Source organism: Sturnus vulgaris, chromosome 32, assembly GCF_052056855.1.
Source record: "Sturnus vulgaris isolate bStuVul1 chromosome 32, bStuVul1.hap1, whole genome shotgun sequence".
NCBI classification, from domain to species: domain Eukaryota; kingdom Metazoa; phylum Chordata; class Aves; order Passeriformes; family Sturnidae; genus Sturnus; species Sturnus vulgaris.
Genome location: NC_142274.1, coordinates 467,090 through 536,159, shown reverse-complemented (window position 1 = coordinate 536,159; position 69,070 = coordinate 467,090). Strand labels below are relative to the sequence as shown.

The 69,070-nt window shown below is 48.8% G+C and overlaps 4 protein-coding genes across 5 annotated transcripts; 2 read left to right on the top strand and 2 right to left on the bottom strand.

Annotated features, from left to right (window-relative positions):
* Positions 1–968: 968 nt before the first annotated feature.
* On the top strand, positions 969–9,574 carry CHMP2A (charged multivesicular body protein 2A). Its single transcript, XM_088154827.1, has 6 exons — positions 969–1,110; positions 1,879–2,063; positions 3,152–3,331; positions 4,481–4,611; positions 6,210–6,271; positions 7,927–9,574. Exons 2-6 carry the CDS (start codon positions 1,896–1,898, stop codon positions 8,052–8,054), a joined length of 669 nt encoding a protein of 222 aa, XP_088010953.1. The 5' UTR covers positions 969–1,110; positions 1,879–1,895; the 3' UTR covers positions 8,055–9,574.
* An 84-nt stretch (positions 9,575–9,658) lies between these two features.
* LOC106864098 (natterin-3-like) lies at positions 9,659–14,255 on the top strand. 2 transcript variants are annotated; one of them, XM_088154817.1, is made up of 4 exons: positions 9,659–10,534; positions 11,374–11,399; positions 11,814–11,916; positions 13,128–14,255. In XM_088154817.1, exons 2-4 carry the CDS (start codon positions 11,385–11,387, stop codon positions 14,138–14,140), a joined length of 1,131 nt encoding a protein of 376 aa, XP_088010943.1. In that variant the 5' UTR covers positions 9,659–10,534; positions 11,374–11,384; the 3' UTR covers positions 14,141–14,255. The 2 variants fall into 2 exon arrangements, with proteins under 2 accessions (XP_088010943.1, XP_088010942.1); XM_088154816.1 differs by having other exon boundaries at positions 9,659–11,399.
* A 1,434-nt stretch (positions 14,256–15,689) lies between these two features.
* LOC148220682 (uncharacterized) lies at positions 15,690–20,010 on the bottom strand. Its single transcript, XM_088154844.1, has 4 exons — positions 19,980–20,010; positions 18,945–19,402; positions 17,994–18,147; positions 15,690–16,493 (listed from the first exon to the last, which is right to left on the bottom strand). Exons 1-4 carry the CDS (start codon positions 20,008–20,010, stop codon positions 15,847–15,849), a joined length of 1,290 nt encoding a protein of 429 aa, XP_088010970.1. The 3' UTR covers positions 15,690–15,846.
* Positions 20,011–22,146: 2,136 nt separating this feature from the next.
* LOC106864099 (butyrophilin subfamily 3 member A2-like) lies at positions 22,147–36,316 on the bottom strand. The gene is made up of 3 exons (XM_088154843.1): positions 35,905–36,316; positions 32,624–32,917; positions 22,147–22,646 (listed from the first exon to the last, which is right to left on the bottom strand). Exons 1-3 carry the CDS (start codon positions 36,314–36,316, stop codon positions 22,147–22,149), a joined length of 1,206 nt encoding a protein of 401 aa, XP_088010969.1.
* Positions 36,317–69,070: the final 32,754 nt, after the last annotated feature.

The following is a 69,070-nucleotide window of genomic DNA, read 5'->3' as shown; positions in this document are numbered from 1 at the left end:
ACCCCCCCAAACCCCCCCAAATAAAACCCCAAATAAAACCCCAAATAAAACCCCAAAATCCCCTCAGCCCCCCCCAGGACCCCCCCAAAACAACTGAGGGGGGGGGGGAGGGGCACTGACCTCGAGTGACGCCCCCCCCCCCAAAAAAAACCCCCAAATCTCCCCCCAAAAAACCCCAAATCCCCCCAAAATCCCCCTGGGGGGGCTGGGGGTCACTTCCTTCAGCGCTGCCTCGAGGGACCCCCAAAAAAAACCCCAAAACCCCCCAAAATCCACCCCCCCCCCCCCTATTTATTCCCCCCCTGGGGGCGGGGAGGCCCCTCCCCCCCTGCCCCTCCCCCCACCCCCAGCGCTGCTCGGGCCCAGATTAAAGAGCCAAGGGACTGGTTTGAACTGGTTTGGACTGGTTTGAACTGGTTTGGACTGGTTTGAATTGGTGTGGGATGGTTTGGACTGGTGTGGGATGGTTTGGACTGGTTTGAACTGGTTTGGGATGGTTTGGACTGGTTTGAACTGTTTTGAACCGGTTTGGGATGGTTTGGACTGGTTTGGACTGGTTTGGGCTGGTTTGAACTGGTTTGGACTGGGAGGGGGGCGGGACTCGTTATACTGGTTTACACTGGGCGTGGTACTGGGTTATACTGGAAGGGGGGGCGTGAGTGTTACTGGTTAAACTGGGATGGGCCCAGTTCCATTCCTCAAAGTTCCCAATCCCAGTATCCCCAGTTCTCAATCCCATCGCTCCCAGTATCCCCAGTTCCCCCAGTCTGTCCGACACCTCCGCGCCGCCAGGTGTCGCTGCCGCGGGCGGAGCCGCTCCGGCAGCTGCTCTCGGTGTTCGCCACCGGAAGTGGCCGCTCCGGCCGCTGTTCTCGGTATCTGTCACCGGAAGTGGCCGCTCCGGCCGCTGTTCTCGGTGTCCGTCACCGGAAGTGGCCGCTCCGGCTGCCGCTACCGCTGTTCCTCACCGGAAGTGGCCGCTCCGGCCGCTCTCTATGGTTCGCTCCTCCCCTCCGGGAGTTGCTGTCACATGATCGAAACCAGCCCGGTGTCACGTGATCGGAACCGCCCGTGACGTCACTGTTTGCGGAAGTGCCCGGGAGGAGCCGGGTGAGAACCGGGGGCGCTCGGGGAGGATTTGGGGACATTTGGGGACATTTGGGGACAATTCGAGGATCTTTGGGGGGGATCCTGGGGCCCGGGGGGTGTTTGGGGCGGATTTAAGGGGATTCGGGCGGATTTGGGGCGGATTTGAGGAGCGGGGAGCGGCTTTGGGCAGGGCCCTGAGGGGACAGTGGGGCCTGTGGGGCCGGCCAGGGGTCCCCGTGTCACCTCCCTGTCCCCTCCCCGTGCCCGTGTCCCTCCCTGTGTCCCCCGATGTCCCTCTCGGCTCCCCAGTGTCCGTGTGCCCCTGTCCCCGTGTGTGTCCCCCCTCCTGTCCCCAGCTCCAGATGCCGCCACATCCCCGTGTCCCCCCACGGCCGTGTCCCGTCCCCCAGGTGTCCCCAACGTCCCACCGGTGTCCCCAATGTCCCATCAGCGTCCTTAATGTCCCATTGGTGTCTGCAACATCTCATTGATGTCCCCAGTGTCCCCTGCTGTCCCCAGTGTCACAGTGCTGTCCCCAGTGTCACAGTGATGTCCCCAGTGTCACAGTGCTGTCCCCAGTGTCACAGTGATGTCCCCGCTGTCCCCATGGAGCTGCTGCGGCAGAACCAGCGCTCTCTGGGCCGTGTCCCGTCACTGTTCCCAGTGTCACAGTGTCACAGTGCTGTCCTCGCTGTCCCCAGGTGTCCCTGCTGTCCCCAGTGTGACATTGCTGTCCCCAATGTCCCATCGCTGTCCCCAGTGTCCCACTGATGTCCCCGCTGTCCCCAGGTGTCCCCGCTGTCCCCATGGAGCTGCTGTTCGGGCGCAGGCGCACTCCCGAGGAGCTGCTGCGGCAGAACCAGCGCGCTCTGGGCCGCGCCGTGCGGGAGCTGGACCGGGAGCGGCAGAAACTCGAGGCACAGGAGAAGAAAATCATCGTGGACATCAAGAAAATGGCCAAGCAGGGCCAGATGGTCAGAGGGGACACTCTGGGGACACAGGGGACACTCTGGGGACACTCTGGGGTGGCGGGACACAGGACAAGGGTGGGGGGACACGGAGGGAACAAGGGGACAGACAGGGATCAGGGGACAAGGGACATGGAGAGGTCTGGGGGACACAGAGGGGACAAAGGGACAGGCAGGGGCTGGGGGACATGGAGGGGACAGGGGACACTGAGGGGGACATGGAGTGTCCCCTGTCTGTTCCTGCTGTCCCCTCACTGTCCCCATCCCTGTCCCCTCCCTGTCCCCGCTGTCCCCGCTGTCCCCTCACTGTCCCCTCGCTGTCCCCTCGCTGTCCCCTCACTGTCCCCTCACTGTCCCCTCACTGTCCCCGCTGTCCCCTCGCTGTCCCCTCGCTGTCCCCTCGCTGTCCCCTCACTGTCCCCTCGCTGTCCCCTCGCTGTCCCCTCACTGTCCCCCCGCTGTCCCCGCTGTCCCCGCTGTCCCCTCACTGTCCCCGCTGTCCCCTCACTGTCCTCGCTGTCCCCTCGCTGTCCCCGCTGTCCCCTCACTGTCCCCGCTGTCCCCGCTGTCCCCTTTCTGTCCCTGCTGTCCCCTCACTGTCCCCTCACTGTCCCCCCTGTCCCCCCTGTCCCCTCCCTGTCCCCTCGCTGTCCCCCCGCTGTCCCCTCTCTGTCCCCCCTGTCCCCTCCCTGTCCCCTCCCTGTCCCCGCTGTCCCCTCGCTGTCCCCTCACTGTCCCCTCACTGTCCCCTCGCTGTCCCCTCACTGTCCCCGCTGTCCCCTCACTGTCCCCTCGCTGTCCCCTCGCTGTCCCCGCTGTCCCCATCCCTGTCCCCGCTGTCCCCTCACTGTCCCCTCGCTGTCCCCGCTGTCCCCTCGCTGTCCCCGCTGTCCCCTCACTGTCCCCGCTGTCCCCGCTGTCCCCTCACTGTCCCCTCGCTGTCCCCTCACTGTCCCCTCACTGTCCCCTCGCTGTCCCCTCACTGTCCCCTCGCTGTCCCCTCGCTGTCCCCGCTGTCCCCTCGCTGTCCCCTCACTGTCCCCGCTGTCCCCTCACTGTCCCCTCGCTGTCCCCTCTGTCCCCGCTGTCCCCAGGACGCCGTGCGGGTCATGGCCCGGGACCTGGTCCGCACTCGGCGCTACATCCGCAAATTCATCGCCATGAGAGCGAACGTGCAGGGGGTGGCGCTGAGGGTGCAGACCCTGAAATCCAACAGCGCCATGGCGAGCGCCATGAGGGGAGTGACCCGGGCCATGGCCACCATGAACAGACAGGTGAGCGCCGCCGGGGCCACCTGGGTGTCACCGGGGCCACCTGGGTCACCTGGGTGTCAGCTGTGTCAGCTGGGTGTCACTGTGTGTGTCACCTGTGTCACCTATGTCACCTGTGTGTCACCTGGATCGTGGTGACACCGTGGACACAGATGGAGGCATTGGGGTCCCCTGTCCCCTGTGTCCTCTCTGTGTCTCCTGTCCCCTGTGTCCCTGATGTCCCCTGGCTGTCCCCTGGCTGTCCCCAATGTCCCCAATGTCCCCAATGTCCCCCAATGTCCCCCAATGTCCCCAATGTCCCCCGTGTCCCCAATGTCCCCAGTGTCCCCAATGTGTCCCCAATGTGTCCCCAATGTCCCCCAATGTCCCCAATGTCCCCAGTGTCCCCAATGTCCCCCGTGTCCCCTGGCTGTCCCCAATGTCCCCAATGTCCCCAATGTCCCCAATGTCCCCAATGTGTCCCCAATGTGTCCCCAATGTCCCCCAATGTCCCCCGTGTCCCCTGGCTGTCCCCAATGTCCCCAATGTCCCCAATGTGTCCCCAATGTGTCCCCAATGTCCCCCAATGTCCCCAATGTCCCCAGTGTCCCCAATGTCCCCCGTGTCCCCAGTGTCCCCAATGTCCCCAATGTCCCCAATGTCCCCAATGTCCCCCGTGTCCCCAGTGTCCCCAATGTCCCCAATGTCCCCCGTGTCCCCAATGTCCCCAGTGTCCCCCAATGTCCCCAATGTCCCCCGTGTCCCCAGTGTCCCCAATGTCCCCAATGTCCCCCAATGTCCCCCGTGTCCCCAATGTCCCCAGTGTCCCCCAATGTCCCCAATGTCCCCCGTGTCCCCAATGTCCCCAATGTCCCCAATGTCCCCAATGTCCCCAATGTCCCCCGTGTCCCCCGTGTCCCCAATGTCCCCAATGTCCCCCAATGTCCCCAATGTCCCCAGTGTCCCCAATGTCCCCAATGTCCCCAATGTCCCCAATGTGTCCCCAATGTGTCCCCAATGTCCCCCAATGTCCCCAATGTCCCCAATGTCCCCAGTGTCCCCAATGTCCCCAATGTCCCCCGTGTCCCCAGTGTCCCCAATGTCCCCAATGTCCCCAGTGTCCCCGATGTCCCCCAATGTCCCCAATGTCCCCAATGTCCCCCGTGTCCCCAGCTGAAGCTGCCCCAGATCCAGCGCATCCTGCTGGAGTTCCAGAAGCAGTCGGAGCTCATGGACATGAAGGAGGAGCTGATGAATGACGCCATCGATGACGCCCTCGGGGACGAGGACGACGAGGACGAGAGGTGGGGACACCTGGGGACACCTGGGGACACCTGGGGACACCTGGAGACACCTGAGGGACACCTGGGGGACACTTGGGGACACCTGGGGACACCTGGGGACGCCTGAGGGACACCTGGGGACACACCTGGGACACCTGGGGGACACCTGGGAACACCGGGGGACACCTGGGGACACACTTGGGGGACACTGGGGGACACCTGGGGACGCCCGAGGACACCTGAGGGACACTGGGGCACACATGAGGGACACCTGAGGGACACCTGGGGGACACTGGGGACACCTGGGGGACACTGAGGGACACCTGAGGGACACCAGGGGACACCTGGGGGACACCTGGGGATGCCTTGGGGACACTGAGAGACACCTGGGGACGCCTGAGGACACCTGAGGGACACCTGGGGACAGCTGGGGGACACCTGGGGGACACTGGGGCACACATGAGGGACACCTGGAGACAGCCAGGGGTACTCAGGAGACACTTGGGGACACTTGGAGACTGCCAGGGGACACCTGGGGACACCCAGGGACAGCTGGGGACATGCAGGGAATACCTGGGGACAGCCAGGGGTGCTTGGGAGACACCTGGGGACATGAAGGGGACACCTGGGGACACTTTGGGACACCCAGGGGACACCTGGGGACATCAGGGGACACCAGAATGGGGACACAGAGGGGACAGGATGGAGCAGGTCCCAGTGTGTCCCAGTTTATCCCAGTCCATCCCAGTTTATCCTGGTAGATCCCAGTACATCCCTGTTCCCAGTGATGCTGTCCCAGTGTTCCCCAGTATATCCCAGTTCATCCCAGTTTGTCCCTGTCCCCAGTGATGCTGTGGTGTCCCAGTTTATCCCAGTCCCCCCCAGTTTATCCCAGTGGTTCCCAGTCCATCCCAGTTTATCCCAGTCCCCCCAGTTTATCCCAGTTTATCCCAGTCCCTCCCCAGTTTATCCCAGTCCCCCCCAGTCCCCCCAGTCGCTCCCAGTCCATCCCAGTTTCCGTGTCCCAGTGACGCCGTGGTGTCCCAGTTTATCCCAGTCCTTCCCAGTCCCTCCCAATTCCACCCCAGTCCCCCCCAGTCCATCCCAGTTTATCCCAGTGGCTCCCAGTGGCTCCCAGTCCCTCCCAGTTTATCCCAGTTTATCCCAGTGGCTCCCAGTCTATCCCAGTTTATCCCAGTTTATCCCAGTGGCTCCCAGTCTATCCCAGTTTATCCCAGTGGCTCCCAGTGGCTCCCAGTCCCCCCCAGTGTCTCCCAGTGGCTCCCAGTTTATCCCAGTCTCTCCCAGTTTATCCCAGTGGCTCCCAGTCCATCCCAGTCCCCCCCAGTTTATCCCAGTCCCCCCCAGTTCACCCAGTTCACCCAGTTCACCCAGTTTCCGTGTCCCAGTGACGCCGTGGTGTCGCAGTTTATCCCAGTTTATCCCAGTCCCCCCCAGTTTATCCCAGTTTATCCCAGTCCATCCCAGTTTATCCCAGTCCCCCCCAGTGTCTCCCAGTCCCCCCCAGTGTCTCCCAGTCCCCCCCAGTGTCCCCCAGTCCCCCCCAGTGTCTCCCAGTTCACCCAGTTCACCCAGTTCACCCAGTTTCCGTGTCCCAGTGACGCCGTGGTGTCGCAGGTCCTGGACGAGCTGGGGCTGAACCTGACGGACGAGCTGGCCAGTGAGTGGGGGAGGGGCGCGGGGTTGGGAATTTTGGGAATTTTGGGGAATTTTGGGGGGACTGGGAGGGATTTGGGGGGGATTGAAGGGACGTTATGGGGGGGATTTGGGGTATTTTTAAAAATTTTTGGGGGATTTTGGGGGGATTTAATGGATATTTTGGGGAGGATTTGGGATTTTTTTAAATTTTGGGGGATTTGGGGGGGATTTAATGGATATTTTGGGGTTGATTTGGGATTTTTTATTAATTTTGGGGGGATTTAAGGGATATTTTGGGGGGTTTGGGGGGATGTGGGAAATTTTGGGGGATTTTGGGGGATTTCAGGGACATCTGGGGGGATTTTGGGAACATTTTTGGGGGATTTTAGGAAGTCTGGGGGGATTTAAGGGACATTTTAAGGGGTCTGGATTTGGGGGAATTTTGGGGGGACTGGGAGGGATTTGGGGGGGATTGAAGGGACGTTATGGGGGGGATTTGGGGTATTTTTAAAAATTTTTGGGGGATTTGGGGGGGATTTAATGGATATTTTGGGGGGATTTGGGGTATTTTTAAAATTTTGGGGGGATTTAAGGGATATTTTTGGGGGGGTTGGGGGGATGTGGGAAATTTGGGGGGAGTTTTGGGGGATTTTGGGGGATTTAAGGGACATTTGGGGGGATTTTGGGGACATTTTGGGGGGATTTTAGGAAGTCTGGGGGGATTTAAGGGACATTTTAAAGGGTCTGGGAGGGATTTGGGGGGATTTTGGGGGGATTTAAGGGACGTTTTGGGGGATCTGGGGGGGATTTGGGGAGTTTTGGGGGAATTTTGGGGAATTTTGGGGGGATTTTGGGAGTCTGGGAGGGCTCTGGGGGGGATTTTGGGGACATTTTGGGGGGGTCTGGGGGGATTTGGGGAATTCTGAGAGGGGTTGGGGGGGGTCCCAGGAGGATTTTTGGGGGATTTGGGATATCCCAGGGTGGAATCTGAGGGAATTTGGGATATCCTGGGTGGAATTTGAGGGATTTTGGGATATTTTGGGGGGAATTTGGAACATTTGGGGGGAATTTGGGAACCTTTGGGATATCCTGGGTGGAATTTGAGGGAATTTGGGATACCCCAGGGTGGAATTTGGGGGAATTTGGGAACGTTTGGGATATCCCAGGGTGGAATTTGGGAATGTTTGGGATATCCTGGGTGGAAATGGAGGGAATTTGGGATATTTTGGGTGGAATTTGGGTGGAATTTGGGAACATTTGGGACATTTTGGGTGGAATTTGGGGGATTTTGGGAACATTTGGGATATTTTGGGTGGAATTTGGGGAACATTTGGGACATTTTGGGTGGAATTTGGGGGATTTTGGGAATTTCAGCCCCTTTTTTGGGGGTGGGGTCGGTTTTGGGGCCGTTCCGGGACAATCCCGGGCGATTTTTTTGGGGTAAATTCGGGACATTCCGGGCGGGATTTTTTTGGGGATTTTTTGGGGGGATTTTTTTTGGGATTTTTTGGGGATTTTTTTTGGGGGGATTTTTTTGGGGGGATTTTTTTTGGGGATTTTTTGGGGGGATTTTTTTGGGGATTTTTTTTGGGGATTTTTTTGGGGGATTTTTTTGGGGATTTTTTTGGGGATTTTTTTTTGGGGGTGTCCCCTGAGTGTCCCTTTGTCCCCTGGCAGCGCTGCCCCCCCCGGGGGGGTCCCTGGCGGCGGGGGAGGGGCGCGGGGGGGCCGAGGCCGCCTCGGCTGCGCTCGCGGACGCCGACGCCGACCTGGAGGAGAGACTGAAAAACCTGAGGAGGGACTGAGACCCCCGGGATGGCCCCCCCGGAGCCGGATTCCACCCGCGATTCTTGGGGAGTTTTTGGGAATTTTTTGAGATTTTTTTGGGATTTTTTGGGGGATTTTTTGGGGATTTTTTGGGATTTTTTGGGGATTTTTTTGAGATTTTTTTGGGATTTTTTGGGGATTTTTTTGGGATTTTTTTGGGATTGTTTTGGGATTTTTTTTTTATTTTTTGGGTTTTTTTTTGGATTTTTTTGGGATTTTTTTGAGATTTTTTTGGGATTTTTTTGGGATTTTTCTGGGATTTTTTGGGATTTTTGGGGGATTTTTTGGGATTTTTGGGGGATTTTTTGGGAGACTTTTTGGGATTTTTTGGGATTTTTTGGGGATTTTTTGGGATCTTTGGGGGGATTTTTTTGGGGATTTTTTGGGATTTCTTTTTTGTTTTTTCGCAATCTTTTCCCAATTTTGGGGGGAATTTTTTGGGACTTTTTCGCCATCTTTTCGCAAATTTTGGGGGATTTTTTTTGGAATTTTTTCGCGGTTTTTCGCCATTCAGGAAGGGGGCGTTGCTCCTTTATTCCGATTTTTTGGGGGAGTTTTCCGGTCTCTGCCTCACTCAAAATCCGACCCCCTTCATTTGGGATTTCCCCCCTTCATTTGGGATCTTTCCCTTTTTTTTTTAAATTTTTTTTTATTTTTTGGGGGATTTTTGGCCATCCCAGAGGGGGATTTTCCCCCTTTATTCCAATTTTATGGGTGATTTTTGGAGTGGTTTTGGGATTCTCCCCTTTTTTTTTGGGATTTCCCCCCTTTATTTAAAATTCCCCTTTTTTTTGGATTTTCACTCTTTATTTGGGGTTTTTTCTCCTTCATTTAGGATTTTTTTTTGGTGGGATTTTTGGCCATTTCCCTGTTTATTCCCATTTTTTGGCTGCATTTTGGAGTCTGATTCCTCCCCAAGCAGAATTTCCCCCCTTTGATTTGGGATTTTCCCCAATTTTTTTTTTTTTGGGGATTGTCACTCTTTATTTGGGATTTTCACTCAGGACTTTTTTTGGGATTTTTCCCCCTTTTATTTGGGATTTTCACTCAGGGTTTTTTTGGGATTTTTCCCCCTTTATTTGGGATTTTCCCCAATTTTTTTTTGGGGGGGATTGTCACTCTTTATTTGGGATTTTCACTCCGTTTTTTGGGGGGGGATTTTTCCCCCTTTATTTGGGATTTTCATTTTTTTTTGGGATTTCTCCTTTTTTTTTTGGGATTTTCATTCAGATTTTTTGGGGGGATTTTCCCCCCCCCCCCTTTTTTTGGGATTTCTCCTCTCTTTTTTTTTGGGATTTTCGCTCCTTTTTAGGGATTTCTGACCCCCCTCTGTGGGGTTTTTTCCCCTTTTTTTTGGGATCCTGACACTACTTTGGGGTAAATTCCCCCTTCCCGGGGGTCTTTCCCCCTTTTTTTTGGGTTTTTCTCCCATTTTTGGGTTTTTTTTCCCCATTTTTGGGGTTTTCCCTCTCCCCCAATAAAATTTCCTTGGACCTGCGGCTGCTCCGGTTCCTTCCCAGTTTGGGACTGGGAGCACTGGGAGGGGGCGGGGGGGGCACTGGGGGGGGGATTTTGGGGATTTTTGGGGTCAATTTGGGATTTTGAGGGAGGGAAGGGTAAATTCGGGGTTGGGAAAAAAAAAAACCCAAAATTTGGGATTTTCAGAATCTCCCGGGCTGATTTTTGGGTTCATTTTGTGGGGTTTTGGTTCATTTTAAAAGGATTTGGGGGAAATTTTGGGGTCTGGCCGTGATTTTTGGGGGGTTTTGGATCATTTTTGGGGGGTTTTGGCTCATTTTTGGGGCGTTTTGGCTCATTTTGGGGGGTTTTGGCTCATTTTGGGGAATTTTGGATCCTTTTTGGGGAATTTTGGCTCATTTTTGGGGTTTTGGATCATTTTTGGGGGGTTTTGGCTCATTTTGGGGGGTTTTGGCTCATTTTGGGGAATTTTGGATCCTTTTTGGGGAATTTTGGATCATTTTGGGGAATTTTGGATCATTTTTGGGGGGTTTTGGATCATTTTTGGGGGGTTTTGGATCATTTTTGGGGAATTTTGGATCATTTTTGGGGGGTTTTGGATCATTTTTGACAGTAATTCCTTAAAAAAAAAAAGAATTAAAAAAGAAAAAAAAAAAAAAAAAAAAAATTTTTTTAAAACCTTCAGCCCTGGGAAAAGCAGAAATTCCTGGCGGCATTTTGGGTTCTCTGACCTTCTGAGAGCTCGAATTTAAAAATAAACGCTGAAAAGTGAAGTGAAAAAAACCCAAAAAGCAGAAAAATCCCCCACAGAAAAATCCCACTTCCTTTTTTTTTTGGTTTTTTTTGGTTTTTTTTTGCATTTTTGACGTTTTTCCTGGGGGTTTGGGGGCGTTTTCGGGGCTCGAGTCGCACTAAAAACACCAAAATCGGCTGAGAACACCCAAAAAAAAAAAAGATTTACCTGGAAACGGGAGCACAGGTGAGCGGGGACCCCAAAACTTGGAGTTTGGGGAGCCCCAAAATGCGAATTTGGGAAGAAAAAAAAAAAAAAAAAAACAAAAATTTGGGGTTTGAGGACTCAAAAATGTGGATTTAGGGAGAGGAAACCCCAAAATTTGGGGCTTGGGGATCCCAAAAATGGGGAATTGGGGAAGGGGGAAACCCCAAAATTTGGATCTGGGAACCGGGGGAGCCCCAAAATTCAGATTTTTGGGTGCGGGAACCCCAAAATTTGGAGCTGGGAAATCCCAAAATGTGGATTTGGGAAGGAAAAATCCCCAAAATTTGAAGTGGGGGGGACCCAAAAATGTGGATTTAGGGAGAGGAAACCCCAAAATTGGAGCTGGGAATGAGGGGAGCCCAAAATTTGGATTTGGGAAGGAAAACTCCGAAATTTTGATCTGGGAACTGGAGAACCCCAAAATTTGGAGTTTGAGGAGCCCCAAAATGTGGATTTTTGGAGGGGAAACCCCAAAATTTGAAGGGAGGGGGACCCAAAAATGTGGATTTAGGGAGAGAGGAAACCCCAAATTTGGATTTTGGGAAGCCCCAAAATGTGGAATGAGGGGACCCCAAAATCTGGAATTTCGGATTTGGGGAAACCCCAAAATTTGGAGTTTGAGGAGCCCCAAAAATGTGGATTTTCGGAGGGGAAACCCCAAAATTTGAAGAGAGGGAGGAACAAAAAAACGGGGATTTTGGGGAAGGGACCCCAAAATTTGGATTTTGGGAGAAGAGACCCCAAACCGTGCGTGTGGGAACCCCAAAATGTGGATTTTGGGATGGGATTTTTGAGGAAAATCTCGGATTTTTCCGCAGGCTCCGGAGCGATGCCGCCCCTCCAGGTAAGGTTGGGAATTTTTTGGGAATTTTTGGGAATTTTAATCCATTTTTGGGTAAAAAAAAAACAAAAACAAAACCAAAACCCAAACAAACAAACAAAAAAAACCAAAAAACAAAACAAAACAAAAACCAAAAAAAACCAAAAAAAAAAAGGATTTTTTTTTTTTTCAGAAACCACAATTTAAAGAAAAAAAAATTGAAAAATTTAATTTAAAATTTTTAAAAATTAAAAAAAAAAAAAGAAAATCCAAAATAACGAAGTAAGGGGCCATTCCCAGATTTGTTTGGTTTTTTTTTTCCTGGAAAAATTGGGAACTGGGACAATCCAGGGAGATTTCAGCCCAAAAATTCGGCGGGAAAAAAAGGGAAAAATCCCCAAATTTGACACCCCCGGGTCCCCCCTCCCCCCTCCCCAGTTCTTGGCCCTCCTGGTGCTCGGCGCGGGAATTTTGGGAATTTCGGGAATTTCGGGAATTCCGGCGGTGCCAGCCCCGGGAAGGGGCCCCGAGGAGCTCCCCGGTGAGTCCCGGCACGGAGCCGATCCCAGTATGGACCAGTACGGCCCAGTCCATCCCAGTTCCATCCCAGTCCATCCCAGTTCCATCCCAGTGCTTCCCCAGTCCCCTCCCAGTTTATTCCAGTCCCTTCCCAGTCCCTCCCAGAACATCCCAGTTCCATCCCAGTCCATCCCAATCCCCTCCCAGTCCATCCCAATCCCCTCCCAGTTCATCCCAGTCCCTCCCAATCCCTCCCAGTTCATCCCAATCCCCTCCCAGTCTCTCCCAATCCCCTCCCAGTCCCTCCCAGTTCATCCCAGTCCCTCCCAGTCCATCCCAATCCCCTCCCAGTTCATCCCAGTCCCTCCCAATCCCCTCCCAGTCCATCCCAATCCTCTCCCAGTCCCTCCCAGTCCCTCCCAATCCCCTCCCAGTTCATCCCAATCCCCTCCCAGTCCCTCCCAGTCCCCTCCCAGTCCATCCCAGTCCCTCCCAGTCCCCTCCCAGTCCATCCCAGTCCCTCCCAGTCCCCTCCCAGTCCATCCCAATCCCCTCCCTGTCCATCCCAATCCCCTCCCAGTCCCTCCCAGTCAATCCCAGTTCATCCCAATCCCCTCCCAGTCCATCCCAGTCAATCCCAGTCCATCCCAATCCCCTCCCAGTCCCTCCCAATCCCCTCCCAGTCCCTCCCAGTCCCCTCCCAGTCCATCCCAATCCCCTCCCAGTCCATCCCAGTCAATCCCAGTCCATCCCAATCCCCTCCCAGTTCATCCCAGTCCATCCCAATCCCCTCCCAGTTCATCCCAGTCCCTCCCAATCCCCTCCCAGTCCATCCCAATCCCCTCCCAGTCCATCCCAGTTCATCCCAATCCCCTCCCAATCCCCTCCCAGTCCCTCCCAGTCCATCCCAGTCCATCCCAATCCCCTCCCAGTCCCTCCCAGTTCATCCCAATCCCATCCCAGTCCATCCCAGTCAATCCCAATCCATCCCAATCCCCTCCCAGTTCATCCCAGTCCCTCCCAATCCACTCTCAGTCCCTCCCAGTCCATCCCAATCCCCTCCCAGTCCATCCCAATCCCCTCCCAGTCCATCCCAATCCCCTCCCAGTCCCTCCCAATCCCCTCCCAGTCCCTCCCAGTTCATCCCAATCCCCTCCCAGTCCCTCCCAATCCACTCTCAGTCCCTCCCAGTCCATCCCAGTCCATCCCAGTCCATCGCTCTCCTCGTTCCAGCTCCCGCCGTGCTCCCAGCCCGCCGCTCCCGCTCGGTGCCGGCCGCTTCGTGGTTGCGGTGGGAGCCGTTCCAGGGCTCGCTCCCCGCCGACGCCGTGTGCAGCCGGAGCGGCCTCTCGGGCCGCCTCGAGTGCGTGTGCTCAGCCGGGAGCCGCGGCTGCGACCTCGGCTCCTTCGACCCCGAGCGCGGCCCCTTCTGCTCGTACGCGTGGGCCGGGCGGGAGCTGCGGAGCTTCTCCTTCCACCTCCTGGTGAACCCCGGCGGCTTCGAGGCGCTGCGCTGGGTGGAGGCGTCGTTCGGCAGCACGGCCGAGGGCGCGGTGGAGGCATGTCCCCTCACCGACATCTTCGTGGGCCGCAGCCGCCACGGGCTGGGCAAAGCGTCCAAGGAGCACCAGGCGCTGTTCGTGGCCGTGGACGGCGAGGAGATCTGGTACAAGTGGTACCAAATCCTGGTGGTGCGGCAGGGCCCGGCCGATCTCTCCGTGACCAACGTGTCCTACAACGGCAGCGCCGCGCTGGAGAGCGCCGAGAGCGTCGAGCTGGCCGAGCTCGTGGCCACCAACGAGGGCTGCGAGGCGACCTCGAGATCCTTCACCCTGGAGGAGGCCACGGAGGTGGAGCACGGCTGGAGCTCGGAGCTGCCGGCGCTGGCGGCCGCCCGGGGGCTGCTGCGGGCGGCTCCGCCGGTCCTGCGGGAATCGGGGGGTTGGGATTTGGGCCGAGTCATCACCGTGCCCTGGGTGGGAGGCGCCAGCGCGGGCGAGTTCGTGTCGAGGGTGCACCGGGTCACCGAGCGGCTCCCGGCGCGCTCCCGCTGTGCCCTGGTTCTCCGCGGGCTCCGGCGTGAGCTCCGCGTCCCCTTCTCGGCGCTGCTCACCCGGGAATTCCGCTCCGGTTACCGGCACCGGGCGCTCCTCACCGGCTGGGCTCGGAGCCGGGCGGTCACCGGAGCCCGAGCCGGCCTGGAGCGCTGCCGCCCCCTCGCCGAGCTGCCGCCGTGCCCCAGCTGAGGACGGCCACAAAAAAAGCAAAAAAACCCCGAAAATCCATGGAAAGGCTCGGCCGCCCGAGAGGTTTTCCCGTATTCTCAGAGTTTACGGCATAAAGTTCGCCCCAAAATGCAGGAAGACGCGATTTTCCAGGGTTTGGTTTTGCTCCCCGAAAATTCGACGCCACCGTGAAACCCAGGAGAGCCCTTGGGTTTCGGGGATTTTTTTTTTTTTTTCTGATTTTTTTTTCGGTTTGGTGGTGTGACCTCCATCCCTGTCTGGAACAACGCTGGGAAAACTGCTGGAATTTCCTGTTTTCTCCCCAAAAGCCCCTCAAGCACCACCACGAAAATCAGGAAAATTGCTGCCTTTGTTGGGCTTTTTTTTCCAATCTTTCTGATTTTCATGGCAGAACCTTCACCCCTGACCGAAACCGCCGAAAAACGTGGCCTTTTCCAGTTAAATTTCCCATTTTTCTCCCCCAAAATAACCCTCCGGCAGCGACGTGGAATCTCGGAAAATCATTGGGGGCTGGTTTTTCTCCCGGATTTTTGGTTTTTGTGGCAGAACCTTCATCCCTGTCCGAAACCACTCAGCAACAATTCAGGAAAACGTGGCGTTTTCCATCTGAATTTCCCATTTTCTGCCGAAAAGGGATTTTGGAAGCGAAGGGATATGAGGGAAAATAGAGGAATCTGGAATATGAGGAAATGTGGGGAAAAAAAAGCCAAAGTAAGGGATGCAAAGGAATCTTGGGGGTGGGGTGTCCCTGGGGAACTCGGGAGGGGAAAAAAAAATCCCAAAATTCAAGGAAGAAACCCCATTCCAGTGTCGGGGGGGATGTCCAGGATTTGGGGGGGTCTCTGGGACAATCCAGGCTTGGGAGAGAGAGAGAGGTTGGGGGTCCTGGAATTCTGAGGGGGGTCCAGGGAGATGGGGGGGAGCGGGAATTTGGGGATACCCTGAAATTCCCGGGGGGCAGACCCCGAATTTCTTGGGGCAATGGGGTCACGGAGCCACCAGGTCACGGGGGACATCAAAGAGCAGCTCACGTCCATCCTCACCCACGTCTGAGCCACCTCAGGACAGCCCTGGGGCCACCAGCTCCTGGGGGACATCAGTCCCACCCCTGCTGGACCTCGGGGAGCAGGGAATGGGATCAGGGAGCCACCAGGTGATGGGGGACATCCCACCACTGGTGTGGGAACTCTGGGAATGGGATCATGGAGCCACCAGCTCCAGGAGCAGCGAGCCAAGATCCGGAGCCACAAAGCTCACGGGGCTCATCAGCCACGGTGCCACCATCCCTGCTGGACCTCGGGGAGCAGGGAATGGGATCAGGGAGCCACCAGGTGATGGGGGACATCCCACCACTGGTGTGGGAACTCTGGGAATGGGATCAGGGAGCCACCAGGTGATGGGGAACATCCCACCACTGGTGTGGGAACTCTGGGAATGGGATCACGGAGCCACCAGGTGATGGGGGACATCCCACCATCCCTCCTGGACCTCCGGGAGCAGGGAATGGGGTCACGGAGCCACCAGGTCACGGCACACATCAAACACCAGCTCACGTCCATCCTCATCCATGTTTGAGCCACCTCACGCCACTCCTGGGGCCACCAGCTCCTGGGGGACGCGGCTTCCGTCTCCAGGAGCAGCGAGCCAAGACCCGGAGCCCAAAGCTCCCCCCACCACGGCCACCAACCCCCCCCCCCAGGCCGCCCTCACTTGTCCCTGGCCGCCGCCCGGGCGTGGATCCGCGTGTGCCGGGCCAGCGAGGACTTGTTGCTGAAGCTCTTGCCGCAGTGGCCGCAGGGGAAGGGCCGCTCGCCCGTGTGCGAGCGCTCGTGCACCGTCAGGTCCGCCAGGTACTTGAAGCTCTTGGCGCAGGTGCGGCAGGGGTAGGGCCGCTCCTGGGTGTGGCTGCGGCGGTGCATGGTCAGGTTGGACTGCTGGCTGAAGCGCTTGCCGCAGGCCGGGCACGGGTACGGCCGCTCGCCCGTGTGCGAGCGCCGGTGCTTGTTGAGGTCCGAGGGGTTGGTGAAGCTCTTGCCGCAGTGGCCGCAGCCGTAGGGCCGCTCGCCCGTGTGCAGCCGCCGGTGCGTGGTGAGCGTGGACAGGTGGCCGAAGCGTTTGCCGCAGGCGCCGCAGCCGTACGGCTTCACCCCCGTGTGCGTCCGCTCGTGGGTTCTGAGGTGCGTGAGGCGGCCGAAGCATTTCCCGCACTGAGCGCACGGGAACGGCCGCGGCGGCGCCGCCGGGCCCGGGGCAGCCTCGGAGCCCAGAGGATCCCGCCGCCCTCGGCGCCTCCGGGCGCTCGGAGGGTGCTGGGGATGGGGAAGGGGCGGCGCCGGGGCTGCGGTGGTGGCACCTGTGGAGGTGATGAGAAGGCCCCTGGGGTCCCTCCTGCTGCGGAATGTCCGGGTTTAGGAGCCCCAGGGTGAGGGTCCCGCCGCTGAACCCCCAAATTCATCCATGGGGGCCGTCAGGAGAAGGCTCTGGACCCCCAATCAGGGGGGTTAGACCCACAGAGATGGTTTAGGATCCCTAGGAGATGGTTTTGGACCCAAGGAGATGGTTTAGGAACACCATGAGATGGTTTAGGGGAACGAGGAGATGGTTTAGGAGCCCTAGGAGGTGGTTTAGGGGCACCAGGAGATGGTTTAGGGGAACGAGGAAATGGTTTAAGAGCACCAGGAGATGGTTTAGGAACACCAGGAGATGGTTTAGGAGCACCACAGGATGATTTAGGAGCACCAGGAGATGGTTTAGGAGCCCTAGGAGGTGGTTTAGGAACACCAGGAGATGGTTTAGGATCCCTAGGAGATGGTTTACGACCCAAGGAGATGGTTTAGGAGCACCATGAGATGGTTTAGGAACACCAGGAGGTGGTTTAGGAGCACCAGGAGATGGTTTAGGAACACCAGGAGGTGGTTTAGGAGCCCTAGGAGGTGGTTTAGGAACACCAGGAGATGGTTTAGGGGCACCAGAAGATGATTTAGGATCCCTAGGAGGTGGTTTGGGAACACCAGGAGGTTTAGGAGCACCATGAGATGGTTTAGGAACACCAGGAGGTGGTTTAGGAGCACCAGGAGGTGGTTTAGGAGCACCAGGAGATGGTTTTTAACCCAAAATGGTTTTTAACCCAAAATGGTTTTTGACCCAAGATGGTTTTGAGCCCAAGACAGATTTTGACACAAGCAGATGATTTTGGCCCAAGGATTTCAGATTTTTTTTTGTGGGATTTTTTGACCATTTCCCCATTTATTCCAATTTTTTGGTGCTTTTCGGAGTCTGACTCCTCCTCAAGTGGGATCTTCCCCCTTTTTGGGGATTTTCACTCTTTATTTGGGATTTTCACTCTTTTTTAGGGATTTTTGATCCCCACCAGGGGTCTTGGGGGGTCTCCTTGGGGATGGTTTTTGACCCAAGAAAAGAGTTTTGGAACCCAAAATGGTTTTTGATCCCAAGAAGATGGTTTGGAACCCAAAAAGATATTTTGGAGCCCAAACAAGATGGTTTTTGAGCCTAAAGAGATGCTTTTTGACCCCAAAAAGTTGATTTTGTCCCAAGGAGATGGTTTTATGCCTAAAAGAATGGCTTTTGACTGCAAGATTTGGGGGTTTTGGTCCCCTGAGATGGTTTTTGACCCCAAGATTTGGGTTTTTGGTCCCCTGAGATGGTTTTTGACCCCAGGATTTGGGGTTTTTTGTCTCCACTGAGACAATTTTGACCCCCTGGGAGATGATTTTTGGGGTCACTGAGGTGATTTATGGGTCCCACCCCCTCCAAGCTCCCCCAGCTCCAGTGGCCCCCCCCTCACCCCATTTTTTGGGGGTGGCTGAAGGTTTTCCTGCCCCCATCCTGGTACCTCCTTCCCGTGGCTCCTCTTCCTCAGCCTTCTCCTTGCCCGGAGCTGCCTCCTCCTGGGGGGTCTCCAATGGGGGGCTCGGGGGGACCCCCAAAACTCCGGGGTCCTCCTCGTCCCCGGGGGCCACGTCCTCCACCTTCACCCTCACGGTCACCTGGGGGACACGGGCACACGGAGCTGCCGAGGGGATTTGGGGACCCCCAAAAGCTCTAAAAGGGTTTTGGGTGCTGGGGGGTCCCCAGAGGGGGTTTGGGGTGGCCCAGAATCCCCAAAAGGAGCCACGGAGATTTAGAGGCCCAAAAAAAAGCTGCAGAGGGGATTTGAGTGCTGGGGATCCCCGGGAGTTGTGGAGGGGATTTGGGTGCAAAAGCTCTCAGAGCTTTGGGTGCTGGGGACCCCCAAAAGACACTGAGGGGTTTTGGGTTCCCAGGACCCTCAGAGCCACAGAGGAGATTTTGGACACCTGGAACCCCCAAAAGCTTCTGAGAGAATTTGGGAGCTGGAGATCCTCAAAAGGATTTTGGGTGCCCAGTGCCCCTAAAAGCTGCTGAGGGGATTTGGATACCTGGGACCCCCAAAAGTTTCCGAGGGAATTTGGGTGCTGGAGATCCTCAAAGTCCCCAGAAATATTTTGGGTGCCCAGGAACCCCAAAAGCTGCTGAGGGGATTTGGACACCTGGAACACCCAAAAGCCTCGGGAGATTTTGGGTGCTGCAGATCCCCAAAAGGATTTTGGGTGCCCAGTACCCCTAAAAGTGGCCGAGGGGATTTAGGCACCCATGACCCCTTTTCCAGCCCCAAGTTTGGGGGTTTCTCTTGGGAATGAGCTCAGAATCCCACAGCAGGGGTGGCATGGAGCGGGAGGAATGAAGTGGGGCCAATTATTCCCGATTTGGGGACCAGGACCCCCTGGGAACCCCCTTCCCTCGCCGTATCCGGACCCTCTCCCACCTGCTGCTCCCAAATCCCGTCGGCATCTCCTCGCCCCAGCTGGAAGCTCTCGGCCAAGGCCACGGCCTGGGCGCAGGACTCGGGGTGCCGGACCCACACCCAGCTCTGGATGTCCTCGGGCAGGATGCTGAGGAACTGCTCGAGCACCAGCAGCTCCATGATCTGCTCCTTGCTGCGCTCCTCGGGCCGCAGCCAGCGCCGCGACAGCTCCCGCAGCCTCCGCCACACGTCCCGCGGCCCCGCCGCCTCCTGGTAGCGGAACTGTCGGAAGCGCAGCCGCCGCAGCTCCGTGCCGGCACCGCCGGAGCCTCCGCCGGGAAGGGTCGGGACGAGGCTCCGGGGAGTCCACCCGGCCCTGCCCCCGGCCCGCTCCGGGGGTCTCGGCCGGGGAGGGGGGGGGCTCCATCCTGCCGGGCTCTGTCGTGACCCCCCCCCGGCCCGAATGTCGCGATATGGATCTGAAAGTGGAGGGGGGCGTTAAGGAAAGACCCTCCCAGCTTTACAGTTTTACAACTCCCCCCCTCGCCTTGAGGACCCCCCTCAATCAACCCTCCCCGGCCTCACCTTCCCCCCAAAACCCCCAGACCTCTGTAATGTCCCCCCCAGCCCCAAAATTGGGGTCCTGGCCGCCCCCCCTCAGCCCTGGGGTCCCGACCCCCCCCCAGCACTGAAGCCCCCCCCCCCCCCCCCCAAACCTGGGGGTCCCACAGCCGCCCTGGGGTCCCAAAATCCCCCCGACCCTGGGGGTCCCGACCCCCCCCCTTATCCCCTCCCCCATCCAAACCTGGGGGTCTTTCCCCCCCACCCCCAAACCTGGGGGTCCCGACCCTCATCCAAACCTGGGGGTCCCTCCCGCAGCCCCCCCGAGCCGGGCCCGGCCCCTCGCTCGCCGCTCGCCGACACAAAGGCCCGGAGAGGCCGGGCCCGGCCCCGCCTCCGAGGGGTCCCGGGGGGTCCCGGGGGGGTCCCGGGGGGTCCCGAGTTCCCCAAATTTCTCCCCCCTCCCCAAATTTCCCCCCCCCAGCCCCGCCGTACGTGAGGGAGGTGGCGAAGCCCCGCCCCTCATTGGGCGAGCGCGCTGTCAATCACGGGGAGGCCACGCCCACACAGCGGCTGGGGCGGGAACCTTGGGCTGAGATTGACAGCGAGGACAGCCAATGGGAGGGCGAGATTCAGAAAGGGGCGTGACTTGAAGGGAGAATTCCCTAATGCGGGTTGGCTGTGGGAGTGATTGACAGCACAGAGAGCCAATGGAAGTTCGAGAAGCTTGAGGAGGCGGGGCCTGAACGGAGACCACGCCCCCTCGGAGCTCGGCGGGCGGGGGAGTTTCGGGGGTGTCCCCAAAGTTGGGGGGGACACAAAGGGACCCCCAAAAAACCCTGGGGACACAAAGGGACCCCCCCAAAAAACCCCGGGGACACAAAGGGACCCCCCCAAAAAACCCTGGGGACACAAAGGGACCCCCCAAACAACCCCGGGGACACAAAGGGACCCCCCAAAAAAACCCTGGGGACACAAAGGGACCCCCCCAAAAAACCCTGGGGACACAAAGGGACCCCCCAAAAAACCCCGGGGACACAAAGGAACCCCCCAAAAAACCCTGGGGACACAAAGGGGATCCCCCAAACAACCCCGGGGACACAAAGGGACCCCCCAAAAAACCCTGGGGACACAAAGGGACCCCCCCAAAAAACCCTGGGGACACAAAGGGGATCCCCCAAACAACCCTGGGGACACAAAGGGACCCCCTAAACAGTCCTGGGGACACAAAGAGACCCCCCAAAAAACCCTGGGGACACAAAGGGACCCCCCAAAAAACCCCGGGGACACAAAGGGGACCCCAAACAACCCTGGGGACACAAAGAGACCCCCAAACAACCCCGGGGGCACAAAGGGACCCCCCCAAACAGCCCTGGGGACACAAAGGGGACCCCCCAAACAGCCCTGGGGACACAAAGGGACCCCCAAACAACCCCGGGGGCACAAAGGGACCCCCCCAAACAACCCCGGGGACACAAAGGGGACCCCCCCCAAACAACCCCGGGGACACAAAGGGGACCTCAAACCCCTCGAGGGATTCTGGAAGCTCCAGGAGGGGAATTCCTGGGAGAACTGGCAAAACCCGGGGGTTCTATCCGGGGAAAATGGGTGAAAATTGGGGGTTTTATGAGGGAAAACCTGGTAAAAAGTGGAGCTTTTATTAAAAAAAAAAACCACGGTTAAAAAGTGGGGTTTTTATCCAGGGAAAACCAGTCTCGAATGGGGGGGTTTATCCAGGAAAAGCAGGCACAAAGTGGGGGATTTATCCAGGGAAATCCAGTCCCACTGGATTTGAGGAAAAAACCCCACTGTACATCCCGCAGACCAGGAAGAGAAAAGGCCAAATTAAGTCAAATTTTGGACAGAACTCCCTCTTTTATCTCCTTTTCCTGCCACAAATTCTGCTGCCCGAAATTAGAAAGAAAATTTCTCAAAACAGTGATTTTATTTTTTTTTCTTTAGAACAACTTTAATTCATTTCTTCATACAAAAAAAAAAATAGTACAGGAGAATTTGACCAACCCTTTTCTTTTCTTTTCTTTTCTTTTCTTTTCTTTTCTTTTCTTTTCTTTTCTTTTCTTTTCTTTTCTTTTCTTTTCTTTTCTTTTCTTTTCTTTTCTTTTCTTTTCTTTTCTTTTCTTTTCTTTTCTTTTCTTTTCTTTTCTTTCCTTTCCTTTCCTTTCCTTTTTCCCCCTTTTCACCGTTTCTCCTTTTCCCCTTTCCTCCTTTTCCCTCCTTTCCCTCTTTTCCCTCTTTCCCCTTTTCCCTCCTTTTCTCCTTTTCACCTTTTCCCCTTTTTTTCCCTTTTCACCTTTTCCCCTTTTTTCCTCCTTTTCCCCTTTCCTCCTCCCTTTTTTCCCCCTTTCCCCTTCTCTTTCCCTTTCCTCTCTTCCTTCCTTCCTTTTTCCTTCCCTCCTTTTCTCCCTTTTCCCTTCTTTTTGCCATCTCCCTTTCCCACCTTTTTTCCCGTGTTCTCTCCTTTTATTTTTCTTAACTTTTTCTTTTTTCACCGTCCCCTTTCCTTTTTTTTCCCCCTTTTCCTCCCTTTCTCCTCAATTTTTCCCTTTTATTTTGCTCACCCCCACCTTTCACATTTCACTTTTCCCCCCTGACACCCCGAATTTCCCTTTTCCCGCTCAGCCTTCCGCCGCTCCCCGCGGCTTTACAGCGGCACCGGCACCGGCACCGGGCGCACCCGGAGCGTCCCCTCTTCCCCTTGGGACACAAACGGGAAAAAATTCCCCGCGGGATCCTCCCCGGCCCCCAGCGGGATCCCGGCCACCAGAACCTTCTGCTCCACATCGTAAAATTCCAGCTGTGCCTTGTCCCGGTTCAGGAACACTCCGAGCACGGCGAGCCCCGGCCGCTGCTCCCCGCAGGCGCGGCCGCCGCTGGACACGAGCTGTCCTTGGGATGCGCGCAGAGCGCAGAGCCCGTCCCGGGGATTTGGGGGATTTTTGGGATTTTGGGGATCACGGGAATGCTGCTCGGGAAGGGCCCGCAGAACCCCCAGCACCCAGCTCGGCTCCCGACCCAGTTCCACCTCCCAGTAGCGATTCCCGGCTCCCAGCGCGTCCCGCGCCACCAGCGCCGGCACCGGGAGCGGATCCTGCGCGTCCCCGACATCCAGGGGCCGCGCCTCGGGATCCAGCGCCACGGGAACTGCGGGGACGGGAAGGATCCCGTGAGGGACTGGGACATTCCCGGGGATTGAGGGGCCGCAGAATCTCCGAATCCCCGAATCCCCAAAATCACAGAAACCCTGAATCCCCAAAATCACAGAAATCCCGAATCCTAAAAATCACAGAATCCCCGAATCCCCAAAATCACAGAAAACCCGAACCCCCACATTCCAGAACCCCTGAATCCCCAAAATCACAGAATCCCCGAATCCCCAAAATCACAGAAAACCCGAACCCCCACATTCCAGAATCCCCGAATCCCCAAAATCACAGAAAGCCTGAATCCCCAAAATCACAGAAAGCCTGAATCCCCAAAATCACAGAATCCCCAAAATCACAGAATCCCCGAATCCCCAAAATCACAGAAAACCCGAACCCCCACATTCCAGAACCCCTGAATCCCCAAAATCACAGAAACCCCAAATCCCTGAACCCCTAAATCCACGAATCCACGAATCCCCAAATCCACAAATCCCAGAATCCCTGGATCCCTAAATCCCCCCAAAACAGAAACCCCAAACCCCAGAATCTCCAAATTCCCTGAATCCCATGATCCCAAAATCCAGAAATCACAGAAACCCCAAATCCTTGAATCCCAGAATTACAAAATCCCCAAATCCGGTAATCCCTGAACCCCAAAATCCCCAAATCACAGAAACCTCAAATCCCAGAATCCACAAATCCACAAATCCCAGAATCTCTGGTTCCCAAAATCCCCAAATCACAGAAACCCCAAATCCTGAAATCACAGAATCCCCAAATCCACAAATTCTGGAATCTCTGAATCTCAAGATCTACAAATCCCAGGATCCCTGATCCCCAATCACAGAAATCCCAAATCCCAGAATCCCCAAATCCACAAATCCCTGAAATCCCAAATCCCAGAATCCCAGAATCCCTGGTTCCCCAAATCCCCAAATCACAGAAACCCTGAATCCCACAATACCAGAATCCCAAGGTCAGAGAAACCCCATAATACCTGAACCCCCAAATTCTGGAATCCCAGAATCCCCAAATCCACAAATCCCTGAAATCCCTGAATCCCCAAATCACAGAAACCCTGAATCCTGGAATCCCAGAATCCCAAGATCCACAAATCCTGGAATCCCTGATCCCCCAAATCCCCAAATCACAGAAATTCAAAATCCGGGAATCCCTGGTTCCCAAAATCCCCAAATCACAGAAACCCCAAATCCCTGAATCCCAGAACCCCCAAATCCACAAATCCTGTAATACCTGAATCCTTGAATCCCCCCAGTCACAGAACCCCCAGATCTTGGAATCCCAGAAATCCCGAATCCCTAAATCCTGGAATCCCGGAATCTCCGAATCCCAAAATCCCCAAATCACAGAAATCCCAAATCCCAAAATCTCAAAATCCACAAATCCCATAATACCTGAATCCCCAAATAACAGAAACCCCGAATCCTGGAATCCCAAAATCACCAAATCCCAGAATCCCAGAGCTCCTGGGATGCTTCCACAAGGAATTCAAACATTCCACAGAATATGGGATGTGGCCACTGAGGAACCGAGGGACCACCAAACCCCTGAATCCCCAAATTCCCGAACCCCCAAATCCCCGAATCCCCAAACCCCTGAATCCCCAAATTCCTGAACCCCCAAATCCCTGAATCCCCGAACCCCTGAATCCCCAAATTCCTGAACCCCCAAATCCCTGAATCTCCGAACCCCTGAATTCCCAAATTCCCGAACCCCCAAATCCCTGGATCCCCAAACCCCTGAATCCCCAAATTCCTGAATCCCCAAACCCTTGAATTCCCAAATTCAAGAACCCCCAAATCCCTGAATCCCCAAATTCCCGAATCCCTGAATTCCCTAATTCTGGAATTCCCAAATCCATGAATCCCCAAATTCCCGAACCCTCAAATCCCTGGGTCCCCCAAATCCCTGAATCCCCAAATTCCCGAATCCCCGAATCCCTGAATTCCCTAATTCTGGAATCCCCAAATTCCCAGATCCTTGAATCCCCAAATTCCCGGACTCCCCAAATCCCTGAATCCCCAAATTCTCGAATCCCTGAATTCCCAAATTCCCGAATCCCGGAATTCCCAAATCCCTGGATCCCCAAATTCCCCAACCCCCAAATCCCTGAACCCCCAAATTCCCGAACCCCAAAATCTCTGAATCCCCAAATCCATGAATTCCCAAATCCCTGGATCCTCAAATTCCCGAATCCCCAAACCCCCGAATCCCCAAATTCTGGAATTCCCGAATCCCTGAATCCTCAAATTCTGGAATTCCCGAATCCCTGAATTCCCAAATCCCACAATCCCGGATCCCCGGCTCGCTCAGGCTCACCCGCGTGGCTCCGCGCTTCCCAGAAATCTACGGGAAGAAGAAAAAAAAATCCCGGGAATTCCGATTTTCATGGATAAATTCCATATTTCCCCCCCAGAATTCCCATTTAATCCCCCCCAGAATCCCAGGAATTTTGGGGTTTTTGCTTACCCAGCTCGGCTTTCAGCTGACCTGAAAGGAAAAGATGTTCCCGTCACTTTTGTTGGATTTTCCCAATTTCCCCCCAAATTTTTCCCATCAGAACAATTCCCGGGTGTGGAATAACGGGAAATTCCTGTCCCGGGATGAATTAGCTCCAAATTCCAGGGATATCGTGGATAAAAACCGGAATTCCCCTTTTATTTTTCATAAATTTCGGGGGGAAATGAGAATTTCGGGAATTTGAGTTTTCTTACCGAAGTGTTTCTTGAATTCGATTTTCGCTGGAAAGGAAAAGCAGGGAATGAGTGATGGGAAAAATTCCATGGAAAATTGGAAATATCGGCGGGAAAGGCATGGGGGGAAAAAGGGGGGAAAAAAAGGGATAAAAAAGGGGGATAAAGGGGGAAAAAAGGGGAAAAAAGGGGGATAAAGGGGGAAAAAATTGGGAGGAAATGGAATTTACCTGCGCGTTTCTTGGCTTTTTCTTCATCTGGGAATTCCGGACGTGGAATCAAAGGAATGGCAGGGAGAAATATTAATTTAATAATATTTAATAATGGTTATTAATAGTGCTCGTTAATATTTGTTATTGATGCTGTTTGTAGGTTCTTGTCCAAAGGGAAGGGAAAGGGGAAAAATGGGGGAAAATGGGGGAAAATGGGGAAAAATGGGGGAAAATGGGGGAAAATGGGGGAAAATGGGGGAAAATGGGGAAAAATGGGGGAAAATGGGGGGAAAAGGGGTGAGAAAAGGGAAAAATGGGGGGAAACTGGAAAAAGGAGAGGGAAGGGGGAAAGGGAAAAAAGGGAAAAAAAGAAAAAAGGGGAAAAAGGGAAAAATGGGAAAAAGGGAAAAAAGGGAAAAAAGGGAAAAATGGGGGAAAGGGATAAAAGGAAATAAAGGGAAAATGGGAAAAATGGAAAAAAGGAGAAAAAGGGGAAAAAGAGGAAAAAGGGGAAAAGGGAAAAATGGGAAAATGGGGGAAAAAGGAAAAAAGGGGGGAAAGGGATAAAAGGGAAAAATGGGAATAGGGGAGAAAGGGGAAATGGGGAAAAAAGGAAAAAAGGGGGAAAGGGATAAAAGGGATAAAAGGGGAAAAAGGGAAAAGGGAAAAAAGGAGAAAATGGGAAAAAAGGAAAAATGGAGAAAAGGGGGAAAAGGGATAAAAGGGAAAAATGGAAAAAGGGGAAAATGGGGAAAAGGGATAAAAGGGAAAAATGGGGAAAAGGGGGGAAAAGGGGGAAAAAAGGGAAAATGGGGGAAAAAAGGAAAAAAAGAGGGAAACGGAAAAATGGGAAAAATGGGATAAAAGGGGGAAAAGGGAAAAATGGAAAAAAGGGGAAAATGTGAAAAAAGGGGAAAAAGGGGAAAAATGGAAAAAAGGGAAAAGGAAGAAACGGGAAAAAAATGGAAAAAAGGGAAAAAGGAAAAAGGGGAAAAGGGAAAAAAGGGGGAAATGGGGGGAAATGGGAAAAAAGGAAAAATGGAAAACGGGGGAAAGGAAAAAATGGAAAAAGGGGGAAAATGGAGAAAAAGGAAAAAAGGAAAAAAGGAAAAAAGGAAAAAAGGAAAAAAGGAAAAAAGGAAAAAGGAAAAAGGGAAAAAGGCAAAGGAAAAGAGGAGGGAAGGACTCACCCAGCTGAGCCTTCACTTTCTTTTTCTCTGGAAGAGAAATTTGGGAATTTTGGCCCCAAAAATTCCCAATTCAGGAACCTCGGTCCCATTGAAAATTCGGATTTTTTTTCATTATTTGGAAGAGATGATTGAGTCCATGGAAATATCAAAATCTTTGAATTTCCTTCTGTTTAACGGATGAGATTGATCCAGTTCAGTCATTCATACATTTGAAAAATACGATTGCAAATTTTTTTGCATTTTATTTTTTTTTTTAATTTTAACTTGAGCAAAAAGATATTTAAAAAAAAAAAAAAAGCCCAAACATAGATTTGATAATTTATTTTTTATCGTTTTATTCTTTAGATTTTATTTTATTTTAAATGGTAAGAAAATAGAAATCAGAGCAGAATTCTACTTGGAAAATATCGGTAATTTAATTTTTTTTTTTTTTTCAATTAGGGCATTTTTAAATTGTAAGTTTTCAACTGATTAAAAATTTAAAAATTAAGTGAAATTTAATGATGTTAAAAAAATTAGCGACTCGATCGAAAACAGGAGTGTGAGAAAAATTAGTAAATTTTAGAATTTTTAAAATGTCAATTTTTAAACGCGAAATAATTCTAATTATAACAAAAAATCATTTCAAACGCGGAGAATTTTGGATTTTTACCTTCCTCCATTTGCAGCTTTGCCTTTTCTGGAAAATCGAGAAACTTTTAAAATTTTAAAATTTGTGACATTTTAAAACTAATTATTTACATTTATATTCATATTTATATTTATATTTATATTTATATTTATATTTATATTTATATATATTTCTATTTATATCTATATCTATAATTATAATCATAATTATATTTATAATTATATTTATATCTATATATCTATATTTATTAATATTAACTATATTTTGTATTTATATTCAATTTCTAGCTAATATTTACTATTTAATATCAATGCCTTAATTTACATATTCAGTCTCATTAATAAAACTATTTAATACAACTATTAAATAATATTTCATGTCTTTAATTAATTATCTTTAATTTGAATTAATTTGGAAATTAATGCATTTAATTTCTAAAAGATTTTTTAGTATTTTGTGTGTCTATGTATTTATATGTTAATATTTAATAAAACCTGGAATTTCTTATTTTATATTCAATATTTTCAAGATTTTCTGGCATCTTTTATTTCTAGATCAATTTTAGTAATATTTAATACAATTTCTGTTATTTTCTAATTAATATTTTTTATTAGCACAAGTAATTTTTTATATTTAATTTTTCACCTTTTGAGACCCAATTTTAATTTTTTCGGAATTTCATTCCATATATTCCTAATTTTTAATTTCGCTCCGTTATAACAATACTGAAAAATAAATCATTAAAGTAAAAATGATTAAATGGCAAAGTAAAAATAATTCAATCAAAATTAATAATTAATAATAATTAATAATGAATTCCCTCACCGGCGGTCACGGTTCTCTTGTGGCTCCCTGGGGGAAAAAAAAAAAAGAAAAGAAAAAAATTCAATTTTTTCCTGAATTTTTTCCAACTGGATTTGGGATTTTCTCCGTAAAATTTGGGATTTTGGGGCGGGATTTGGGATTTTTTGCTGTAAAATTTGGGATTTTGGGTCGGAATTTGGGATTTTGGGTCGGAATTTGGGATTTTGGGGCGGGATTTGGGATTTTTCCTGTGGAATTTCGGATTTTTTCCTGTGGAATTTGGGATTTTTTCTGAAAAATTTGTGATTTTGCTGTGGAATTTGGGATTTTCCCGCAGGATTTGGGATTTTCTCAGTAAAATTTGGGATTTTGGGCGGGATTTGGGATTTTTCCCTGTGGAATTTGGGATTTTTCCTGTGGAATTTGGGATTTTTCCTGTGGAATTTGGGAATTTTCCCTGTGGAATTTGGGATTTTTTGGTGTGGAATTTGGGATTTTGGGTCGGGGTTTGGGATTTCGGGTCGGGATTTGGGATTTTTCCTGTAAAATTTGGGATTTTGCTGTGGAATTTGGGATTTTCCCGCAGGATTTGGGATTTTCTCGGTAAAATTTGGGATTTTCCGGCAGAATTTGGGAATTTTTGGTGTAGAATTTGGGATTTTGGGGCGGGATTTGGGATTTTTCCTGTGGAATTTGGGATTTTGGGTCGGGGTTTGGGATTTTTTGCTGTGGAATTTGGGAATTTTTCCAGTGGAATTTGGGATTTTTCCCTGTAAAATTTGGGATTTTTCCTGTGGAATTTGGGATTTTGGGTCGGGATTTGGGATTTTGGGTCGGGATTTGGGATTTTGGGTCGGGATTTGTGATTTTTCCCTGTGGAATTTGGGATTTTTTTCTGTGGAATTTGGGATTTCGGGTCGGAATTTGGGATTTTCTCCTGTGGAATTTGGGATTTTGGGTCTGGATTTGGGATTTTCCCTGTGGAATTTGGGATTTTCCTGTGGAATTTGGGATTTTCCTGTGGAATTTGGGATTTTCCCTGTGGAATTTGGGATTTCGGGTCGGGATTTGGGATTTTTCCTGTGGGATTTGGGATTTCGGGTCGGGATTTGGGATTTTGGGTCGGGATTTGGGATTTTCCCTGTGGAATTTGGGATTTTGGGTCTGGATTTGGGATTTTCCCTGTGGAATTTGGGATTTCGGGTCGGGATTTGGGATTTCGGGTCGGGATTTGGGAATTTGGGTCGGGATTTGGGAATTTCGGGTCGGAATTTGGGATTTCGGGCGCTCACTGTGCAGCAGGGCGGAAATCGCGGCGATCAGGACCAAGGTGAGGAATAAAAGCGCCAGGAAAATCCGCAGCCACAGGGACACGGACGGGAAAAAAGCGCCTGGAAAAGCCGGGAAAAAAAAGCCATTCATTAATCGCTAATTAATTGAATTTGTCTCTTAATTAGGTGAAAATTAAATATTTTGTTCATTAATAAATGTTTAATTAATTTAAGGCACAAATGTAATTTAAAATTCTGTTTTTTAAGGCTTAAATATTCAAGTAATTATTAATTTTTTATTAATTAAGGCCATTGCTTGGCATTAATAATAAAATATAAAATTAATTATTTACTTATAAAATATTAATTACTAAATATTCTAATAGTGATTAAAGGCCTGAATATTAAAATTCCTTATTCTATAAATTATTCAAGGCATTTATTTTCCATTAATTATTAAATATTCAGTTAATTATTTAATTATTAAATATTCCATTAAGGATTAAATATTGGCTTGGTTAAAGTTTGTATTTCCCATTAAGTATTAATTATTCTAATAATGATTTAATAATTAAATATCCATTAAGCATTAAAGACTTTACTAATTATTTATGGATTCAATCATCCATTAGTTATTACATATTCCATTAATGATTTATTTAATAAATATTTGATTAAGGACTAAATATTTGGTTAATGATTTAAAGAGTAAATATTTTATTAAGAATTAATTACTGTATTAATTAACACACATTAGTTATTAAATATTTTCTTAATTAATGTTTTACATCTCATTAATTATTAAATAGTCTAATAATGACTTAATGATTAAGTATCCATTAAACTATTGTATTAATTAATAACTAGTCAGTAATTAATTAATGAGTTAATGTTTTAAATTGCCATAAATTAATAAATATTCTCAAATGATTTCATTATTAAGTTCTTGATTAAGGCTCGAATAATCAATTAAGTTTGAAATATTCTATTAGTGATTAATGGATTGGCTATTCCATTAATGATTAGACATTTTATTAATTATTATTATTGATTAGGCATTCTATTAATTATTTTATTAATTATTATTATTGATTAGGCATTCTGTTAATTATTAGGTGGTCAATTAGGAGACAAAACACACGTGGAGGTGGGAAGTGGGGAATTTTTAATTAATTTTGATTTTAATTTATTTATTTAATTTTGATTAAATAAAAAAATTCTGCTAATAAATAAAATTTTAAAAGAAATTAAGAAGGTAGAAATGGATGCAAAAATAAAAAGTAAAAATAAAAAAAATCTAGAAAATAAAATAGAAATATAAAAAATTAATTAAAATTAGACTTCAACGCAAAGATAAAATAGAATAAAATCAACCAATTAATAAATAATAATTCAATTAAAGGCTTCCAACGAGCAAAAATCAAATTCAATCAATCGATGCTAATCAACACAATTAAAGACTTTGATGGGAGCTGCTAATTAGGAAAATCAAAGTAAAATAAAAAAATTAAACTAAATTTAATTAAATTTAATTTAAAAATCAATAAACTGTAATCAAGAGAAGGCTTTGGCAAGAGCTGCTAATTAGCAGCAATGGAATAAAGTAAAATAAATTCAAATTAAACTAAATTTATTTTAATTCAGTTTAATTTATAAATCAGTAAATTATAATTAATAAAAGATCTTGGCAAGAACTGCCAATTAGCAACGACAGAATAAAAGAAAACAAATTTTAAATTAGAGTAAATTAAATTAAATTAAATTTAATTTTAAAATTGATGAATTATTATAATAGACCTTGGCAAGAGCTGCTAATTAACAATAATAAAATAGAAAAAATGAAATACATTTTAAATCATAGTAAATTAAACAAAATTTAATTTAATTTAATGTAATTTAATTTAATTTAAAATTTATTTTAAAAAATGATAAATGATAAAAAAACACTTTGGCAAGAGCTGCTAATTAGCAAAAATAGAATAGAATAAAAGAAAAGAAATTTTGAATTAAACTAAATTAAATTAAATTTAAAATTTATTAATACATTGATAAATGATAATAAGTGATCTTGGCAAGAGCTGCTAATTAGCAATAATAAAATAAAATAAAATAAAATAAAATAAAAATTAAACTAAATTAAATTAAATTTAAATTAAAATTGGTAAATTATGATAAAAGACCTTGGCAAGAGCTGATAATTAGTAAGAATAGAATAGAATAGAATAGAATAGAATAGAATAGAATAGAATAGAATAGAATAGAATAGAATAGAATAGAATAAGATAAAACAAAATAAGATAAAATAGAATAAGAGAATGAAATGAAATGAAATGAAATGAAATCGATAAATGATAATTAAAGTCCTTGGCAAGAGTTGCTAATTAGCAATAATAAAATAAAATAAAATAAAATAAAATAAAATAAAAATTAAATTAAATTAAATTTAAAATTGATAAATGATGATAAAAGACCTTGACAAGAGCTGCTAATTAGTAAGAATAGAATAGAATAGAATAAAAAATAAAAAATAGAACAGAATGGAATAGACTAGAATAGAATAGAATAAAAAATAGACTAGAGTAGACTAGAATAGAATAAAAATTAGAATAAAATAAAATTAAAAAAATAAAAATAGAATAGCATAGCATAGAATAGAATAGAATAAAACAAAATAAGATAGAATAAGAAAATGAAATGAAATGAAATGAAATGAAATGAAATGAAGTGAAATGAATGAAATGAAATGAATGAAATGAATGAAATGAAATGAAATGAAATGAAATGAAATGAAATGAAATGAAATGAAATCGATAAATGATAATTAAAGTCCTTGACAAGAGCTGCTAATTAGTAAGAATAGAATAGAATAGAATAGAATAGAATAGAATAGAATAGAATAAGATAAAACAAAATAAGATAGAATAAGATAAAATAGAATAAGAAAATGAAATGAAATGAAATGAAATGAAATGAAATGAAATGAAATGAAATGAAGTGGAATGAATGAAATGAAATTGAATGAAATGAAATGAATGAAATGAAATGAAATGAATGAAATGAATTAAATTAAATTAAATTAAATTAAATTAAATGAATGCAATGCAATGAAGGGCCTGGGATGCAATGGTGGGGAGCAGCGGGGCGGGCGGGCACCGTGGATGCGGATGCGGCCGTGGCGGCCGATGTTGAGCCGGGGGTTGAGGGCCCGGCACTGGATCTGCAGGCCCGGGCGGGGCCGGAGCCGCACGGAGCCCTGGACGCTGAACAGACCCCCGGGAGCGGCCGTGGCCACCGTGGCCACCGTGGCCACCGGCTCGGGCCGGGCCTGGCCGCTCCCGGCCAACCACTGCAGCTGCGGCCGCGGGAACCACCCCGAGGAGCGGCACGACACGAGCAAGGCCTGCTGCTGCAGGCCCCGCAGGATCAGCGTGGGAGCCTCTCCTATGGCTGTGGGGAAACACAGGAAAATAAATTTAATCCTGTTAAATTTGGGGTTTTATGGATCTGAATGATTCCGTGCATTGAGGAGAGAGCCAGGCCCTGCTTCTCCAGGCCCCGCAGGATCAGGGTTGGAGACTCTCCAATGGCTGTGGGGAAACACAGGAAAATAAATTTAATCCTGTTAAATTTGGGATTTTATGGATTTCAACCATTCCATGCATTGAGGAGAGAACCAAGGCCTGCTGCTCCAGGCCCCGCAGGATCAGCGTGGGAGCCTCTCCTATGGCTGTGGGGAAACACAGGAAAATAAATTTAATCTGTTAAAATTGGGGTTTTATTGATCTGAATGATTCCATGCATTGAGGAAAGATCCAAGGCCTGCTGCTCCAGGCCCCGCAGGATCAGGGTTGGAGCCTCTCCTATGGCTGTGGGGAAACACAGGAAAATAAATTTAATCCCATTAATTTGGGGTTTTATGGATCTGAATGATTCCATTCATTGAGGAGAGAACCAAGGCCTGCTGCTCCAGGCCCCGCAGGATCAGGGTGGGAGCCTCTCCAATGGCTGTGGGGAAACAGAGGGGATTCCATTTTAATCCCAGTAAATTGGGATTTTATGGATTTCAACCATTCCATTCATTGAGGGGTTGCTGCCACATGACCATGGATGGAGCCTCTCCCATGGCTGTGGGGAAACACAGGAGAGTAAATTTAATCCCGTTAAATTGGGATTTTTTTGATCTGAATGATTCCGTGCATTGAGGAGAGCCAGGCCCTGCTTCTCCAGGCCCCACAGGATCAGGGTTGGAGCCTCTCCAGTGGTTGTGGGGAAACACAGGAGATTAAATTTAATCCCATTAATTTGGGGTTTTATGGAACACAGTGATTCCATTCATTGAGGAGACAACCAAGGCCTGCTGCTCCAGGCCCCGCAGGATCAGGGTGGGAGCCTCTCCTACGGCTGTGGGGAAACAGAGGAATTTCCATTTCAATCCTGTTAAATTTGGGTTTTCTGGAGCTCAACAATTCCGTTCATTGAGGAGACACCAAGGTCCAGCTTCTCTGGATTACATATGGAGCCTCTCTGACAGCTATGGAGAAACAGAGGGATTTCCATTTCAATCCCATTAGATTTGGGTTTTATGGATGTCAATGATTCAGTTCATTGAAGAGCTGCTGCCACTGGATGACGCATGGAATGTCTGTGCAAAAACAGATGAATTTCCATTTCAATCCCATTTAAATTGGGGTTTTTTGGATCTCAACAATTCCGTGCATTGAGGAGAGAGCCAGGCCCTGCTTCTCCAGGCTCCAGGATCATGGATGGAGCCTCTCCCATGGCTGTGGGGAAACAGAGGAGATTCCATTTCAATCCCATTAAATTTGGGTTTATGGAACTCAGCGATTCCGTTCATTAAGGAGTTGCTGTCACAGGATGATGCGTGGAACCTTTGTGGAAAAACAGAGGAATTTTCCATTTCAATCCCATTACACTGGTTTTTTTGGAAGTCAATGATTCTGTTCATTGAGGAGTTGCCACCACAAAATCGTGGATGGAGCTTCTCCCATGGCTGTGGGGAAACAGAGGAGTTTCCATTTCAATCCCATTAAATTTGGGTTTTCTGGATCTCAAGAATTCCATTCATTGAGGAGCTGCTGCCACAGGATCACACATGAAACCTCTGTGGAAAACCAGGAATTTTCCATTTCAATCCTGTTAAATTTGGGTTTTCTGGAACTCAACGATTCTGTTCATTGAGGAGTTGTCACCACAGGATCACACATGAAACTTCTGTGGAAAGCCAGGAATTTTCCATTAGAATCCCATTAAATTTGGGTTTTTTGGAAGTCACCAATCCTGTGCATTGAGGAATTGAGGGATCAAGGCTGGAGCTTTTCCAATGGCTGTGGAAAACCAGAGGAATTCCCCATTTCAGTCCCGTTAAATCGGGGTTTTCTGGAACTCAGCTTTTCTCCCTGGACTTGGAAAGTGCTGAAGGATTTTCCAGGATTTGATCCAGCAGGTCTGGAGGTTCTCAGTGGTCGATGGATCAGAAAATGTCCTTGGGAATGAGGGATTGAATGGAGAATCCAGAAACACACGGAGGGGTGGGGGCAGTTCTGGGATGGATCTGGGAGTGGAATTTCCCAGGATTTTGTGGAATGTTTGAAATATAGGAGTTGTAAAAACAAATATGTAAAATATGTAGAATGTAAAACTATAAAAGATAAAAATACAGATATCAACTATTTTATATAGAACTATAAATACAGATAAATATAAGTATAAATATAAAAGAATATGCTGCTTATACATATTATATATTATGTATCATATATTATGTATTATGTATTATTATATATTGTACATTATATATTATATATTATATATTATATATTATATATTATATATTATATATTGTATATTAGATATTAGATATTAGATATTAGATATTAGATACTAGATACTAGATATTATATTGTATTGTATTAGTAATATAATAAAATATAATATAATATAAGTAATTTCATAATAGATATTCATGTATTTAATATAATAATTAATATAATCAATTCAATATATTGAATATAATATAAAAATAATAATATAAAATTATATAATTCTATATAATATATTATATAAAATTAATTATTGTAAGATAATTTATGGAACATATTATTATAAATCATGTACTATAGATAAGGTATTTATACATGTATCTATATATAATGCAATATATTTGTTATGCATAAATATGATTTTATATATGTGATACTATGCAACGTATAAGATGTCAAATAAAAAAATACTTAAAATATAAAAATAAAATTAATATTTAAAAAGCAAAATGATTAAATATTTAAAAACCCACCAAATATAAATTATTTTAAAGCTATTTAATAATTATAAAATGCCAAGAAAACTGAAAACTTGTAAGAATACATCAAATATTAGCTTTGTGCAGGGAAGGATAGGGAGGGAATGGCACCAACCTGCCACTTCCAGCTGCAGCAGCACTTCCCAGGCTCCCCCCTGGAACGCCACGTGGCAGCTGTAGGAGCCCTGGTCGGAGCTCTGGATGTCCCTGAGGAGCAGGGACACGTTCCCAGCTCGCAATTCCTCGTGGAAAAATTCCACCCGGCCCCGATAGCGCTCGTGGGGCTCCTCCCTGGGGCCCTTCCCGTTGTAGCTGCCCACGGGGATGGGCCCGGAGGGGCCTTGGAATGTCCAAAGGATGGAGAAATCCTCGGGAAGGGGCGCGGATCCCACCTGGCAGGGCAGCACCACCCGGGCCCCGATGATTCCCAGGACGGGAGTTTCGGGAGCGCTGAGGAATCCGCCTGTTTTAGGGTGAAACGGGGCTTGGGTCTGGTTTTCTGCTTCCTGTTTTCCGTGGAATTTCATCTGGACCGATTCCATCCTCAACAGGAGGGGAACCCGGAGGAAAACCCAAAAAATGGGGATGTGGCGCTGGTGGATTTATCCAGCCGTGTTTTGAACAATTCAAACTCGATTTCTTGGCTGTTAAAGCCTTGGGGAAGCCATGAAAAAATGGATGGAAACGGCAAATCCCATCCAAAGGATGGAAACGGCAAATCCCATCCAAAGGAGAAGTTTCAAACCCGGGATTTGCCTCCAGAAAACTGCAGGGTGGGAATCAGGGGGTGCCAGGGCCTGGAGTGAATCCCTGCACTGCTGGGAGATGTGGGAGCTCCCAGATTCCCAAGGATACACCGGGGATGTTCCTTGGACATCCCCATTCCCAAAGGTTCTCCCAGGGTGACAAAAATCATGGAATGCCCTGAGCTGGAAGAGGATCAGAGCCCAACCCCTGGCACGGGACAATCCCAACAATCCCTGGGAGCTCCGGAATGTTCTCTTCCCCATGGAGCTGGAAAAGGAACCCTCTGGAAAAGGAATCCTCTGGAAAAGGAACCTTCTGGAAAAGGAACCCCCTGGAAAAGGAACCTTCTGGGAAAGGAACCTTCTGGAAAAGGAACCTTCTGGCAAAGGAACCCTCTGGAAAAGGAACCCTCTGGCAAAGGAACCTTCTGGAAAAGGAACCCTCTGGAAAAGGAATCCTCTGGAAAAGGAACCTTCTGGAAAAGGAACCTGGGAAAGGAACCTTCTGGGAAAGGAACCTTCTGGGAAAGGAACCCTCTGGAAAAGGAACCCTCTGGAAAAGGAACCCTCTGGAAAAGGAACCCTCTGGTAAAGGAACCTTTGGGAAAAGGAACCTTCTGGGAAAGGAACCTTCTGGGAAAGGAACCCTCTGGAAAAGGAACCCTCTGGGAAAGGAACCTTCTGGCAAAGGAACGTTTTCCTGGTTCAGTCCCCTGTCCTGGCCGGGTTTGAGTTCAGGTTTTGGAGCAGGAACAGATCCCCAGTGGAATTGTCCTCACCTGCAGCCAGGAGCGGCAGCAGAGCCAGGCCCCAGAGCTGGGGATCCATGGAAAATCCGGGATCGCGGCCGGGAGATTCCTGCAGTCCCTTCCCATGGGAAACCAGAGAAAGGAGGGAGGGAAAATGGGGGAGAAACGTCAGTGAGGGACGAGGCGATTTCCCGTGGGAAACGGCGCTCCTGGGCTTTCCCTTCCCCAGGATTTAAATCCCCCCCTGCTTTTCCAGGAATTCTCATTCCCGGTTTTCCCCCCTTGCAGGAACTCCGAGCTTCTCGCTCTTCTTTGGGTGCTGGTTTGATGCATTCTGCTACTGGATTTTAATATCGGATTTTGGAATTTTATTTTAAGAGTGAATTTTAACAGCGTGTTTTGATACCTTTTTTTTAAATAAATAATTTTTTTTAATATAAAATTGTTAATGTTAACATATGAATTTTATATTGTATTATATTTAGATATTATATTTCAATAGAATGTTTTGATATTATGGTTGGATTCCATGTTTTTTATCATACATTATATTCTAATATTATTATAACATTAATTTAGTCTTCTAGTGCTATATTTGGATATTTAGATATTGTATTTAATATTTATAATATATATAATATATATTATATTTATATATATTCACATCAATAATTATTATAATAATATTAATTCCATATAAGATTATTATATTTGGATATTATATTTAAATATTGTATTTCGATATTAGATTTTAATGCAATATATTTTAATATCTTTTATTACAATATTTTATATATTCAAGTTATATTCAATTATTAATATTACAATATTAATTTAACATTGTATTATTATATTTTACATTATATTTAATTTTGTACTTAATGCTATATTATCTAATTATAATATTGATTTAAAATTATTACACTTGGATATTATATTTTAATGTTACATTTGGATATTATATTTTAATACGATTTTTATTTTTTTAAACACTATCTTTAGTAATTAATTTTTATATTAAATTTTGCTGTTACATTTTATATAAGCTTTTTATATTATTTTGAGATTTTATTCGGATATTATTTTGATATACTTTAATATTATATTTCAATACAATATTATTTTATATTTTTAATACACTATTTTTTACATTATATTTCAAGATTTTAAAAAATATTGTATTTTGGGACTATATTTTTATGTTATTTTTAGTATTCTGATAATGTAATTTGGGATTATCTTTGATATATTTGAATACTATTTTGATATATTTTAATATATTTAGAGGTTATATTTTAATATTGTAATTTAAGATTATATTTTGTCATCGTATTTCATTGTTTTAATACATTCCATATGTAAAATAAATAAGAAATAAAAAATGTATTATTATTTTCTTAGAATTATATTTCTTATGGAAGAAAATCCATTCACATATTTATTTATGTAATAAATGATATACACTATAGTGATTATAATTTAATAATGAGTAATAATTACAGTTAATTTATAGTGTAATAATACGTAATGTAATGATTATATTTCTATATTTATTTAAATATAATTATATTAAATATATTTTATTATAATTAAGACATGAATTTAATTTTTTTATTTCAAGATCATATTTGATATTATAATTTTACATTATCCCAAACTTTCTGTAGAATCACAGAATCCCTCTGTGATTTCTGAAAACCTTTCCAATCACCAAATCCAATAATTTTACATGGCAAAAAATTCCAACAAGAAACAAATTCCCAGGAGGGGCAGGATCTTGATCCCGCTGCTTTAAAGGGAATTCCGTGATTTTGTGGATCTGGCTCCAAGGGTTTCGTGCACTGGGTAATAATAAAAAATGATCCAACGGAGCAGCGATTTAATTGGGATTTAATTGGGATTTAATCCCGATTTCCTGGGATTTCCTGTGTCCATCTCCCAAATCGCAGATAAATCCCATGGGAGAGGCAACTCCCCACATTCCTCCCCATCCCTAAAAACGATTAATTTATATCCCAGTTCAATTAATTATTTCTGGTTAATTTTTTTTTTTTTTCCCAGTGGGGAATTCCGTACCTGAGCGGGAAGGACCCGGCGGCTCCCCCGGGACAGGGCTGGGCTCAACCTTTGCCCTTGGATTTATGGGGCCTGGAAGCTGAGCTCGGCATTTTCCAGAGGGGCTGGAGGGGGTTGGAGCCGGGAAAAACATCGGGAAAATCCCGAGTCATCATCCCAGGGCGGGGAGAGGAAACCTTTCCCTGCTCCGCCAGCATTTCCTGGGAAAAACGGTTCCAGGGAGCGAAAATTCCGGGAAAAAAAAAGGGAAATTCCAGATTGGAATTATTATTATTGGAATCTTATCCAATTGGATAAAACCACGCTTGGTTTGGGGTTTCTTTTTCCCTGGGTGATTTTTGGGACAGGGTTATCCTGGTTTTCTTCCTTTTTAAAGTGGAAATTCCAAGCTCAGTTTGGGATGATTCCTTTTTTTTTTTTTGATGGCGAGGGAAGTGGAAGGTTTTTTTTTGGATTGGGGAGAGGTCCAAAAGCTTTTCCTGGTGTTTCTCCTTCTTCTTTTGTCATGGGAAATTTATTGATGGGATTTTGTTGATTAATTACATCATCAATTTTTAAAAAGTAATAAAACGCAATGCAATAAAATGCAAAGAAACAAAAATACTAAAAATAAAATTAATAAAAATTCCTTGATTTATCTCAAAAAAAGTGGGGGGGAAAGGAGGGAAAAAGGGAGGGAAAATCTGGAAGAAATTCCTCCATTCCTCCCTGTGAGGGCAGTGAGGCCAAGGCACAGTTTTCCCAGAAAAGTGGAATATGGTTGGAATATGGTTGGAATATTTTCGAGGAAAAACCCCACAAATAATCAGAAAAGAGCTGGTTTCAGTCTTCCATCCGGAGCCAGAACTCAGAATTCCATGAATGCCATGGATTTACAGGATGGTCCCTGGCAGGGACAGAGAGAGAGGGAAAATCTTCAGGAGAAACCAGCCCGGATTTTCCTTGGATTGGGAGAGTCTGTAGAATTCCAGGAGATGATAAAACCACATTTATCCAAACCACATTTATTATTTATTGCATTTATTTAACCCAGTCCCGGATTCCCTGGAAACCTCGTTGGTTTTTGGGTCCTGGCTGGGTTTGATCCTACCTGGAATCACCACAAATCCCAGAATTTTGCCTCGTTCATTAGTCCTGAAGGGCGGGAATCTCGTAAATCAAATTATTTTCCAGCTCCCTGCCCAACCTGACTCCCTCCCTCTCCCTAAACCAGAAACAAAACTGGTGTAGGAATAAAGAAACCTGGAAAATTCTGGAACCTTAAAGATCTAAATCCCACAATTTTTCGGTATCTGTGAATTCCCACCTGGTCTCTGTGTTGTGCATTCCTGATTTTTACCCCAAACTGTGGGAAAACCGGGCTGGAAAAGACGCTGCCCTGCACAGGTGCTGAGGATTTGAAACCTTTTCCTGCTGCCCTTTGGATCAAGGCGTGCCACAAATGGAACCTTTGGAATTTCTGGATCCAGGCTGTTGAGATTGGCTGGAATGTTGCACCTGAGGGGAAAAAAAAAAAAAAAAAAGTATTTTGTGGTCAAAGTCCCATTTCAAAACTTGTAGGATTTAGTGCAGGGGTTCCTGGAGTAAAGATCCATGTCCAGGGAATGGAAAAATTCCTCAATTCCCTAAAGCACGTGGAATTCAACATGGATTTTCTGGCTGTTCAGGTAAGTCTGGCTGGAGTAGAAATGTCCACAACGAGGGGTTTGGGGACAATACTGAGCCGGGGGGATTGTGTGGATATTATTGGAATTATTTTTTGCCTCAATAGAAATTCCTGTTATTTGTGGGTGGTTTCAAGTGAAGTTGTTAATGATCATTTAATATTAATTTCTTTGCTGCCTTGATTGAATGAATTAAACAATCTGCTCATGCCTAAATCTGAATAATTGGGATTTTGGTCCTTTATTAGGGGAATTGGTCATGGAATTATTGGTGATAATTTCCATGGAATTTATTTTGTCTTTCCCTTTTTGAATTAGTTTCTAGTTTAGTTTGGAGAGATTTTACCTTTATTTGAAGGTGTATAATTCAGAAATTAATAAAAAACAAGACAGAAATGGCTCCAGAGCTTTTAATCCTTCCTACTCTTCCTTTGTTCATCTGAATTTTTGGGAAAGGGAATTTACCCTCAGGTTACCCCTGGAACAGACACATCATTGCTCGAAAATCCGTCTGGAATCCTGGAATCCCAACCCCAGCTTTCATTTCTGGCTCTTTCCTGCCCCGTGCTTGGCCTTTGGAAGATTCCATGCTCTGCTTTCCTCAGGAGCACAGAGCTGGACAAGGATTGGCCTCCACAGGGATGGGAGTGGGAAAATCTCCTGCCGGACAACCAAGGCTCCAGGCTGGGGGAGAGGGGTGGGAAGTCTAAGGAGTGTCTCTTCCAAGGTGGGATATTCCATGATTTTAATGTCCCTTCCAACGTGGGATATTCCATGATTTTAATGTCCCTTCCAACGTGGGATATTCCATGATTTTATCACCCGGGCCCCAATTTGGGATTTTCCAATCCCATACCAGGAGAACCTCAGGGAATCAAAGTGGGACGTCCAGGGAGCTCCGTCCTGCCCAAGGAAAGGGACTTGGACAGGAGGCAGGGAGAGGGGCTGGGAAATTGGGAAAGGCTCATCCCAGAGAAAAGGAGGCTCCAGGGGAATCTCCCTGACAGGAGGGTGCAGCCAGGGGCAGGTCAGGATTGGATCCCAGAGAACAAGAGTCGGGATGAGAGGAAACGGCCTCAGGCTGTGCCAGGCAGGGTCAGGCTGGACATCAGGAGGAATTTCCTCCTGGAAAGGCTTGGAAGGGGCTGCCCAGGGAAGGGCAGAGTTGTCACCCCTGGAGGTGGCCAAGGAAGGAGCAGAGGTGGCACTCGGAGCTCTGGGCTGGTGACAAGGTGGGAGTTGGACACAGGTTGGACTCAGTGGCCTTTTCCAGCCTCCATGATCCTGACTGGATAGGCCTGGCATGACCATTTGAAACTCGTGTTCCTTAGGAATTCTGCCTCAGTTTCCCTCCTGCCTGAGGTTATCCCACATCCCATCTGGCTTGGGAATCACAACTCAATTCCTTGAATTTCCTTAAAAACAGCTGATCCTGGTGCTTTCCTGATTTCACTCAAAGGGACTGAAACACCCTGAAATACCCCCATAAATGGAGAGAAATCTGTGGCTCCAGTTTGATTTCTTTTTCCCCTTGTTGTGTCTGTGCTTGGCAGGACCCTGCTGAGATTTTCCCAGGATATTTGGGTTATTGATGCCTTCCCAAGCTGTGGAAGGATGGAATCCAGATTCTGCCCTGCCGTGACTCTTTCCCATCTTTGTTTTCCTGCAGTTGATTCTCTGGGTCACAGATAAATCCTGGTTCTGTCCCAGTCCTCATTTTGCTGTGGAAGGGAAATAATTTCTAGGTGAAATCTCTTTGTTTTCCCAGTTTCCCATAGGAAGCAGTGATGGGAACTTTGATAAGCACCAACTCCCCATGCCAATAAAGCTCCCTTCCAGCCCAACCATTCCAGGACTGGATATCCCGGGATAAGCATTTTTTCCATCTCTCTCTCTCCTTGCAGGGAAGTATGGAAACCCTGGCATCAGAATGATGGCAACTCATCCTGGGAATCCTCTGAAACAGGGATTTGGAGAGGATGGACACGACCCACACTGGGAATCCCCTGGGACAGGGATTTGGGATGAGAGGATGGACACGACCCATCCTGGGAATCCCCTGGGACAGGGATTTGGGATGAGGGGATGGACACGACCCACACTGGGAATCCCCTGGAACAGGGATTTGGGACAAGAGGATGGACACGACCCATCCTGGGAATACTCTGGGACAGGGATTTGGGATGAGAGGATGGACACGACTCATCCTGGGAATCGCCTGGGACAGGGATTTGGGATGAGAGGATGGACACGACCCACACTGGGAATACTCTGGGACAGGGATTTGGGATGAGAGGATGGACACGACTCATCCTGGGAATCGCCTGGGACAGGGATTTGGGATGAGAGGATGGACACGACTCATCCTGGGAATCGCCTGGGACAGGGATTTGGGATGAGAGGATGGACACGACTCATCCTGGGAATCGCCTGGGACAGGGATTTGGGATGAGAGGATGGACACGACTCATCCTGGGAATCCCCTGGGACAGGGATTTGGGACAAGAAGATGGACATGACCCATCCCAGAAATCCCCTGGGACAGGGATTTGGGATGAGAGGATGGACATTCTGGAATCCACCTAATCCGGGGCTCATTCTAAGCAGCAACTGAGAGGGAATTCTGCTCCTGGGAAGGACATGGAGCTGCTGGAGCAATTCCAGAGGAGGCTTCAGAGATGATCCAGTCCAAGGGATGGAGCCCATTTTCTCTGGAATCAGGCTGGGAGAGCTGCATGATGCTTGAAATTCCCTCCAACACAACTTCCTACTTCTCATCCCAACAATGGCTTTTAGAAATTTAGGCAAACACATTTTTCACATGGAAAATATGAAAGGACAAAAGGATCCCAGGGTTTAATCAGGGCTGGAATTAATTCCTTAGGATGCCAGCCCTTCATTGGCTCCTTGAGTTCTCATTTTGCTGGTGGAAATTGGTTTTTTTCACAGAGAAATGTAAGAGAATGTTTTGTATCAATGCAATTTGTTATATATAATAAATTGTATAATACTATATGATTATATTATTATATATTATATGTATTTAATGATTATATATGTACAATATATATTATATGTAATATACTTTGTTATAGATAGTAATGGGTTATATTCTATATAGTATTATTTCAAATATAATATCATATATTCTACATAATATGCTATTCTATATTGCACAAACCTCTATAAACCAAAGCAGGAGTTGAGCTGACCCCGATTGTTCCATCCTGGAGGGTGGAATTTTCTCCTTGCCACGTGTTTATTTCCCAAGAGATTTGTCCCAAGATTTGCCATAAAACCTCCCTGGACAATGAATATTGCTTGTTCCAGAAAGGCCCCATTTGTGTCTCTGACCTTTGGAAAAATGTCCCAAATAAAACCGAATGGTTAAAAAAATGTGTTTAAAGTTTACACAAAATATTTTAAGCCACCAATTCAAAATTTTAATTGAACCCATGAATTTTTTTTGCCTGTTTTGCCCATAAAATATTTTCTCCTAATCCTTATCTCATGATAGAAGATCTCATGAGTTTTATCTCCCCCTTCTCTGCTCAACTATAGCAGAGGAAAATGAGTAAATTATTTTCGTGGGTGCACTGATGTTTGACCAACATCAACCCACCACAGTTTCCCACCACTTTTCCTCTAATGCTTCCTGCCCTTCTGTTCCCCCACATTTCCCATTATTTTTGGCCTCGTGTTCCCTGCCTTTCCCCCCTTATTTTTCACACCCGTTTTTCCGCACAATTCCTGTCATTTCAGCCTCATGTTTCCTGCCCGTTTCACGCCTCTCGTTGTCAATCATTTCCCCCCTCACACCTCCTGTCCTTCTGTCCCTCACATTTGCCATCTTCTTTTCTCTAACATTTCCCCCCTTTTCTCCCCTTGTTTTACACTCATTTCCCCTCTCATTTCTGTCCTTTTTGCTCAAGGTTCCTGTCCCTTTTTGCCTTGCAATTCCTGCCCTCACGTTTCCCATTTTTTACCTCATGCTTTCCACCCTTTCCCCCTCACGTTTCATGCCTTTTCCCCTCACAGTTCCCACTGTTTTTCCCCCTTCTGAACGTGTCCTTTATTCCCCTCATGTTTCCCTCCCGTGAGTTTCTCTTTTCCTCTCGTGCTGGGTGTCTCCACGTCCACCCACCTCGCTGTCATCACCAGCCTTGGGCTCCTTTGTCCTCCGCAAGGTTTTGCTTTGTTTCCTTGCTGCTTTTAGTAAATTGTTCTTAACTCAACCTGTGACCTTTCATTTTTTTGCCTGCAGTTCTCTTCTCCATCCCCCAGCCGAGGGAAGGGGAGGGAGAGTGGGAGAAGGGAGCAGTGCGTGGTTTGGAATGTTTCAGTGGGAGCATCACACTGGGGATAACCGGGGTGTCACAAAGGGCTCCCTGTGACCTGCCACCTGCCCCTGGCAACAGCCCCCAGGCTTTGTTGGCATGGACCCAGCCCCCAGGCTGCAGTGTCCGGCAGGACAGCGACGGGACAGGACGGGAGCACGCAGCTGGCGACAAGCCCGCAAGCACAGCTCACATCTTGTCCCGCAGAAGGGAGACAGATATTTCACCCAGCCTTCCCCCTTACCGATCTTTATACATTTTCTCTGTTCCATAAGATGGAGAAGAGGCCTCCAAGAAAGCCCAGGGTGGCCTGGGAGGAGGTGGCGGCTCCTCAGGAGAGCAGCTCTGCAGCGGAGCCGCCCGAGGTGACCTTGGTGCAGCCACTGCAGCCCAGTGAGTGAGGGGCCCTGTGGGACTGGGCAGGGCTGGGTCCCCGTGCTGGGATCAGGTTTCCCTGGCACAAGGGCAGCGGGGCTTGCAGGGCTGGGAGTGATGCTGGAGTGCCAGGGCTGCTCAGGGTAGGACACCTGCCCTGGCACAGGCTCTGCTGAGGAGGGGGACAGCAGAGGGGCCCCAGCTCCTGCTCCTTCCTCTGCTCTGTCCTGTCACAGCAGCCTCTGCAGCTCTCCCTTCTGTGAAAAACTAGGTTCCGTTTCCTGGTAGATTCTAATAAGTTTAATAAAAGACAGTAAGAGACAATAAAGCAAAAGGTTACAAGTGTCGGGTGCTTGGCATTCCACCAAGAACACACCATAACTCAGATATTCATAGACCTTTCATGCATTATTCAAAATCCACCCCCAACCTGAAGATCAGCATTTTCACTTTTTAATTTTTTTCCTTGTGGCTCCTTCTTGTTGGTGCACTCCTTAATAACGGTGATCAATAAACCCTTTCCCTGGAGTTCTGGTGTTCGTCACCCCGTCCTCATCCAGATAGGATAATCCAAGAATGTGAAGAATTTCCTGATTATCTTTTTACCATTCTCTGTTAGTTACATGAACAAAAGCTTTTACATCACCATGTTCAAGTTCAAGAAAAATATTTATCACACTACTGTTTCTAAGTTTTTTTAATAGCACAACTAAAAGAAACAAAGTTTTCATTTAAATTCATTTTTCATTCATCCATTTGAATATTCGTGAAAAGTACATAATAGGTACTTATAACACTTCTCTCCCCCTCCATTAGATGCCAGCTGGGTACCTGTTCATGTACAGGGAGCCATGGACTTCATCCAGGCCTTTGTCAGCAGCCCCGAGCAGGTAGCCAAGGCCCGTTGGGTGGTGGCTGTGCCTGGCCAGGGGTGCTGGCTCTGCCGAGCAGCTGCTCCCACAGGGCTCTGCAGCCCAGGGCTCTGGTCCCGCTGCCTGGCTCTCCTCACTTCACGCTGCCCCATTGTCTCTGTCCCCCAGCTCCAGGACAATGACCTGAAGCTGAAGTTCCTTGAAAGCATCTGCACCCTGTGCAGAGATGTCAAGGACAGTGGCTTCTCCCAGGTCCTGAATGATTTCTGTAGCAGATACAAGCTGGGACAGATGATCCAGGTGAGGAGGCACGCAGCGCTCTGGGGAAGGGGGCAAGGACCCCCACAGCCTGTGAGGGCTCCACTCGGGCAGGGCAAAGCTCTGCTGGCTGTGGGTGCTGGCAGCTGCCAGGTTCCAGCCCAGCTGTGCCCTGCAGGTGCTGCTGAAATTGGAGCCCAAGTACGAGATCTGTACCCAGGTGCGGCAGCTCGCCATGCTCGCCCTCGCTGGACTGAGGTACTGGCCCAAGGGCCTGCAGAGCCCTCCCAATGCTCCGTGCCCACCTGCCCATCCCTGCTGGCAGCCCTGCCCCAGAGCTGCAGGAGACCTTGAGGCCCTGCTCCCAGCACCAGTGTCCAACGGGGCCCCTCTCTCTTTGCAGCACCATCGGGACAGTGCTGGAGAAGAAGAGAAAACTCTTAAGACTCTGCTTTGACAGCATCTTTTTCCTTCCTCCAAAGAGGGAAATGCAGAGACTGGAAGCAACCCTCTTTTCTTCGGTAAGTGCTGCATGAACTGGAGGAGCCTCCAGTCCCTCTGGGCTGCTCCTGGCCACCCCATGCTGCCTTAGCACCAAAGATCCGGGGCAGGCCATTGTCTAAGCTTCACTTTCCTACCCTCATCCCTTCATCCCTTTCCAGGCGCCAGCCACATCCAGCAATGCTGGCTGCTCTGCCCCCAGCACAAAGCCTGCTCCTGTGTCCCTCCCCTCACCCTGGGAGTTCAGATCAGTCTTCTGGGGATGGGAGGGACAGCAGAATCACAGCCACTGCTCTGTGTCATCCTTGCAGACTCTGCATTCCATGGACACCATGCTGGAGGTGATGGTGCTCAGCTCTCCTCCCTCCAAAATCAGCGAGATGCTGCAGGACATCTTGGAGGTCTGGCCCGTGCACAGAGTCGGGGGTCAGGGGGCTGTTCCTCACTCTGGAGAGGAAGGATCACGGGGTTGTGTCCAGTCTTTTCCTGGCTCTTGTCCTAGCCAGAACCAGGACACCTCCCCGGGCACAGGAAGCCTGGAGGGACGGTGCAAGTGTGTCTCAGGAGCGGGGCCAAGCTCCTGCTGCTGCTGGAGTGGGTGTGTGCTTGTGGGGCTCACCTGCAGCTGCTCTCTTCCCAGGTTCTGCTGGAATATTTGTTCTTTGACAGAGTGGCAGTGCAGGAGAGGGTCATGGGCAGGGTTAGGCAGCTGAGCCATTTGCTGGCCAACTCTTTCCCTGTGCAGGTAAGGACCCACCACCCTCCAGCCAGGCCACCCCTGTGCCCTGCTACAGCCACAGCCCCAAACGCCTTCAGGCCCCAGTGCCCACCGTCAGCCCGTCTCTTCTTCTGACTGCCTCCCCCAGGCTGCTCAAAATGAGGACAGTGGTGCTGCCAGCAGACAGATCCAGATCCCAGTCTTGGGGAAGCTGCTGGGCCATCTGTTTTTCAAGTTTATCAGGACAGAAGAAACCAGCTCAATGGTGGTGGAAATTCTCTGCTCCCTCATGACATTCCTCTCTGAGCAGAAATGTAAGAGAAGCTGTGGTGGGCTGCATCACTAGATACACCTGCTTGTCTTCCTGGGTCTTGTGATGGCCCCTTGTTCTTGGTGTGGGTGCCACCGTGACCCCAGTACTGCTGTCCCCTCCTTTTAGGTGCCACACTGCCAGAGGATCATGCCCAGCCCCCAGCATACTGGGAATCTGAGATCACCTCCTTGGTGAATACGCCCAGCACCTGGAGAGTTCAGGTAAGGAACCCCCCCTTGCTGGGCCTGGCATCTGTGGCATCAGCAGGGCATTTGTGTGTAAAGGGGTGCAGAACCAGTGGGATTGACCCTGGTGAAAATGAGAATTGCTAGATTTGCAAGAAATTGCGGCAGGAAATGCGAGGAGGAAAGGGTGGGAGATGTGAGGGCACAAAATGGTGGGGAAAATGAGGGGAGAAAAGGGCGGGAAACGTGAGGGGAGAAAAGGGCGGGAAACGTGAGGGGAGAAAAGGGCGGGAAATGTGAGGGGAGAAAAGGGCGGGAAACGTAAGGGGTGAAAAGGGCGGGAAATGTGAGGGGAGAAAAGGGCGGGAAACGTGAGGGGAGAAAAGGGCAGGAAATGTGAGGGGAGAGAATTGCAGGAAAGGGTTCCCACTGTCCCCGAGCAGGGAACACTGTGGTGTCCAGGCAGCAGCAGCAGCTCCCCAGCCCTGCTGGCCACCAGCGAGCCCTGGGTCTCTGCAGGGCCTGCGCCCCATGCCCGAGAGCCCAGCCCTCCTCCCTGCCCCGGGGCCATCCTCATCCTCCCCTGCATGGGGACTGTGGCCACTGCTGCCAGCTTCCCTGTGGCCACTGCTGCCAGCACTGCCCAGCACCTCTGGCCAGGGCTGCTGACACTGCCCAGCCAAGCAGCACCTCGGGACACTGGCTGGCACTGGCCTCTGATCCCTTCCTTCCTGCCACAGGCCTTTGGGAGATACCTCAGGCCTGCTGAGAGGACAGGCGTTGTCCTTGCAGCCATCGAGATCTTGGGACGCTCCAGCCTCTTGGACAAGAAAGCTCCAACGGAGTTTCTGGAGGTGGCCATGAAATCCCCTGAGCTGTGGCTGATGGATGTAAGTGGCCTGGGGCTGGATTGCCCTGCCCTTGAGCCCTGTCAGGTTCCTGCCTCCTGCCCTCCCAAAGCCAGCTGTGTGAGGCTCCTGAAGCCACCTTGAGGCAGCAGAGAGGGTGTTAGGATCTCACTTCTGACATCCAAATAATGTTAGGATCTGGTCATTTTAAGATACCTAAACCACAGTTAAGGTACGAAAAAGACCATATGCCAAGGTCAATAGTGCAGATTAAATATAAGAATAAATGGGATGTAGAGAGAGGGGGGAAGGAGAAGAGAGACAACCACACAAACACAGATTACAAACACAGACAGTCACCAGCACATGGTGACATTGCACTGGGCCTTCTGATCTTCACGGTGGCAGGGATTCCCCCAGCTGTTCTCAAGGTCCCACTTCTATCTGTCCGAGTCCTGGGTACCCACAAGGCACCTGTGCTCTTGGCACAACTGGGGCTGGCCTTCTGTAAGCAGTTCCTTCCTTCTCCCACATTTTGCCAGGGTAGGAATTTTTGTCCAGACAGGTAACCCAGATCTGCCCCACCAGGCGTGGTGTCCTGCTGTGGTTGCTGTCTGAGCTTTTCCCACAATCTGCACAGTGGCATTTTGTCCACTGTGCTAATTCCAATCCTCCGTTCAGGCCTGGAATTAACGCCTCCCTTTTTGCCATCTGTGCCTGCTGTGGTTGCTTATCTTATGTGAACTTCCTTCTTTGGCAGCGCTTTGAGATGAGTTAACTGCGTCCTTTAGGTCCTGACAGAGGGATGGGCAGGGCAGCCCAAGACACGGCTGCACTGCAGTGGCAGCACCAGCCTCACCTGTATTCCCTCCAGGTGCCAAAGATTGTGAGACACATCTTTGCCTACTGCGATGAGAAAAACACAACAGCAGCTCACAGCTTTTACTCACTGCTTGCCCTGATGGCGAATAAGTGGCCTGGGAGAGTCGTTGCAACAGCTCTGGACGTTGCACCAAGAATCAGGTACTGGCCCTGAGAGCCTGGAGGGCTTCATCCCTGTGGGGAGAGACAGCCGAGACACTCTGGCTGCCAGAGCCAAGGAACACTGCAGGATCACCAAAGGGAGCAGTGCCCTCCATCATAGCACACTTCCCAGCCCAGGCCCGCAGCAGCCAAAGCTGGCCAGGCAGCCCAGAGCCAGCTCGCTGCTCCCAGCCCCATGGGGAACACCCTGGCAGCCGTGCCCACCTGCCCGGGCAGGGTCCCTGGGCAGCAGGGCCAGCCCAGGCTGTGCTGCAGTGGCCGGGGCAGCCCTGCTGACAGCGCTGTGCCTTGCAGTGACAAAGTCTGTCTGTGGAAGGCCATGTTCTCTGTGCGCCAGACTCTGGAGAAGGTTCTGAAGGAGTTGCAAATCCAACTGCAGGACTTGCGTAAGAACATCTTCACTCGGCAGCAGAAGTCCTGCCTTGCTTTCTTGTCTGTGAGTCATCTGGAAAGGCCCACGTGCCCTTCCCTCAGTTGTACAAAGGGAACCCTGCCAACTCTGCCCATGCCCTTTTATGCTTTCTTCCAGATGCTGGCCCATGGTGATGTGCTGGATAACAAAGTGGGTCCATTGTACAAAAACTTGAGTCTTCTGAGGTCTCCAAGACGGGAAATGGTCCCTCTGGTGCTCAGGGCCCTGGTGACACTGTCAGAGAGAGCTGAGACGGTGAGCAGGCCGCTGTGGGGGGCAGACATGTGGCACCTGGACTCTGAGGTCTCAGGGAAGGTGGTGGCTCGGCCTGGGCTGGGAGTCAGGTGCTGTGGTGACTGCTCCAAATGCCTTGCCTGCCATGGTGTGGCCTGGTGGCTGCCTAGGGACCAACCAGCCACAGGAGTTCTCACAGAATGGAAACTGTTTTCAAAAAGGCAAGAAAAATGAAGGACCTCGTGCCCGAGCTTCTGAAATGCCTTTGGCATCGGTCTTGGGACATTTCAGTGATGGTCATGGACATCTTCCAAAACGTTCTGGGGCAGCTAAAGAAGAGTGAGGCCAGCCCCATGGCTGTGAAGGTGGTGCAGAAGCTCTGGCACTTCTTTGATGAGGTAAGGCTGATGTGGGAGCCTGAGCCCCGCAGAGGGACCCTGGGCAATGACCCCTGCCCTACAGCCCAGCCCTGTGAGCAGCACTGGGAGCAGGCCCCGCTCCCCTGGGCTCTCCTGGGATGGATTCCGGGCCTTGCAGCCCAGAGCTGCTTCTGCCCTCTCTGGGCTGGGACCCTGCAGCATCAGCCACCTCAGCTCAGCCACCTCAGCTCAGCCACCTCAGCTCAGCCCCTCCTGGCCGTGGGCAGGGAGCTGCTGTGTGCAAAGCTCAGCTTTCCTCCTTCCTACCAGAAGGAAGAGTGTGTACGGGAGCGCTCCATCTGCCTCTTCAGAGACGTGCTGGGCAAAACGGTGTGGAGGGACAAGAAGGCCATGAGGAGGAACTCCTGGAAGGCCCTGGTCCGGCTTATCCTTCACATGAGTGACCAGGCCCCTGGCGTGGCCAAGGTACCGATGTTCAGGCTGGGCATTGATACAGAGAGGGGAGGCTGACACCCCCTGGGGCTCTTGGGCATTGTGGCGAGGCCTCCTTCCACAGCCCCTGGTGCCACCTCCCAGCTTCTGCCCCACAGGCCTCCAAGGAAGCCGTCCTGGCTATAGCAGAGCTCCTCAAGTGGAAAGAGCTCGAGCACCTGGCACAGACAGAGCAGATGTGGAGGATGGGCGAGTGCTTGGTGAGGATGAGCCCCAGGCTGGGCGAGGACTGCCCAGCACACTGTGCTGGGGCTGCGAGCTCTGCAGCTGGGCCCAAAGCCTGGAGCTGCACCCTTGCCCCTGTCTCAAGTAGAGCAGCCTCCTCCAGGCCCATGTCCCCTCCATGGCCCCAGCATGGGGAAGGGCTCTGAGACACAGGGGTGCTGGCAGGAGGGGCTGCTGTGGCCACCTGGGGGCCTCCTAGAAATGCCCACAGCCCTGTGCTGTCTGCAGCTGGCCAAGGACAGGAGCAGGGCTGAACGGTTGGTGTGGGACAGCCAGCCCTACCTGCTGAGCCCTCAGGCCCCCATGCGAGAGGCAGCCCTCAGGCTCATTGGTGAGTCCCAGTCCCCAGGGTCCCTCTTGGGGCAGCCTGGCCCCGTCCCCCCAGCCCTGGGGCTGCCATGGGCAGGGCCTCGGCCTCCCTGTGCCCACTGTGCTCACATAGGTGAGGGGCTTTGGTGGCCACCTTGCCCAGTGCCACCCCCAGACTGCTGAGGGGGTCAGGCAGGGCCGGGGGCCACGCTGCTGGGAGCACGCTGGGGAGCAGGGGCTGATGGAGCTCTGTGCCCAGGGCTGGCTGCGCAGCACCTGAGAGAGCAGAGTGAGGACACCCTGGCTGAGATCCTCTTGGGTGAGTGGGGAGCCAGGGCTCGGGGGAGCCGGGGGGGTCTCTGCACACACTGGGGCTCATCTGGGCTCTCTCTGTCTTGCAGAACTTGAAATGCTGCAAGCAAGAGAGAAGGATGCCTCCATCCGTTGCCTGGCAGCTCAGACCAGCTTGATCCTGAAGTCTCTAAAACAGCAGCGAAGATCAAGATCCTCCCTGTGCACGCTGTGCTGCTGGTGCCGCTGAGCAGAGAGGGACCTTGACATAAGGAAGGGACACAAACTCCAACACCTGCTGACCCATGAGGAGTGGGAAGGATGCCCTGGCTTTCTAAGGTCCTTCTCAAAGTGCAGCCCAGCGTTTCCATGACTGCTGACTCCACCATCGCCCTGACCAGTTGGGACCCATTCCCCACAGCCCCTGAGCATGGTGTGAGGTGGTCCAGAATAACCCCGGGGTCGTGGCCAGTCCCCTCCTGGCTCCTGCTAAGAGGCTGAGCTGCCCACCCTCAACCCTTCTGCTCTTCTGCCTGCCTCCCCCAGGCTGGTCACAATGAGGACAGAGGTGCTGCGTGAGGAGAGATCCAGATCCCAGGCCTGGGGAAGCTGCTGGGACATCTTTTCAAGTCATTCAAGACAGACAAGGCTGCTTTATGGCTCTGGATGGCCTCTGCAGCCACTTCAAGTTCACCTGTCAGCAGGAAGGTAAGAGAGGCTGTGCTGGGCTGCATCCCTGCACACAGCCACGTGCCCCCGATGAATCTGCTCATCTTCCCGGGCCTTGCCATGGCCCCTTGTGTGCAGACACGGGGGCTCACGTGGGCTCTGCTTCTGTCACAGAGTTTTTGAAACTGCAGGCCAGAGAGAAGGATCCTGGGCACTCGGAGCTGGCTGTCTAAAATCCTTGGAGAGGAGTCAGTGTGGCTGGATCCAAGCCCAACCACAGACCTTTCTGAACCAAATTTAGTTCTACAGCCTTACCTTATATATATAATTACCTTATATATATCTAATTTATTCTTGTAAACGAGATGTATAAATTTTATAGCTTTTAAATATATATAATTTTTATAATAATATGCTTAAATAATATGAGTCATATATATTCTCTCATGTATATTAATTATATATATAATAAATATATATTCTATATATTCGTGATATATTAGCTCTTGAAATAAAATAAACAATCTATTTAAAATGGATTACAGAAATATTAATGACTGCACCACACAGGTAGCTCTATATATGAATATAGTGCACCATTTCCTAGCAATATGGAAGCACTGATGTTAAAGGTAGCAGAGGCACCTGGGGAAGAACAGTGGATGAAAAATGTGAGGAGGAAAGGGTGGTAAACATGAGGGGACAAAATGGTGGGGAACGTAAAGGGACAAAATGGTTGGGACTGTGAGGGAACAAAATGGTGGTGAACGTGAAGGGGACAAAATGGTGGGGACTGTGAGGGAGAAAAGTGGCAGAAAATGTAAGAGTACAAAAGGGTGGGAAAGAACAGAGAGGGATAAGGGTGGTTAATGTGAGGGTAAAAATGGTGGGGAAACATGAGGAGCAAAATGGTGGGGAATGTAAGGGAGACAAAATGATGGGGAATGTGAGGGGACAAAATATTGGGGAACATGAGGGGACAAAATGGTGGGGAATGTGAGGGAACAAAATGATGGGGAACGTGAGGGGGACAAAATGGTGGGGAATATGAGGGGACAAAATGGAGGGAAATGTGAGGGGACAAAATGGTGGGGAATGTAAAGGGGGACAAAATGATGGGGAATGTGAGGGGACAAAATGGAGGGAAATGTGAGGGGACAAAATGGTGGGGAACGTGAGGGGACAAAATGGTGGGGAATGTGAGGGGACAAAATGGTGGGGAAACATGAGGAGAAAAAAGCACAGAAAACAACGGGGGGGGGGAAAGGGCGGGAAACGTGAGGGGGCAAAATGGAGGGGAACGTGAGGGGACAAAATGGAGGGGAACGTGAGGGGACAAAAGGGCAGGAAACAGTGGGGGGAAAAGGATGGGGAAGCCTGAGGAGAAAAAAGGTGGGAAATGGAAAGCAAAAAATGATGGGAAATTTGAATGAAAAGAACAGGAAATGAGAGAAAGGAAGGGTGTGAAATAGAAGGGAAGAAAAGGTGGGAAATGTCAGGGAATAAATGATGGCAAATGTGAGGGGACAGAAGGGCAGGAAGTGTGAGGGGGAACAAATGGCAGGAAACGTGAGAGGAAACAAATGGCAAGGAATGTGAGGGAGGAAAATGGGGGGATAATGTGAGGGGAGAAAAAAGCAGGAAACCTGAGGGGGGAAAGGACAGGAAACATCGGGGGAAAATGGGGAAACGTGGGGAGGAAAAATGGGTGCAAAAGGAGGAAAAATGAAGGAAAGATGAGGCCAAAAATAGCAGGAAAGGTGAGGAGACAGATGAGCAGGAAATTTGAGGGCAAAAATGGTGGAAAACTTGAGGGGAAAAGGCTGGGAAATGTGAATAAAAATGGAAGAAGGTTGAGAGAAATGACATGAGCCCAGAGTCCTTTGTTCAGGGTCCTGCTCAGGTGCAGCAGCTCCAGCTGTTCCTGTGTTACTGCAGCCTGAATAAATGGCTTTGTGGAACTGGGGTTGAGCCGGGAGGAAACCTGGTCTGACTGTGGGGACTAAATGGGGACCTGTGGGGTCACAGGAGCCACTGCTGTGAAGAGGATCCACTGCCAGCAGTTAAAATCCCTGGCCTTGGGAGCTCTCCCAGAGGGTCCCAGCAGTTGTACGAAGCAGAGTGACACAGAGCTGCCTGGCAGGTGCAAGAGAGAGATCTTTATTGCAAAACCCAGGCCTTTTAAAGCAGTTAGGCCGTTATCAGTTGCATTCCATTTAAGCACAACAAATGTAACTCAACCAAGCACTATAAACCACAGTGTGAACATATAATAGTTATATAACTTGGTTTTCTGTGGACACACACATTTAGAGAGCTAGGGAATTACAGCTTGGAAATTCTTTCCAGGCCTGGATTTCTCCTGACTCTCAGCTCCATTCCCAGGCTGACAAGCTGACTGCAGCTTCAGTTAGGGATGAGTCTCCCAGGGTGATAACATGGTAGAAAACAGAGTGGAATTCATCATAAAGATTAGCAGCTGGTGTCTTTCCCGTGGGATACACCCTGAGGTGCTGTCCCAAGGATGTTTTTCCCATTTGTCCAGTGAACTACTGTCCTGTCCTAGCTGCACGTAACACACTTTAAATACGAGATGTCCTTACAATAAAGTTGGCTTTTTTCCCCCAAAAGAGGTCCGTGTGTGTTACTGTCCTTTCTCTCTCTTTGCAGCCCAGTAACCACATTTTTCTACCTCTAATTCAGCTGAGCCACTTTCCCATAGCCCTTTTCTACTTAGCCAAAATAACAAGCCCGAGCTATGATTTCACAAGGGTAACAAGGCCCTTACTTTGTAAGGCTTTACCTGTACACAACACAGTGTCACAATGGACCCTGCACCACACTGACACTGGTGTCATCAGATTTTTGACCAGCAATGAGAAGATATTTGATTCCCATATTTCTGTGTTGGCAAAGGAAGGATACAGATCTGGAAAACACTTCTGGGGAGTGCCTGCTGTGAGAAGAAGCCTCTGGGCCTTGGGGGTTGGCTGGCAATCTGTGTCTCACAAAGGACCATTGACTCTGTGCCCTGAGAATGGCTTCTGGGCCCTTGGCTTGGCAGATGGGTGAAACTCTTGGGCCTACACAGATTATTGGACCTGTCTGAGTGTGGGTGGCAAGGTGCAATACTTTGGGATCTTCCTGCACTTCCCAGACAAGCAGGTGCCTTCTTATGATGCACTTAAGGGAGCAGCTCTGAACACTTTTAGCTCTGCTGATGGCAGCTGCCAGGAAGGGAAATTCACTGCCCTCTTCTCCACAGGCCCTGAGAGTGCAGAGCCTGACCCTGAGCCTCTGAGATACTGCAGTTTTCTGGTGATGATGAAAAAGTCTCTTCACCCTGCATTTCAGAGGTGGATAATGTAAAGGAAGTGATCAAATCACATTGTAATCACGCTGCTGCCTAATTTGTGTCTCCTTAACAAAGCTAAGGAAGGTGAGGAGAGATCTGTTATGGTGGTCAGCTCTGAATTTATTTTCATTATGCATCAGAATTAAAAATACTTCGAATGAAATTTTTTGTGCTTGGGGAAAAAAATGTTCCTTCATGGTATAATTGAAAAAGCCCTTCCAGTGGATTCTGAGTTTTCCTGGAAAATGACTGTATTTTTTCCTAATTGTCTGTGATTTGTCATTTTGTTGAGGAGGGATACTGATGACCATCTTGTTGGGCACCTACAACCAGGCAAGGTCACCCCACCACACATCTCCACGTGGCTTTGGGATATCTCCAAGGACAGAGACTCCACAGCCTCTCTGGGGAGCTCGTACCTGGACTTGGTCCCCACAAAGTAATAAAGTGTGTCCCAATGTTCAGAGGGAGAATTTGTGCAACTGAAGCAGACTGTCTGCTGAAGGGATTGTCCCTTCAGGCAGGTTTTTTCACTTGAACACTGTCTGCTCGTTGCCCCTGAGAGCCATTTTAACTGGTACTTTTTGACAATATTGTCCTGGGTATGAGTCAGTTCACTAAAACTGGACTTTATATCTAAGTCATGCTGCCAAAATAAAAGGGCTTATTTTATTTCTTCTTCTTAAAGATATTATGAAATCCATATAGAGGAGTTTTTTGCTACAAAAATGTGAAATATTTAAGGCTCTCTGACGTGTAACTGAATCAAAGTGCCAAGATTTACATATTGTGTTACCTTGGCTCTCACCAGTTTCCAGGTCTTGGTTTTCCCAGAAAATGAGAGGAGAACTAATTGGGAAAATTCAGCTAAAGCACAAGCTTGAGCTGTGCTGGCTCTCAAAATGTTTTCACTGGAAACTCTGTGATTTCTGATCCAGCAGGATTGAGGGCTGGTTAACAACAAGGCAGAGAGCAGTACTGCTACACTGGGGGCACATCCACATAGCCTGAAAATCCATTTTAGCTTCAGGAGCTCCATTTACATCCCAGAAGCTCCATTTCAGCTCAAGCTTTGGCCTTGAGTCCTTGTCTGAGCTGTGTTAGAGGCAGGTTTGTGTCTCAAGCTCCATTGCAGCCATGCTCCTGCCTGGCCATGGTTCCCAGTGACCCCACCCATGAACTGACTCTGTCACAAACACCTGGAGAAGCTCAGAGTCCCTCCTCCATTCTGTCCATCCTCATCAGCACCTTCTGGAAGAACAGCAGCAGCCTCCAAATTCCTGGCACACAAGGAAGGGCACAGAGCTCTGCTGGGATGGAAAAGCCACCGTGGGATTGAGTTTCCAGTTCTGAACCCGGAGGCCAGGAGTGCCTGCAGCTGGGAATGCTCATTCCCTGTGTCCCCTCTTTGGAGCACTGGTCACACTGGCTGTTTTCCTTCCAGAACTCTGCTGGCAAACCTCCCAGACAGCAAACCCACCCGAGGAGGAATGGAACATCTGAATGTACCTCTCACCCTGCCATGGTGGTACAGACACAGACACTTGACTTGGGCTCTCAGAGTTTTATTGCCATGAGGCACTTGTTGAGTCCTTGCCCATAGGATCAGGGAAAAGCAGCACAATGTTCAGCAAGGACCAGCTCACATTTCTTCTGCCCTTTCAGCCTAAACATTGTTCCTCCTTCTTTACTTCTTTCTTCCTTGTTGTATGTCAAGGGAATATTTGAATACTCAAGATTTTTCTATATAAATGACTAGCACTATAAATTCTGGGTATAGGTATGGCAAAGTTGGGACTCAAGATTAATAACTGCTGTACATTCCAGATTCTTCACACACACAAATTTGCTCAAACATCTAAAATCCAGACTTTGCAGGACTCTTACCAGAGGTTTGGTGTAGAACTCGCTGGCTAATTCAGCTGCTCTGGTTTGGGTGGAACTTTGGCTGCTTGTTTCCTTCATTTGCTGAAAGCACACAGCCGATGTATCTGCCATGGCACAGGAGGATCACCCACCAAATCACAGGAGGTAGAAATGCCCTAAAAGTTGTCTGAGTCTTGTGGCTGCACGAGCACTTCCCAGCACAGCAAGCCCAGGGAATGCAGGCAGGGTGGGAGGTCAAACTCCAGAAAAATGTAATGAAGCCTGGACAGAAGAAGTCCTAAGCAACATATAATTCCTCCAATGATTTCTTCTGGGGACATGTAATTTCCAGCTCCATTCTTTCTTCAACCACAACTGAATTAGGGAATGAAGTGATACGGACAACACACTATAATCCTTTTTCCAAATACTTTTGTATTGCTTCCTGACTTCCATTCTGCTTGGTGATCAATACTGCAGCAGCTCCAAAGGATTCTATCCCTCTACGTCACACCACTCATCTTCTTATGCACTTTCTATCACCACACCTGCAAAGAAACAGAGGAATTGAAAAGTAAATGCACGAAGGAATTGGGTACAGACACAGCTCTGTCTGACTTTGGAGATTCTGAAAATTGTGGTTGCAGATGTCTCGTGCCCTGCACAAAATCACAGAAACACAGAGTAGTTGAGGTTGGAAATGACCCCAAGAGATCACCTGGTCCAACTCCTCTGCTCAATCAGGCTCACCTGGAAGTGGTTGGCCACAACCTCTTCCAGAGGCCTTTCAACATCTCCAAGGATGGAGGCTCCACCACCTCCCCACATTACAAAGTCTCTGAGACCCAGGGACCAGTTTGGGCCTCAGTGGCCTTGCTACATTTTTCTCTCCATTTCACATCTTCTTGGTGAGGCACCTTGATGGGGCAAGAAGCAACAGGCACAAGCTGCAACGTGAGAAATTCCTATTACATGTGTGGAAAACTTTCTTTTGGTAGCATTTCACCATGAGGGTGATCCAATATTTGAACAGGCTGAGGTAATTTGATCTATGATCAAATGGTTTTTTCCATTTTTGCTACAGCGTAAGGAGGCGAGGGTAAATGAAAATGAGAAGCTGTTGCCTCTTGCCATTGCAATATTGCCCTAATTGGTGTCATGCCATAAAGTTTGCCAAGATGATGAGAGCTGAAGCCAAGTCCCAGCTGTACCTGTACAGAGTGAAAACCCATAAGAGAGTGGTTGGAAATTAGAGTAGGAGTGAAGAGATTGTTTTGATCTGACATGAAGATTTTTAAGTAAAATGGGAAACTGAGTGGGATAACATGAGAGATGCCTTGAGAAAGAACAATAATGTTGAGAAAGAACAATAAAGGTATGTGGTGCTGATAAGGATTTTGGTGGTTAAATCCAGGATAAAAAATTGGATTTACTCATCCAGCTTGAACTGTCTCATACACAGGTTAGAAATAGTTCTAATGCTTAAATTAAGTTCTAATGCTTAATTAGATTAAGTAGTTGCAAATCTCAGTAACAGTGACTGAAAACTGAATGAATATTCCTGAGGTCTGAACTCAGACTAATAATAAAATATTTTGCCTTGAGATAAAGGAGGTGCAATACAGCAAGGCATCAGGAAATGCTCTAAACCCACTGTCTAAGATCAGGTACCGGGTGGGACATCTCTGCACTGGCTGAAGGTGTAAAAAAATCAAGGCCATTTCTGATGAAAACTCCCCCAGGGCTTTCATATTTTTATATCAGGTGTTTTTAACATCACCTTCAGCCTGTCTCACACCCCACCTTTTCTCTCTGTGTATGTGTGCTGTGCAATAGGTCACTTGCATTAGGGCTCTGAGCTGTGCCCGTTTGGGTGGAGGGGGGTCCAAGGTGGGAGGCTGTGGTGATGGCAGGAGCTGATTCCCAGCTGGCTGCCATGACCCTGTGCGTGCCACATTGTGGGCCTGGGGATCCCTGGGGAAAAGTGGCCACTGAGCTTGTGCTGCAGGTCCCAGTGTGGGGTGGGCATGCGCTGGCCAAGGTGCCAGGGCTTGTGGTGCCAGAGGAGCAGCACAGGTCAGCCGCCCTGGGCATCCCAATGAGGCACTGTCCATCTGGTGGATGAAGAGGAAAAGCATGCCGTGGTGAGTGAAGTTGTGTAAAGGAGCTGCAATGGTGGTGCAGGAAGCCAAGATATTGTTGTGTTTTTGGGGGAAGAAGAGGATCACGTCAGGATTCAGGGTGTGCCAAGAGGCCAAGCTTGCAAGTGGTGAGCCCTGGGAGCAGGCGAGCACAGCAGCAGTGCGGTGCCTTGGGCCCTTGGTCATTGCCATTGGTCATTGCAGTGACTGTAGGAAAGGGGCATCCCACCACAGGACATTTCTTGGTCAGCTCTGGACATAAAGAGTGGAAAATTGTCTGTGACTCAGGTTTTGGTCTTGAAGCCACTGCCGTATGTCTCCGCTTCAAGACAAATTTTGGGAGAAGGTGCCCTGGAATGAGCATTTCCTCTAAGGAGAAAGGGCTTCAATAATTCCCTTTTATTCTGCCAAAGAGAGAAATGGATACCAGGGGGTGAAACTGAAAAAAAAAACCCAACAAACCTGCTTATTAAATAAAATAAAAATTTGACTAAATGCTAGATATTTAAATTGTGGAACTTAACCCACCCCTGAAACCCAATCTCAGCCTTCTCTTTTCAGGCACTTTCCCCTTTGGTGCAGTTCCGGTCACGGCCGGCAGGGGCGCTGGTGGCTGTGGGCCGGGCGGGGCAGCTGCAATGACTCCCCCGCGCCTGCAGGGGGCGCTGTGGCTCCGGCCCCGCCATCTTTGTCCATGTTAACGATGGCGGGCGCAGCCGTGGGACGGGATGGAGGAGGCGCTTCCTTTACAAATTCACAGGGACACCCAGTCCTGGTGCCCCTCTGGCTGTAGCAGGAAACCTCAGAAGCAGAAGGCTGGAACGACAGGGAGGGCTCCCCTGGGACAGCAAGAAAGAGGCAGAAGAAACTGCAGATGCAGCTGGACCGTGGGGCCTGCCAGCAGGCAGGGGCAAAGCAGCTGCAGTGCAGAAAAAAGCTCCAGAACAGCAGCAGAGGCAAGGTGAGGGCCAGGCAGCAGCAGCCTGGCTCCCAAACATGGCAGGGAAATGGCTCCCTGGGATTTTTCACTGGCCCTGTCAGGAGCCTGGGTCCGGGTTATGAGAGGGGAGAAGCCCCAGTGGGAAACAGGGTGTTCCCGGGTCCTGGTGTGCACGTGCTGGCTTTGGGCTTTCTGACAGCAAAGCAGCAAAATAAGCCAAGCTGGCAAGCTCAGTCACAGTGCCAAAGCAAAAAAAAAATCCCCCAAAACAAACAAAAGAAAGCAGGCACAACCCACAGGAGCAGCAGGATCCTGGTCAGAGACACCGGCTGTGTGTGTCCAGTCAAACAGCGTGCCCCGAGAAGGGAAAGGGCTGCCTCTCACCCTGATCCCAGTGCCCACTGGAAACCCCAACTTGGCTCCCATTCACCATGACAGCCCCAGAGCTGGGGAGGATGGGGACTGTGGCAGGGACAGCTGCCACCCCTGGGCACAAAACAAAACAAAACAAAACCAAACCCCCAAACCGGTATGGGGTTATAAACCATCCCCAGGACACGGTGGTTTGCAGGGAGCTGCAGTGTGGCACGGCCCTGGCTGAGCCCAGGAGTGCTCACTTTGGGGAAGGTGTTGGTCCTGGCTGGCACAGGGAGCTGCAGTGTGGGGGGAATTGATCCCTTCTGGCCTCCTGCCCCAGGGGTCGCCCAGGTGCCAGCCCTGCCTCACGCTCGTGATGCCACCTGCACATGGAGGTGTTGTACACCCAGTGTGTGGCAGGGAAGGACAGAGAAGTGGGGCAGGTCTGGACAGGGGGACAGAAGGGATGACAGGACTATGAGCATGGTTTTCCTGTGGCCTCTCGTGCAGCAGCTGAGAGTGCAGGATCTCTGCCCCACCCACTCATGGAGCTAAGGGGCCACTGTGACACTGCAGGGCCTCGTGTAACCAAGGAGATCTCCACTGATTTACTCCATAAATTTGATCATAAATCATAAATCTGACAGGAATAAGATTAATGTGCCTTTGAAAACTGGCTGTGTGACTCTCCTTGTGGGTAAGGCCAGATACTTGTCCATAGGAAATAACGAGGGAAGTCATTAATTTTAGGAAGATTTACTAATTGACATGGACTGCTGCTCAGCCAAGGTTGTGCTAAACTGCTGAACTTTGGGAAGAAAATAAAGACTTACGAGGGTTATGAGTGTTAACTTCTCTGCCCAGAGCTGACTTAAAGATAATTTTAATTACCATGTATCGTATGTTATAGAGTGCATAGGGAAGTCTGTACATTCCAAATACCTCAGCCAATGGGGAAGGGAGGAGGGTGTGATGTGGCTGTGAAATAAAAATAAAAGAAGAATACTAGTTTACTTGCTTCAACTAATAGAGAGAGACCTCCTTGGACATATTCCTTTGTTCATGAATGAAGTCACTTTTACAGGACTCTTCTGTCTCCTTTGTAGCTGCTGACCTCTTGTAACATGAATTTTTCACACATTGATGAAGATAATAAACACCTTTGGTCCCCATATGGCTCCCTGAGGGCCCCCACCTCTGACAGGTTCCCAGTTTGAAAAGGATCCCTTTCCCAGCACTTTCTGGGGACTGCCTGCCAGCCACTTCCCACCCACAGCACGGACCCCTTGTCCAGACTCTCACACATCTCTTTCTTCATCAGGAGGCTGTGGGAAATTCTATCACAAGCTTTGAAATACTCAGGTAGACCATGTCCACTGCTCACCCCACCCCAGCTGAGCTGGGGACTGTCCTAGGAGGTGACCAGGTTTGTCAAGTCCCATTTGCCCTTGGGGAATCTGTGCTGCTCCCACCCTCACGTGTCATCTGACTTCTGATATTTCCCAAGAGGATAGAACTTTCCCAGGGACTCAAGTAATGCTGATGAGCCTGTAATATCTCCTTTGGGATGTGTGATGGGTGAGGCTTTCAGGCCCAAGAAAACCTCTTCTGAGGATTTTTCCAGCCCAATTTTCTCAGGCTCTTCTAGGGTTTTTCCCAAAGCTAGCCCCTTTTCTCTAACGTAAACATAAGAATAGAATTAATAACAAAGATAAACACCTGCTGGATACGTGAGGAAAGCCTAAGAAAGTGGTGTTGCTTTCTCTGGACCAATCAGCTGTATTCTGTCCCTGGAGTAGCAGGTGACTGTACTTAAGCAAGGTGTTTTACAATAAACTCGGCTCTTTCCTATCCTGAAAGATGACCACGTTGCTGCGTGTCTTATTACTGCCCCTCAAAGGGTTAATTCCCTCACATACAGCCACATGATGGGTCCTTCCAAGGCCAAATATTAGGAAGAAGAAGTAGCCAGAGGAGCTGTTGACACCCCATCCCTGGGAGTGTTCAGGGCCAGGCTGGATGGGTCCTGGAGCAACCTGGTCTAGTGGAAGGTGTCCCTGCCCATGGCAGGTGACACAATGAGATTGTCTTTAAGAATCTTCCCAACCCAAACTGTTCTATGATTCTATTTTTATAAGAACTGCCTTCTCCTCCTCCTGACACTCCCCAGCATCTCACCATCTGCCAGAGGATTGTGGAGAGAAGACCAAAAGCCAAGTTCAGCAAGAAGGAGGACGTGCATGGGCCGCAGTTCCCCAGGGACAGGCTGCCTGCACCCTTGGGGAGCAGAACAACGAGGGGGTTTCAGTGTGGCTCCAGAGAAGGCAGGAAACGAGATGGAGCAGCACTGAGGTGCTATGGACATGTGGACGTGCTCTGTTGAAAACAATGAAGCTAATAAGGCAGAGGAGTGATCCGGATATTAACCAGAAACTGAACTTTGCTTCATGAACTCAGAAATTCCAATTACTTTTCACACCCGTATCTATGCTAATGACTGAAGTAACTAAAACTCCACCTAAACATAAAAGGACATTATCTGTAACTTTATCCTTGCTCCTCCCCAATGGAAAACAATATAAATAATGCTTCAGTGGGGAGAGGTCAGAGAAGACACCATCATAACTCCTGGGGTTGCTTTATGGGCTGAACCTGTCTTCTCCCCCATAGGGACACTGAATAGGCAAGGCACTATATTCTCTCTGCACTAAATGGCTATTTCAAGATTTTGTTGGTGATTGTGGCTTGTCTGGATGGCAGCTTGATTCGTTTTTGTAGTCAGTTACAACCAGCAGCCATCTCTGAACCCTAATCTGTCACTCAGGGCTTCTGTTACGTTTTTGTTGATCAAGGGTGTTATTCCACAAACTGTTAAAAGTGTGAGTCCTTCATGGGCAACTGGCAGCCACCAGCAGTGGAGAACATACTTGACAAAACTGATAATGTGCCAAATGAGAATGGGGACAATGTCAGTGTGATCCTGAACATGTGAGTCAAACCCAGGGGACCCCAAAACGGGGCACTGACAGATTGATCAAATATAAAAGCTTCAAGGAAACCTCCCTCTCATGTGAGACAAGGATTTATCTCACAGCACCTTCAGACATTTAATGCCTTTTTCAGGAGATGTGGCACCAGATAAGGAGCAAACCCCAGTGATCACCTCCTGCCCTAACATTTTTTGATGTCCACACACGTGTCCTCCTCCTTTGCAGTTTAACTCCTGCAATCACAAGAGCATCACCAGTACCCAGAACTGACTTTCCTTGAATCCAGCACCTTCATTCTGCAATATAGACCCAAGTGCTCCTAGCCAGGGCAAGGATTTTGAATATCTCAAGATGTGGACCCATCCTAAAAACCCTCAGCCCAAAGGAGGACTATGCACAGTTGTTATCAGAAAGCTGTTTTTCTCAACAACAGCTGGATTTTTTTTGCTGCAGCCCATTGAAGTGCTGCCCTGAGCTGTGGAGAAGACACAAGAGATGGTTTGGGAATTGATGCAGCAATTCTAGGATTCAGCTTTTGCTTTAGTTAAATTCAGGTACTTGGAAAACATCAGCAATTGACTTCATTTAGTTGGAGATGGACAGCATGTAGAGTTTTCTGCTGCAGAGCCACTCGTGGGTGGGCAGCAACTGGTCTTGTGCTGCCACCGACAAAGATACTGATGGTGATATTAGTCCCTGTCTTGTCCCCTTCTAATAAGGTCGCCTATTCCCATCTAAAATTGTATAATACCATCCAGTATGTTGCTCTCTCCAGCTCTGTGGATGTCCTGGCACTCTGCTCTTGATAATACTTTGTCCATGAACTGTCATAGTTTGAAAAAATGACACACAGATGTGGGGGAAAAAAGTCAGCTTTGTTCGAGCAGAGACAGTCTGCCTGACCTGTATATTTGCTGTACACAGGAGAATTAGGAGGTCTGTAATGAGTAAGTGCTTTAAGAATGATTAATTTTGCTGAACATGGAAGCAAGCCACAAGCAGTTTCCTAGAGGGATTGTATTTGATTCTCAGCTGGATGTTTAAAGTTTCCTCCTGATAACAAATCAGAGCTTCTGCCTGTTGTTGAGCAGTTTTTTACTAATGAAACCAGTAGTAAAATAAACAAAACCCAACAACCCATCTCCCCTCCCTCCTGAAACAACAACAACAACAACAACAACAACAACAACAACAACAACAACAACAACAACAACGAAACAATCAACCCCCCCCCAAAAACCCCACCCAAAAACAGCAAAAAGAAAGAAAACAGGGAAGTGGAGGGGCAGCATCACCATCCATTGTCCTTTTCCCTGCTCCTCTCTGCTGTGCCTCCTCCAGGTGTGCATGGGCTTTTCACGATTCCCTTGGGACCCACACTGTCACTGGGGTCATTCTGGGGCTCTCAGGCAGCCATGGGTCAGAGCCCTTTTGGGGCTCTCCGATGGCCGTGGGGTAGCCCCATTCCAGTGTGGAACAGAGGCTGACTGAGGCTGCAGGGCAGGGGGTGAGCAGTGACCACCCCACCTACACAGAGCTTGCCCTGTTCCCCACCACTTCCCACTGGGCTGCTTTGAGCCAGTGCCAGCTGCTCCTCTGGTCTGCTACTCCACTTGGTCCAATTCAAGCAGTGAGACAATTAAACCAGTTTAACTAGATAATCCAATTAAACTAGTTCAATTTCATGAACCAATTAAACCAGTTAAACCGGTTATGAACTTATTGTCAAACCATTTAAATAATTTAAAATATTTAAACCAGTTGAGTTAGATCTGATTAGATAAATTAGATTAAATTACTTGAATTACATAAATTAGAGAAATCAATTAAACAAGTTGCATTAGACAATTCAGCCAGTTAAACCAGTTACACCAGCTAAAGGTGCCAGGCCCCAGGGGACTTTGCCCCGGACTCACCACCAGGAAGTCGCTTCCATTTTATAACCAGGAAGTTGGAATTTAGGATTTTTTTCAGCCAGGGGAGGGATTTCTCTGCTCCAGGACATTCCCAATCCCAGTGGAGACCCAGAAGGTGCTCAGAGGAGGAGACCACAGGCACGGAAGGGACTGATCTGCTGAGGAAGGTCAGAGGCTGGGGTGGATATTCTGGATCCAGGGAGACCCCAGTGCTGAGGAGACCCCAAACCCAAGGAGAAGATTTCACTGCTGACAAGACCCTGGGTCCAAAGAGACACCGAATCTGAGAAGATTCCAGATCCAAAGAGATTCTGGATCCAAGAAATTTCCAGAGACAAGAACAAGATTAAAGAGCTGAGAAGATTTTGAATCCAAGGAGACCCCAGAGCTGAGGAAAAGATCCTGGATCCAAGAAGAAGATTCTGGAACAAAGAGAGTCCAGATCTGAGGAGGAGACCTTGGAGTGAGAAGATTACAGATTCAAGGAGACTCCGGAGCTGAGAAAATTCTGTCTCCAAGGCCAAGGTCCTAGAGGTGAGGAAACCCCAGATTAGAGGAGTAGATTCTGGCCCTGTGGAGCAGCCAATCCCGTGCCAGGATGTGGAAATTCTTGGAGCGGAGTGTGGAGATCCAGATATCTAACAAGACCCAAAATGTCACCTTGGAGAACCCCAGGTGAGAGGACAACATGGGAGGAACCCTGGGGTGCAGGGGGGAGGTTTGGGTGGGGTCATCATCCCTTGGTGGGAGCATCTCCCAGGGGTTGGTCCATCCCCTGCTGGTCTCCCAATGCTCTCATCATCTCCCAGTAGTCCCATCATTATCTCACATTGCTTCCAGCACCTCCCAGTGGTGGTGAGATTGTTTCCTACTGGTTCCACCACCTATCACTTGCTCCACCACGATCTCCCATCCTGCCCTGATCACATCCCCCCCATTTCTCCTCCCCAGGACCTATTTCTACAGCGGGCACAGCTCCTTCCCCCCCAGCCCTACCGTGCCCCCCGGCTCCTCTGACACCTGCCGGTTCTCCAGCCCCCCATTCCGTGGCTGTGTGGGAGTCCTGGTCTATGAGGCCACGACCTTCACTGTGGCCATCTTCTTCTCCAACCCCCTGGACTACAACCTGTTCCCCATGGAGCTGGGCCTGGAGCTGTCCTTGGTCAAAGCTCACCTGGGCAGGTTGGAGGACACCTACACCCGCATGTCCCAGAGGGGGACTCCCCCAACCAACAACGGGACAACTGCGTGCTACTGTGTCACCCTGGACACCTGCCAGGAGCCCGTCCAGGTGAGTGTTGGCCATGTCAAGGTGACAGCCACCATGTCCAACACACGGAGGTCCATTATCAGGGTGGTTCTGCAGGAACAGGAGTGCTCAGGGAAGGAAGCCAGAGGGAAACTTCCATTCAAGGTGATAAAAGAATTAATTTAAGTTTTACTGTGCCTGTGAACTTTTAGCTGAGAAACAAGGCACGCAAAAACTGCTTTCCCAGCAAGAAAAAGAAGATAAGAAGAAGACATCTGGCTCAAGAATGTAGTAATAGACAAAAGAAGGACTGGATCTGGGAACTTGGGGTGGGCTGTATGGTAATGGGTAAATTGTAATATGCACTTACTTGTAAAACTGTGTGTGCTCAAATGGTTAGGAGTATCCTTTGTGGGACCTCAGGCCTGAATAAATGATGCCTTCTTTAAACCAAATTAGTGTTAAGGAGTCTTATTCCAACACTTTGGAGATTTTGTGACAGTAAATTGGAGAGCCAGCCAGAAGATCAGCCTAGAGCTTCCATGAATCTACAGTCAACAGATCTCCAGCCAGCACTGAGGAATTTTCGGGGAGAACCTCAACTTTAGATCTTCAGGGACTCAAGGCAAGATCCCTGGGGTAAGTAAAGATATCATTTAAATTATTTTTCTTGGGGTTATTGACAAGGGATGCAAATCCCCACACAGAGTTATTGGTAAGGGGATTTTGAGTCTCCCCTGACGGGGTTTGAGTCCCTGGGTAAGTTTAT

Coding starts and splice junctions, on each gene's coding strand:
- CHMP2A (XM_088154827.1), top strand. CDS start 1,896: ATGGAGCTGCTGTTCGGGCGCAGGCGCACTCCCGAGGAGCTGCTGCGG. Junction 2,064..3,151: donor TGGCCAAGCAGGGCCAGATG/GTCAGAGGGGAC, acceptor CGCTGTCCCCAG/GACGCCGTGCGGGTCATGGC. Junction 3,332..4,480: donor TGGCCACCATGAACAGACAG/GTGAGCGCCGCC, acceptor CCGTGTCCCCAG/CTGAAGCTGCCCCAGATCCA.
- LOC106864098 (XM_088154816.1), top strand. CDS start 11,109: ATGTGGAATGAGGGGACCCCAAAATCTGGAATTTCGGATTTGGGGAAA. Junction 11,400..11,813: donor GAGCGATGCCGCCCCTCCAG/GTAAGGTTGGGA, acceptor CCCCCTCCCCAG/TTCTTGGCCCTCCTGGTGCT. Junction 11,917..13,127: donor GGGCCCCGAGGAGCTCCCCG/GTGAGTCCCGGC, acceptor TCCTCGTTCCAG/CTCCCGCCGTGCTCCCAGCC.
- LOC148220682 (XM_088154844.1), bottom strand. CDS start 20,010: ATGAGGGGCGGGGCTTCGCCACCTCCCTCAC. Junction 19,403..19,979: donor GGCTTCGCCACCTCCCTCAC/GTACGGCGGGGC, acceptor CTCCACTTTCAG/ATCCATATCGCGACATTCGG. Junction 18,148..18,944: donor ACGGGATTTGGGAGCAGCAG/GTGGGAGAGGGT, acceptor CGTGTCCCCCAG/GTGACCGTGAGGGTGAAGGT.
- LOC106864099 (XM_088154843.1), bottom strand. CDS start 36,316: ATGAAATTCCACGGAAAACAGGAAGCAGAAAACCAGACCCAAGCCCCG. Junction 32,918..35,904: donor GCTGCAGCTGGAAGTGGCAG/GTTGGTGCCATT, acceptor GTTTCCCCACAG/CCATAGGAGAGGCTCCCACG. Junction 22,647..32,623: donor CGGCCGCATCCGCATCCACG/GTGCCCGCCCGC, acceptor CCGTCCCCGCAG/TTCCCGTGGCGCTGGATCCC.